We start from the raw sequence: 50967 nt of genomic DNA on the forward strand, positions 1-50967 counted from the left end.
AATACTAACATGCAAATATATTAATAGCAAGTCCAATCCTCTTCAGCGTTAATAATGGCTTGACACCTTCGAGGCATACTTCAAGCGAGATTATGCGCGTATGCATCTGGAAACGACCTCCATTTTGTGATATCGGCGAACTAGCTGCTTCAAATTGTGTGGTCGGTTCTTCTCATGCTTCATCTTCATTTGAGCCTAAACGTTCTCAATTGGATTGGCATCGGACGACTGAGAGGGCCAATCCAAGCTCACGACATCATTTTCCTCCTTTGCCCATTCAAGACGTTTTTGCACATGATTTTCACTTAACATCGGTTTTCGTAAATTTCAAATTATTTGCGATTAAATGTTTGCGAACAGTTTCGTACGAAATATTTCAACCTTTTTTGGTCAATTTTGAAGCATCTTCGTGTAAAGTTCATGTCGGATTCTTCAAAAACAGTTCACAGATCACTTTTTCGTCTTTTTCCGACAATACACCGACAGAACCGTGATTTGGAAAATCGGTGACCTTCTTCACCTCTTTAAAACGATTCACCCACTTACTCAAAAACTGTTTCGACTTTTTCATGTATTTCGCCGCGGCAGCTTGGGTCATTTTGCGAGCACAAAAAATAAACTGGTACGAAGTGCTTACGCTTCGCGGTACTCATTTTGGAAAAATGCTGAAATAGAACTGTAAACAATAGTCAGCTGATTTATTCTCCCATTGCATGAAGGACATTACTGCCCTCTGTGTTATTGAAAAAAATATCACACCATTCCACTTCACCGATCGCAAGTAATCGTGACCACGCTCTTATGTAACAGACTGTATATACAACTTATGTCAGGCCAATTTTGGAATACTGCAGCATAATGTGGAACCCATGTACCTCCGTACACGAAGAACGCATCGCATGCGTTTCGTAGACTAAACTGGACTATATTTCCTCTTCCATCATATACTGCGCGTTGGAGGTATGCTCATAAACTTAAAAACACTCCAAGAACGCCGCAAAGCTACAGTGCTTTATTTTATCACCGACATTATTTCTCAGCGAGTACAATCTGAATCATTTCTTTCAAAACTAAAATCTAAACGCCATCTCAAAAGTCGTCAAATATTCTCGGAAAAAAAAAACAATTTATGCCAAAAATAATCCTGTTAATCAAATGATGCACTTTTATAACGAAAACTGTCAAAAAATCGATCTAACTATGTCCAGGAAACAAATAAAAGAAAAATTAAAACCAAATCGTAGAAATAATATATAGTATTTAAGAAACCACTGTAACTTTTTTGTCTGTAGTCAACATTTGTTTGACGAATAAACAAATAAATATATAAATAAATAAACAAACAAGCTCCACATCAGGATCGCAAGGTATCATATTTGGATCCCCTCAGACTAAATGATACGTGTTTCCTCGCATAACATAAATCTCTTGTGGGCCATGTACAGATGGCATATTAACACCAAACAGACAATCAATACAATTTATAATTATGCAGTGTAAATACCTACAATGTCTTCGAATTTTTCTACAGACGACCTAAAATATGTTTCCCTCTTTTAAAACACATATCACAAACTATTGAACAACTCGACTTTTAAAAGTCGAGTTTCGTGTTACAATTACAGAATAACCATTTGTAATTTGAATGTAATTACTCCAATAATTTTCAAGTTGTCATAACCGATACAATTTATTTATTCAAATCACAATCTCGGATTTAAATGTTCGTTACAACTCATTTGTAATCAGATTAACTCTTATGAATGTGATTGAAAGAACAGATTGAAGATAGAAGTTTATTCCGTAATTGTGAACTGGCTTAGTGTCACTGGAAATGGAAATCGTGAGGCCTCAACTTCACTGCATTATCAATTTTCCATTTATTTTTTTTAATGCTAATATGAAGGTAGAACGAAAAAAAAACTATTAGACAGATTATACTATTGATTCTTTAACACAAAGTGAAAAAATAACTTGGAATGCTAATGAATGACAGTTGTTACTGCTAGTAAGTAATCGGATCCAATGGTAACTCCAAACGAAGGTCTAAGCATCGCCGAAAAAAAGCGGGCACCCAAGCGCATACTAATCTTCCGAATTGATCACACCGAGCCGTGTCGCCTAGGAAAGAATCGGTTAACCGTCCCCCTGGCAAGGCACGCATACTCACCAGAAAGCCTATCCGTGGTCATGAGTAAGGCGGTAAATCTGTGCAGTCAACATCTTCACGCGGTTAACTGGAAGGATGGTTGACGAGAGGCAGGTGGAGTACCTGCAGAGGCCAAGTGGCTTGATGCGGATCACTCTCGGTTTTACTTGGGGGCTCAACCGAAATGGGTGGTAGCTGACGAGCATCGCATTTTTTTTTCATTCCGTGTGATGATTGTCTTCTCTCTGCTAGTTCAGTTACCGGGGTTAAACAGCGGAGGGTTACCTTTTTTGCACTCGCTTTAATATAAAAGCCGCGAGAGTTCTTGGCTGCCGGTACAGTTTAACTTGATAAGCCAGCCCAGGTGTGCGTTCGAATAGAATAGTTGGCCGGTTCAGTTGGTTGTTTGGCGGATTCTCCTGTTTTATCAAGTACCATGTTGAAGGTGTGTAAAACATTTTTGATTGCAACTACACGTGATCGGGTCAGGATACTTTGTGCGATTCAGGATGATTTTTGATTTGTGAATTTCTGTCATATCAGGATATCGTAAGAGTTGTGTTTTATTGATGAAACACGTTCAAGGTGATATTTACCAAACATAAACTGTTTTTGTGATAGATGTGATATGTGGTGTTTTAAGTTCAAATCGTTTATTTTAAATTTGGTATCAGTGTATAAAATTAGAGAATTTTCATCTAAAACACTGAAATGGAACATTTAGAATAAAGTATGAGATAAAATTTGGTTCATCTCGAATAAAGTAATGTTCTAATTTGAACATTGAAAGTTCATTCGCATATTTCTTTGATAATTTTGCATCGTATTCTTCTGACGTTTGGGTCCAGTACCAACATATTGGAATCCGTATACCTCTTCGAGGGCGTTTCAGGTGTTTAGTAGTCCTTATATGAAATTCATTTCATATAAATACATTTTAAATACTAACATAACAGCAAGTTAGTAGCATCTACAAAGATCGGATCTTTAAGAACATAGCATTATAGCAAAAATAGATGATCAAGAACCATGAAAACCGTTAAAAAGTTATACAATTGATTTTTCAAACACAAAAATTAAATTTTACGAAATTCGCATATTTTTCATAAAAAACTATAGGTATTTATTGACAATATATCCAAATATTAGCGAAATCGGCCGAGTGTTTCAAAAGTTATGATTTTTGAAAAATGTCTTTTTTTTTAAGAAAATCGAAAAAATGGATTTTTTTCATGGAAATGGTCACCCTAATAACAAAATAAAAAAATGCGGGTCTAGTATTTTTTTATGGAGAACGATTCTTCGAAATATTACGAAATTCTGAGAGATCGTATATCAGTTTCTCATGGAATTGCTGGATAGATAAAAAATACTTCAAACTTTGAATCGCAGCAGATTGGAATCTAAGAACTCACTGCAAACCCGAGAAACCAGATATTTTCACAGAAAAATACACACTTAAATTGGCTTACCGATATCAGCTGATTTTTTTAGTAAAATTGACATTTTATCACAGCGGTACCTTAAGATACTGTTATAAACAAATGTTTATTTTTGCTGATATATCAGTAGATTGAGAATTTTCAGTAGTTCGGCTATTCTAAACTCGGTAAAAGATGAAAAAAATACTGAATGAAGCTTAGTGTGTATCCTGTATTAAAAATTTGTAGTTTTTGTATTCACTAATAATTGTGAAGAGAATTGCAATGTTGCTCCGTTATGATACAGAATGAAAAATTCAATGAGCATTCGTCATATCTCTCAGCAGCACTTGAGAAAAAAAAAACAATGAACAAACTTTTTACTAACAACCGAAATCAATCAAATTTAATTCCAATTGAGTGTATCTTTCTAATTGAAATATTTTCACTTAGTAAGTTTACACGGAATTTCAATGCCTAATTTGCAGACTCAAATTAAAACACACAACTTAGTTGGAGTTGGCAGTTCAATGTAGATATGGGCAAAACAGTTCATTTCAAAGAACCGTTCAGTGTTGCAGAGTTCTATTAAAAGAACTAGTTCTCGAAAAAGATTGAGCGAAAAAGATTGAGCGAGCAAAAAAGGTCCACGACTTTAAACTAAAGAACTACCGTTCTCAAAAAAAGAGCTATTTGTCATTCATTTTTTCAAAAGAACTAGTTCTTTTGAGCCGTTCGCGAACGAATTGCCCATCTCTAGTTCAATGCATACCCAAGAAACATTTTTTTGTTACGGCAGCTTATTTGTGATTAGTTTGCAACATGGAACTTGAGTGATTGTTAATACCCAAGTGAGTTTCATTTAGATATAAATTTTTAAATTTATGAGGCAGCCAAAGCTATGCAGACTCAGCAGAAAAATGTTTATTACAGCAAATTTCTCAACACAACTATTTGGTAGCTAATTATGTTATCAGGAAAAATTGATGTCGCCTCGTTTTAACCAGTGTAACATAAGAAACATGTTCTTGCTCTTGTTGTAACATAATTCAAACTTATTCGTATCAGAACTAGTAGCGGATTGCTACTTGAGTAGGGCCTAGAGGTAGCCAGTTGTCCAAGTCCCAACCAGGAAGGACGGAAGTGTTAGTAGGATCGTAGCACCAGCCATGCAAGGTTATGTACGCTATGGATCGGCTACCAAGTCTGTAGAATCAGGAGGTCAAATTCCAAAAAAGGAATATAATACCCTTTCATAAAATAATTGGAAAAAACTTTAGAAATTCTCTAGTTTTGAAGCCTGATTTTGAACTTATTTCAACCTCTTTCAAAAATGGAGTCAAAATATTTTTTTTTGTGAGTTAGATTGTATATAGGATCTACCGGATTGAAAGAGGGATCTGGAAAATAACAATCCTCATCAAGGCTGGCAATCATCTTTTTTGTACTTCATCATCAGTGAGCTCAGCTTACTGGCTAATCGGTTTCAGTAGCATCACTGAGCGAGTTGAGTAACCATTTGGATAGAGAAAACATCCCCTCAACATCGTAGTGTCAAACAATCAGTAGATGAACGCTGAGCGCACGTCAAATATTAGAGCTCATTGAGAGATAATTTGTGAGTTATGATTTAATGTGTTTGTATTAGATTCTTATGATACCAAAGTTGCCACGGACAGTTGACTTTTGAATTGATGTCATTTCAATCCAACTCGTATGTTCTCGTATGCTGCACATCGTGTTTGGTTCAGTAGCCAGTTGTGCTCAGCTCGAAACATGAAAGTTTTCGTACATCATTGCTCGCGCTCGTTTTGAGTACCAGCAAAAACAAAACCGAAAATCTTGGTTGTGTTGGCAGTTCTGTAGTGTAAACATACACTCACAAGCGTAGCTCAGTGCAGTGGTGCCAAACTTAGTATCTACTTTTTAAAACTCGGAATGAGAGTTAGGTATTATAAAATTAAAACTGAGAACCATCAATACCATCACAACTTGGTTTCAGTGATGTTCTGTAGGTGAGTGTGTTTGTTTAGATCAGCGATGAGTGTCATCTTTACCCGCATTTTACGGATTGCATCTTAAATCATGAGGTGAGCTGATGAATAGAAGAAAATGAGCCTCACGAGCGAATTTTTACCACCCTTGATCATCACATTTGTGTATTAAACAGTTCACACTGCTCTGATCTGAGTTTGACGAAACGTTGACATCTGTAAACGACAGCGTAAACCTTCGTTTTATTTTTCTTCTTTGTTTCTTTTCTGCTCGTTGTTAACAGGGGCTGGGGTCCACTAGGAGATTGATAGTACCTATTAGCTCTCTCCGGACAGTACCAGCCTAGATGCCGTGTGGAATCCGGCGGAAAAAAATGAACCAAGAATAGATCCACTGGGTTCCTGTTTCCATGTCGTAAAATGCGACAATTGCAGGAGTTTCTTTATCCTTTCAGTTATCAGATGTTTTCGATGTTTCACTTCTGATTACTCTATTTTACTAAATTATCTCTTCATTCAACCTATCAATTTCCGTCTAGCTTCGGAGAAAAGTTTTATTTGGAATGTTTCCATAAATTTCATAAATAATTAAAATAATAAAGCGAAAATAATAAAGAATCAAGACGCGCGTGAAACCTTTTTTCCTTTATTTGGTGATTTAAAATGATTTTATAACAACTGTTTAGAATATGTCAATGCAATGAATCAACTATTTTGTCTAAATCCTGTTCACTCGTTTATTTTGTATCACGTAATTTCATAAAAAATAGGGAAGTTTTTATTCTTTACGCGATAGTATTGCAAATTTTTCTTTAGTTTCGTCGAATAAGATCTGTGAATCAAGACTTCCCGGGACTTCAATATAGGATATTGTTGAAACGTTCACTCGGGAATTCAGTGAGCTTGGTGGTGCATCCGAGCATCTTGAAACCGGAACATACTGAGTCGCGCTCGAAACCAATACTGAAATTTGTACTAACAAATATCATTCTCCCGTGACACTTGTGGAGTGCGCAGTAGTATATACGGCCTCTAGTAACAACAAGTGTTGGACTAACATCCCTTCCCATTCCTTAGACGATCTACGTTCGGGCCTGGCCGGCGCTGGTACTGATCAATGAATTTTGGGATTACCAGAAGATGTACATTGAAGGATGATTTACCAGTTACAGGTTGGATCATCTAGAAACTCCCTGTACAATTTCAGCTAATCCCGATCAGTAACGGAGTTGCAACCAGGGGTGGTCGCTCAAGCTCAAGCTCAAGCTCTTTTCTGCTCGTTGTTAATTGTGTAAGCAGATTTACCAGTTAAGCAAAAACTACGAAAATAGTGTAGTCAGGGAAAAGTATCAGAAATCCGGTTTCGACAGCAATCTGCAATAATCCAAGCGATTATTCCGATTTACTTTCTACTCCAACTTCGCAGTGGTTCCTATGAAATTAGTCTTAGTGCTTTGATAGCCCCAAAAACTGATCAAGGACATTCCATTCTTTCCTTTCAGCACACTATCCTGGTTAGCTGTTTGATAGCAGCCGCAGTCTGCTCGCTGGATCTGCAAGGTGCCGAAAGTGGATGGAGCGGTTGGAGTTCCGGTGGCGGAGGTGGCGGTAGTTATGGAGGGGGCTATGGAGGAGGATATGGAGGTGGTCACGGAGGTGCTAAGGTGATCGTGGTTTCATCCGGCTCTGGAGGTGGATGGCCCTCTTCTGGCGGTGGTTGGAGCCAAGGAGGCAGCTCGGGGTGGCCCAAGGGAGGTAGCTCTGGATGGTCCAGTGGAGGTTCTGGATGGCCTCAGGGCGGTTCTGGATGGGCCAAGGGAGGATCAGGAGGATGGTCCAGTGGGGGCTCTGGATGGCCTCAAGGAGGATCTGGATGGGCTAAGGGTGGATCCGGAGGATGGTCCAATGGAGGAGGACACGCCAAGTCCTACAGCAATGTGAACTCTATAAGCCATGGAAGCAGCTACGGCGGTGGTTGGCCATCAGGTGGATCCAGTGGATGGTCGTCTGGTGTATCTGCTTGGCCGTCAAGTAATGCTGGTTGGTCTAGCAGCGTCGGTAGCACAGGAGGTTGGAGTAAGGGAGTTAGCAGTGGTTGGCCAAGCTCATCGGGATGGAGCTCCGGTGGTGGCTATGGATCTGGCAAGGGTTGGAGCTCAGGAGGTTATGGTGGCGGCAGTGGAGGTGACGTTTAATCTTACTGAGTTACTAGTTTCAATATTAAAGTATTTCATCAATATTCTCAAAAGGTTATGGAAGCGGCAGTGGCTGGGCAAGTGGTGGCAGTCTCGGTGGACACTCCGGTGGCTGGAGCTCAGGTGGATCGTCGGGATGGAAAAGTTGGTGAAATATGATACTGTCCTGTGGAAAACGACCTGTGTTCACTTAAACGATTAAAACAGTCGTGATGAGTTATTTGCCTCTGTAAAAATGTACAACGCCAACTCTCTTTAATTGTAAATAAACTTTATGAAATAATATTACACTTGCTTTCTTTTTTGCTATCACAACTCTAATCGAAAACAAATGGGACTTAAGACCTAAGTTCTCCTGAATAGAGTGCTCTTATAGCGATGCATGTTATTCATTCATTACACGCTATTCGATTAAACGTAATTTTTCACAGCATTTTCAAGGTTCGGTGTTTTAGAGGGCAATATATGTTCTATATTTTTGAACGTGATCAGGTCCGTACCCAGAATTTCGTTTTGGGAGGGGCTCTCAGATAAAAAAATAATGTTACTGAATATTACTAATGTACCTAATTCTCGGTGTGCCTTTTACGAAACTTACATCGATTTCTCAGAGATAAATTAACGTTTGAGTACAGATAATAATACGAGGAAGCCAAATCAGGTGAACGAGGGTGATGCCCAAATAATTGAAGCGGTAGAATATCTTTCTGATCTGCAGAATCTTGCTTAACTAAAGGGATGCTCGAGCGCATTCTCTTTTTGGCCGCCCAGTACAATTTTATGTATTATCATTATTATTGTCATTTATTTAACACCGGTTTCATCCTCCATTTGATTTGGTTTTAACTCTGTTCTGCTTCGTAAGACCTGCCGGTGCGTGCTTTCTCCGCAGTGGTGTTTTGACCATCTCGTAACTCTCAAAACCTCTATCTCAGTTTCATTTCACTGTCTTTCGATTATTATTTGCGGTGCGTCCGGATCTTTGGGCCAGTATTGCGGAAGTGAACTTTTCTGACCATCAACTAACACAATCACAATCTTCCAATCAATACGAGTTATTGCTCATTTTAATAAAAATAGCTTTCAAAAACAATGGAATATTGAGGTTTTCATAAGCAGAGTAGTTGATTGGGCAAAACGATTACCTCGGTTAGGAGCCAGCTACGGGTTCGAGTTCCGTCTGTGCGGTAACATTTTCGCGGTTTTCATTATATATTTGCATGTCATTTTTTCAGTCTCTTTTCCTCGTTGGATACTGATCAGATTTAAAACTTTCTTTGGATATAAACTGACATTACCAAGTAACAGTTTTGTCAAATTGAGAAGAATTTCTCTTATTTTGCATTGTCGCTCTAAATCATGATTTGCAATTTTAAACAACGATAGTAGTTGCGGAACCGAAAGTTGGATCCGGATGTAGTTCAATAGCAACCAATGGGACTATAAGAGTTTTCATTTAAGCCTAAGTTTGTGAAAATCGATCAAACCATCTTTGAGAAAAATGAGTGAGTTCCGTTTCAGAGTTTTTGACCGCTATTTACGGTACTTCTGGAATTGGGAACGGAGAATCGGTATAATCAAAGTCGGTTAGTTTACTAAGTAACTAATATAAATTACAAATTAAAACAGTTTTGAGTATAGATGAAATTTTCCCTTTTTTGTATCGTCGCTTTAAATGACGATTAACAATTTTAAATACCATATAGTTTCAAAACCGGAAGCCGGATGCAGATAAAATTCAATACCAACCTATGGGACTGTAAGATCGTTCATTTGAGCTTAAGTTTGTAAAAATCGGTCAAGCCATCTCTGAGAAAAATAAGTGACATTATTTGACACATACATACATGCACACATACATACATACATACACACAGACATTGCTCAGTTCTTCGAACTGTGTCGAATGATATGGGGCACTTAGCCCTCAGGGCCCATTTCAAGTTGTTGCATAACTTCTAACCTATGAGACAGACAAAACATGTGAATTCACGTCTCGATAGATGCACATGAAAGGAGCGTCACAATTCACATTAATTTACTACCCAAAGCATGTAAAACAAAATCATATCATACACACCGAATTACTCTCACGGACGTCGGTAAATTTTTATGACTTTCAAACAGCTGAAAATGCAGTAATGCATTCAGTAAAAGTTTCATTTGCTGAATGATCGGTATAGTTCCATTGAACTTCGATCTTTCATAATTCTACCGACTTCTTCATCTCTCACTGCCGACGTTCGGCGAAATTTACAAAACGATCCTCAAATATGTAAACGTATTGACCTGTGATGTATCACTTTTTTTGGTAAAATTGTTTGGAGATCTTTGGAAGGAAGGAGGAATATTGTTTTTCAAACATATTTTCAGTAGTGAATTTATGTATAGTGATGATTACTGATATTTTAAATCAGTGTTGGTGATTGCCGAAAATTTGACAGAAGCTGCTATTTTGCTATCTATATTGTATACAACATTTTCAATCCGGTAGAAGATGCTACAAGAACTCGAGTCTCTTAATGCATGAACCGTGAGAGAATTTTGCTACATTTCTTCGCTCCACTTCATACTCTGAGTATTTCACTCCCTTAAAAAAAATGTACAGTCTGATAATGATCATTGCTGTGTGGAATTTCCCAAGAGAGAATCGCAAGTTGACATTTATCGCAGAAAATCGAATCGATGATTCAACTTGATGATTGTCGTACTAGGTTGCAATATTTCAAAACTCTTGTGTAGAGCATTCACAGACATTTTCATAGCCACAACTTATACAAAGGTTATATGCACATAGTTATAATAAGCGGCAATAGTAAAATGATTCTATCGCAATTATCAACTGCCTGTATAGAATCGGATCGAGAAACGAGAATAAGCGACCGTTTGTTGCTTCAGAGAGCAGTCACGTACCCAGAGGAGGGGCCCGAGGGGCCCGGGCCCCTCCCGAAATCAAAAACAGATATATAATTATTTAGAAGGTCTAAGACATGTGTTGCAGAAACAACAAGACAGTAAACGTAAAGAAATGTAATACAATAACAGTTCCAGTGTCTGTTAAAAGAACCCGTAAAAAGCACACCGAGAATTAGGTACATAAGCAATCTTCAGTAACATTATTTTTTATCTTTGGGCCCCTCCCGAAATCCTGGGTACGGGCCTGTCAGAGAGGATCCCCACAGCAGCGAGCTAACCTTTGATTCTCAAAAATGTCATCGAGAGAAATTCGCTCTTGAACTGGTGTCAATTCTATGTTAAATGAGCCATGCCGGGTTTTTTTGTTGCGATGATATCCGTCTCTCTTTGATGGCACTGATTCAATCGTTGAAGAGTTGCCAGTGAACGTTCTTTGATACGATAAAGGTCATCCTTGTTCTAAATTATATTTCATTAATTTACTGAATATTGGCTACAGTTTTACTAAGTTCATTTCAGAGTTTACAGACTCTTAACAGATCGGCTGAAAAGTTCGTATCGTTTCTATGAGAGGGCGCCACTAGAATTAAATCCATACCATTTTCAGTTAGTACCAACCTTCAAAAGATACGTGTATAAATTTGAAAGCTGTCTGATTATTAGTTTGTGATTATTGCATTTTGAGTGAAGCTACTTTTGTTATTGTGAAAAAAATGGAAAAAAAGGAATTTCGTGTGTTGATGAAACACTACTTTTTGATGAAAAAAAGTGCCGCCGATACCAAAAAATGGCTTGATGAGTGTTATCCAGACTCTGCACCGGACGAAGCAACAATTCGTAAGTGGTTTGCAAAATTTCGTACTGGTCATATGAGCACCGAAGACGATGAACGCAGTGGACGTCCAAAAGAGGCTGTTACCGATGAAAACGTGAAAAAAATCCACAAAATGATTTTCAATGACCGTAAAGTGAAGTTGATCGAGATAGCTGACACCCTAAAGATATCAAAGGAACGTGTTGGACATATTATTCACGAATATTTGGATATGAGAAAGCTTTGTGCAAAATGGGTGCCGCGTGAGCTCACAATCGATCAAAAACAACAACGAAAAACCATGCTGAAATTGAACGATTTGGGCTTCGAATTGCTCACTCATCCACCGTATTCTCCAGATTTGGCCCCCAATGACTTTTTCCTGTTCTCAGACCTCAAGATAATGCTTGCTGGTAAAAAATTTAGAAGCAATGAAGAGGTAATCGCTGAAACTGAGGCCTATTTTGAGGCAAAGGACAAATCGTACTACAAAAATGGTATCGAAAAGTTGGAAGATCGCTATAATCGCTGTATCGCCTCTGATGGCAATTATGTTGAATAATAAAAACGAATTTTGGCAAAAAAATGTGTGTTTCTATGAAACGATACGAACTTTTCAGCCGAACTGTTACTTTTACATAGGGTTTGCACATATTCAGTAATTCTTTGTCAGATGACCGTAAGTTAGGTAAATTTAACGTGTCTTTCAGTAAGAATAACACTTTATAGAGCGTTACCGTAAAAATTATTACCGACCACCTAAAGAGAAATTTTGTGAGTAGACTTTACAGCTGATTGGTCTGAAATTGACATCGAAACACTTGAAAAATATGATTTTATAGGTTAGTAGATGTAACGATCTGTCACCGCCTAGGCAAATACGACATGTTTGAATTTGTAATGTACATTCTACGATAATGAGTACGCTTAAGAGAAAAGCACCTCGCCCGTTTAATGCATTATTTCTTTTACTAAATCGTATTCAAGCTGTTGTCTATATTTTCGGCCATAAAATCAATGAAATAACCATTGATAAATTTAATCATTCGGAATACAGTTGGCGAAAGGTTGTAGATTTTGGCCATCGGAAAATTACTGACTATTTTTTTATACTATATATTCAATTTACATGAATTCCGGGATGTAACAGACGCTTGACAAATTTTCGTAGTAGAATGAATAATTACGTTTTGCCTTTCTCATACAGAAAGGCTATGCAATCACTGTGAAAACCGACTTTTTAACCGAAGCCCGGAGGGCTGAATGTCATATGACATTCGAATCAGCTCGACGAACTGAGCAAATGTGTGTGTGTGTGTGTGTGTGTGTGTGTGTGTGTGTGTGTATGTGTGTATGTAACAAAAATATGTACTCAGTTTTCTCAGAGATGGATAACCGATTTTCACGAACTAAGATTCAAATGAAAGATCTCATGGTCCCCCATAGTATGCTATTAAATTTCATCCCGATCCCACTTCCAGCTCCGTAGATATAGGATGATATGTACCAAAAAGAATTGAAAAAATATGCATTCACTATTTTCAGAGACGGCTCAACCGTTTTTCACTAACTTAGATTCAAATATAAGGTATTATGCTCCCATAGGCTGCTATTGAATATCATTTGGTTCCGACTTCTGGTTCCGGAGTTACATGGTAATATGTGAAAATTAGAGAAAAAGTGTGCACTCAATTTTCTCTGAAACGGCTTAACCGATTTTCGCAACCTAAAATTCAAATAAAAGGGCTTATAGTTTCCTAAAAAATTGTAAAACAATTTATCTGGATGCGATTTCCGGTTCCGGAACTAAAGCGTGATAAGAGAAAAAACAAATTTCATTAGAATTTTTCCACGAACGATGGTCAAGTCCCATAACATTGTCTGATAAATTCTTCTAGTTTGCAGAGCTCATTAGTTTGTGGACATAAAAACTTAAATAGGAACCACTGGTCCCCCCTTTTCCTGTTCCGGAAGCACCGAAAGTGGTGAAGAAAAACTTCAAAAATATTGAACTCACTACGATTTTTCTGCGATGCTTGAACCGATTTTCACAAATCTTGATTTAAATTAAAGCTCATATTAACACATGGATCAATAAGTCCCGAGAATAACAATGGAAACAAAATTTTTTTTTTATTATTTTTACGTTTCGTCTTTGACTCATCAGTGCAGAGCAGTTCAAACTGAACTGCTTAGTGCTAAACTCGGCAGTTCAATTTGAACCGCTAAGCAGACGTAAAGTTTCTGCTACTTACAGAACACTTTTTGTTTTGCAACGGAGTGCAATGTCTTTTCTGACGTGCCGAACGAAAACGTGTTTTCGACTATTTCTGGCCGATGCAGGTATGGTCATTTAGGGGTTAGCCAAATTTGCCCTAGCACAAACCCTAGCTAACCTTTTTCATGCTCAATTTTTCATGAAGGATAGTAAATACACTTCCATATGATATCTGTGTCATCTCAGCAATCATCTTTCATAATAATTTTTGTCACTTCACTCACATTTTCCGGTGTAACGGCTTCCACAGGTCTACCCGAGCGTTCCGCGTCATTTGTGTCGGTACGACCACGTTTAAACTCGGCGAACCACCGACAAATCGTTGCTTTTGATGGACAAGAGTCCGGATAACATTTTCAATCCATTGTTTCGCTTGCACGGTGTTTTTAACCATTAAAAAACAATGTTTTATCAAAACACGAAACTCGGTTTTTTCCATTTTTTAAACAAACTACAAAACGACTTTACTCCAACCTCGATAACTCAGCTGTTTCTGGTCGGATCGACTTAAAATTTTGACCCGTTTCAAGCAAAGGTTAGTACTCTAGAAAGACGTGGTTACTGGTTTACTACGAGCGCCATCTCTGCTTTAGTCTCGGGACTTATTGATCCATGTGTTATCTTTAAAGCTACTGTCAAATTTCATCCGGATCTGACTTTCGGTTCCGCCATGTAGAATGACAATATGTACAACACCGGTTGCGTGCTTTGTTCTATTTCGTACACGGTACAAAGAAAACGATACGGTTACGGATGTCTGCGACTAGTGTGTGATATTGGTAAAACACGATACAAATTTTAGCTATTTTATGATAAGTGCGACCGAAACAATAAAATAATGTAAAGCCGGGGTAAAATAGATGATATAAAAAAAAGAATGTCAATGTCGTTTTTATATTGGTTGCTGGCAAACGAATCAACTTCGGCTATTCCGGTCATCAGAATCCGGTTTCTAAAGAATTTGAAACGGTGATTAAAAACTGCAAATCATCAAACTTTCTTCAAGATGACCAAATCGATTTTCACAAACTTATAGGTTCAAAGGAAAAGTCTTACAGTTTTATACGGAATTCCTAAATTTGCTGTGGATACTATTTCCGGTTCCGGAACTACAGAATAAACCGGATTTGTTAGACTAAGTCCGAACAAATTTCTCTACTTCTATTCAATGAGCAGTTGTTTTTGCGAATTCCACTGTAATATTCATGATGTTATGAGTAATATGAGAAAGACATTATTACACCACTAGGTGGATTAAAACAGATTTTTCTGTTATAAGTTTTCTCCAGTGCTTCATATAATGATTTGGCGATCCGTCTTCCAGCAAGTCCCGACTTGTCGTGTGCGTCTTATGCAAATCATTTCAAGCGTCTATTAAAGTTAAACTCAATACACCGACAAATGAATTGATCACCGTCATTTGTACCGCAGACCGAAAACAGAATGTTTGAAACTCATCACCGCCAATGACGTAGTACTCCCATTCATTAAACCGACCACCAGGGGTGCGTAGTCGAGTAAATTTATTTAAATTTATTACTACTATTCACATGTCAGCTCATTTGTTCCATGAAATCAGTTCCTACAAATCATACAAACATATTCATTACCGACGATCATGATGTTCGCACCGGGCACGTTTGTTTACATGACAGAATGATGCCGTTCCGCCACCATCTAAATACGACTTCAGCATAGCACCAGGGGTAATCATCGATGTACTCCGCACTTAAGCTCCTAACTAGGACAAAAATGCATCTTCGAACCGGTTGCCACACTCGTAAAACGGTGCATTGAAGCAGACCTTGGGTTGCTTCAGTATCTGATTGATTGCAATAATAATTCGAAAATGCACATTCTGACCGCACCAACTTCGGCATCGATCCATCACGTCGTCGTTTGTTACGTTTATCACACAAAAAATGCGAGGTTATCTGATACGGAACGGTTTGAAGATGATTATTAAAAATATCAACCAGAGAAGCACTGTTAGGTGAATTATTATGCGGGTCGTATGTGAAATGATTAATGATGTTCGATTAGCTGATACGGCTGTGGGAACGTCGTATTCACTTGTGACGGATGCACTCGAATTAAGAAAGAAGCTTACCGTGATGTTCTATGGAAATGTGATTTTAACTATTTTGTTTTATGACAGGTACGTTCTAAAAGGTTCCACTTTATTGATGTACTACTTTCCGATAAATCCACCGCCCCCAACTCCGACCGCAACTCCAACTCCTACTCCAAGACCTCCACCGAGCCCGGGACCGAATCCTCCTCCATACCCGGGACCACCGTATCCACCACCACCATAGCCGCCATATCCTCCGCGGTAACCACCGTAACCGAAACCTCCGTGCCCATGATGATGATGGTGGTGATGATGATGCCCACGGTGGTGAGCCGATTCCGCCGTCTCTAGCTCTTCCGAAGCATCGTCGGTTTCAGTCTGCACCACGACGGCACTGCTTTTAACCGCAGGTACTACAGCTACGGTTTGCTCAACCGCGGGGAAACATGTAGATGCAGCAATCAATGCACCGATTACTATCAGTTCCTGTTGAAAATATGTATTAAATTAGAGTTCTGTTCAGATATTTAACTGTCTTCAGATATAACCTTAATCATTTTAGGGTTTCGCCAAAATAACAAACACTTCAAAATCCTCTGTCGATCAACGACGCACTGAAATTTGTGTATATTTTTCTCCTCGCTTTTATAAGCATTCTAGATGGGTTTGGACGAACCAGGTTTGGTCTCAAGATAACACGCAAAGTGAAATAAAGAATAAAGAATAATTCCGTGGCAGACGATGAATTCAAATTTTATTCAAACAGGTTTATACGGTTAGGGGAAATCCCCGCAATTAAGTCTGACCGGAATGTTAGCTTGCAAATGTTTTCCATCATCAAACAATTCTTGCGACGTAGAATAAAAGTAATCTTGATTTTTAAATGCCACAGTAGCTTTACATGTCTATTTACACGTATTTGACGAATGTTGTGTCTGCTAGCAACCTTCTTCCTCGAAAACTTGCTACGCTCAGCTACTACTAATCCAATGTTCTTCCAGCGTCGTTCCATGATCGAATGAATATCCAAAATAGCACGGTAAATTTCGATTTCAATCGCGCGTATTTGTTGGGGAATCAAGTGTAAAATGAGCTTTTTTGATTTTGTTACTCATTCTTTTTTGTTGTACTGCAAAACTCGGACGAATTTCATTGACTCATTTTTAAATAATATAGTTTCTTTTGCAAGGTAACATTAACATGGCGACGAATCTATTAACCCTTCTTAATCCACCTAGTGGTGTGAAAATGCCTTTCTCATTCTTCAAAACAGTCTCATGAAAATATTTTTCATCTTTTTACTAAAAAATTTCTGACACTATTGGGGCTAAATTTTGACACCAATTGATTCAGATTGAATCGAATAGTTCACACAAGCATGCTTCAGTGTTCATGTCACATTTCTCAAACCAAGCACTTGACATTTGCGTTGCCTATTTTCAAACCTTAACCGCCGGGTAGCACCCCTTACCCATATCCTATTTAGCTCAAATTTTACATGCGTACTTTTTTCGAGGTGCTTAAACTTTTAAGGAACTACCGCTTTACGAAATTAGAGGTGATCCCAACACATTGGCATTATATATTAGAGCGGAAAAAACAACGGGTTTTGTCGGTTACGTCACTTATATCATCATATCGCCCGAACCAGAAGTCGCAGTCATTTAATCTTCGAACTTGATAAATTGCCTATTACTAGCTTTAAAACGAGCTCAAGCTTGCACACACACATACACAAACACAGACATTTTCCGATCTCGTCGAGCTGAGCCGATTGGTATATAATTCTATGGGTATCCGAGGCTCCGTTCGATAGAGAAAGACAAAACCCGTTTAAATCCATCTTGTGGTGTAATAATGCCTTTCTCATAAACATTTCAACAGAAATCAATGGAAGTTTCGATGCCAGTTTTTGACAATCTATTTCCAGAGCCGGAACTCGGAGGTTATCACAGCCGTAAAAAGTATTTGCGGCCATTAAATAACTAGTTCAAACAGTTATAAAATCTGCATTGACAATTTTGTACAAATCTGTGTTGTAAATTTGATTACGATTAGGCATATTGACCAACATATGATACGTTCAACAAAAAAAAACCATTCCATTCAAATTGAAGCTGGTCGATTTACCTCTCATACACTCTTTCGATTGAGTGAATTAAACAAAAATGAAACCAAACGAAAGCCTCTGATGTTGTTAATGCTGTATAATTTGGTTGAGTTTTGAAAACGTAACACTATATGAAATTGAACAAAGCTCACTGTGTGCTTCATTCGCAGAGGCGGTGGTGTTTTCTTCTTCCCTATCAGCACATAACGATGCGTACCGGTTTTGCGTCGTCATTTTGTATGAGGGTTGAAAGTTTCGACACTCATCGTCCTATAATGTCGGAATCGGAAGTCAGATCTGGATGAAATTTCACATCTTCTTTAATTTGAATCACGAATTGTGAAAATCAGTTTGATCGTTGCTGAGAAATCGAAGTGAGTTCCGTTTTAGAAATTTCTCTTCACTATTGTCGGTGCTTTCGGTACCGGAAACCAAAGTACGTTTATATATCTACCAGCTAACAAGATCAGCCAGCTTGATGCATTTACCAGTAAGTTTTATAAATGTTTGCCACTTGTGCAAAAATGTTCATTAAATAGAAAAGTTTACATTTATCGCGCTTTAATATCGGAACCTGAAGTCGAATCCGGATCCACTTTTCGGAGATTTTTTAGAGAATTTCAAGAATTTTTCTTGGAATTCTACTTTGTGAAAATCGGTTACGGAATTTCCGAGAAAATTGAGAGCGCATTTTCTAATCAATTTTCACATATTATCCAGTAATTACGGAACCGGAAGCCACATAATAATAAAACTCAGTAGCAGGCTATGGGATCATAAGACCTTTGGCCGAACCTAGTTTTGTAAAAAATGGTTGAATGAAAAGTGAGTGACTATAGTGGAAATAGTGCTTATAGATTCCAAAATGGATCTCACTCATTTTCCTCAACGATGGCTTGACCAATTTGCATATAAAAAGGTAAAATAAAAGGTCTTTTAGTCCTACATTGAATGTTTTAATTTCGTACACATCCGACTTCCGGTTTCGGTATTACAGAGCGAAAATTGTTAAAATATTTATACCGCTACTAAAAGCAGCGAAGTAAAAAACGTAAAATAATTTCTAAACTCGCCTCAAAACTTTTCCAATCGGTAGTCATTGTCAGTAGACGGTCAAACAAATTAATTTCGCGTCTTCCTGGTTCCCGGTTTTCGAATAACGACCGAAAATTGTAGCCATAGACTCAAAAATGGTTATACTAGTTTATGGACAATCCCCTTTCTTCCTTCTTGATTTTTTGCAAGCAAATGATGTTTTGTGTGCACCGTGTAGGCATAAAACTAGTAAAATTGAGGCAAAGGATTTACGTGAGTATTAAAATAGTGATGACATACAGTTTTGGAAAAGTTACAATATGATGCAACTTTCACTAATCAGCTGTGAGGTAAAATTCTACTGATGCAATAGTTATCACAGATTCTGAATCCTCTGAAACTGATGACAATGTGTCTATATTCAGCGACTATACAGCAGTAATTCTTACATTTACTTACATGGTAACATTGCAGTTTTCAAGTTTTAAGATATCGATTGCCTTTTTAGAATGAACCATATTTGCCTTCAGGTTATCTTACCGAGTTGAAACAAAAAAGTTTTGCATGTACACATCAAGTTATTTTGTTACGAAATTCCACGTACCATATTGAAATAAAAAAATACGTGTCGAATATTTTCGAGTTCTTTACCGAATATTTAGATGAAAAAAAAATTTGGGTTGCTGATTTTGCGTGGAATGCCCCATATATATATAAATTTCATAAAATTATAAATTCCATATAATAAGGACAATCATGCGTAGAACGGCAGTACTTTTCCATCATAATTAATTTCAGAATGCGTCACTTTGAACATTTCAACAATACACAATTAAGGTATATTGCAGAAGTATAGTTTACCGATAAGAAAATTTACATTGATAATATAATGTTCGGAACCACCTTACTTCACCTTCGATTGCAAATATAGGCAGAGGATGTAAAGATTCGTGTGATTTGTTTAAAGATACTATCATAAACTCTTATCATCACTTTTCATAAATATATATGTGCGAGTTAGATAATTGATGCACTTTCGATGATCCGGAGTGGAACACATCGCCAAAACCAAATCATCGATCCCTTTGACAAGTATTCGAACTGGCGAAAATGTCCATTTAAAGCACCAGAACTGATTCGATTGGAATAAGAAAATATCTTTAAAATTTGATTTGATTTGAATTGGGTGATTATTCGATAAAAACCTGTATGTTTATTGGTATTGTTGGTTCCATGGTAACTGTTTTGCAGCAACCAGCACAGAATTGCTCGAGAACATTTTATTTTAAGTTTCCGAGGGGTAGTTCAAAGTTACGGTAACTTGTGGAAAATCGCATACAGACACTTTTCATTTCGATTTTTATTCAGAGTGGCTGGTCGTATCGTCGGTTTGATTCTACACACGATAAACTAAGCCAAATTCATAGATTTCGCAAATTTTGAGCCAGACCAGATTGGATGTTTAACATTTTGGCATCCATCTTCTGCAGTTTATTCAGAATTTAATTAATTGTTACAAAACATTCATCACTTAGAAGAAAACTTCCCGAGCCATCCACCGTCAAACCAATTGTAGAACCAATCACTAGGAGCCTTGTAAACTGCTGAAAATAAAAAGAAGAATCTCATTTCACTAGATTGGAAACAAATTAAACTATTGAATGGTTTCAATGAGTGGAGATAACTAATAGGGATATTTTATGAATCACGTCACCAGTGTTTACACATTATAGTCATGTGATTTATTTCAGAGTCGTTGTAATAAATTGTAGTTCTAGATTGTAGAAGAGGAAAAACTCGTTGAAAGTGATAGACGTGATAATTTTTTGTGTGCGGGAATCCCCATATTTTTTTGTTTTTGAAATCCGCCACAGAATATTAGCAGCAGAGTTATTGATATTGTGTATCATCTCGGTGTACCCTATGACAGATAATCCATCGTTTTAGGTACTGTGATGTAGGATTGAATGCACAACTAAACATATAACGAACCGACGCAGAAACTTCTTTCAGTTATAGATTTTCAAACAGTCCTAAAATACTAATGTCAAGTAAATGCGTGAATCAACCAGTCTTAATTCAGTCGGTGTTGAACAGTCGTTCGCACCGCACGCGTATAGCTCTTGGCTCCTGGAATTTTTTTCTGGCTACCTAGAGTTTCATTGATTCAAGGCTTCAGTCTTTTTCAAGGCTACCTGAATCACTAACTAAGTGACTAAGTGATACAAAGAGTGATATTAGAGTGACTAAGTGTTACAAAGAGTGATATTAGAGTGACTAAGAAATTAATCAGCCTTTTTTAAGGCTAGCTAGGAGTCTAATCGAAGACTAATTTAGCCTAGTTAATTTAATTTAAAATTTCATTAATTTCAAAAATGCCTGCGTCCAACCGGAAAGGCAACAAGCCTAAGGCTAAAAATAATTCAATACGGAATAAATCACAATCCGTTATTCAACATTTTTCTAATAACATTCACGATCTTATAGAATCTGAATGTAAAAATAAAAGACAACGGACGGATTTCCCTTCCGTTGATCCTATGCCGTCTAACAATATTTACGAGATTCTTCCTGAATCCGATTGTAGCGACATAGAAGAAAATTCTTCAAAAATTCCCAAAATGGACGCTTGTCGTTCTGGGAAGAAACAACAATCTATGCCACCAGTGACGGTGATGATTTCCGACTTCAAAGCATTCCGTACTGAGCTTTCTACTTTTCTCCCGGAAGTAAAAGTCTCATTTCAAATCGGACGAAGAGGAGAATGTCGAGTCTTGGTGGATGGATTGGAAGATTACGAACGTCTTATTCGATATTTGTCCGAAAAACTTCATAAATTTTATTCATATGATATAAAATCAGACAGACCCTTCAAGGCTGTCTTGAAAGGATTATCAAATGATCAAAGTATTGATGAAATTAAAAATGAACTAAAAGAATTGCTTGGTTTTGCCCCTTCCCAAGTAATACTTATGAAAAAAAGAGCGAATGGTACTTCTAAACAACGCTCTGGAATTTCCCATGAACTTTACCTAATACACTTCAATCGAAGTGATGTAAACAATTTGAAAACTTTAGAAAAAGTACGTTTCATTTCCCACATTAAAATTCATTGGGAACATTATAAACGGCATAATCGTATTGCAAACTTAACGCAATGTCGTCGTTGCCAAGGCTTCGGTCATGGAACCAAAAATTGTCATATGGATATACGGTGTTTGAATTGTGGTAAATCGCATTCGAAAGACGATTGTCCAACGAATGAAACCACTGATAAATTTTCATGTTCAAATTGCAATGGAAATCATAAATCCAATTATTTGAAATGTCCTGTCAGAGAAAAAATTTTAAACGCTCGTTCGCTTAGACAACAAGTCAAATCAACGACCTTAAATTTACAGAACATACCTGAAAATTCTTCTAAGGCACCTGCCAATTCGTCTTCTAACGAAAACAATTTATTGACAGGTAGATCGACCTCGTCATCATCTTCTTCTAATGTCAGTTATGCTGGTATATTAGGTAGAAATCTATCTCCTATTTCTTCTAATGTAAATAATCAAAACACAGGACCGCCTTGCAGTTCTTCTTCTAACGAAAACAATTTATTAATAGGTAGACCGGCCAAATCATCTTCTTCTAATGGCAGTCTACCTACAAATATTCCTTCAATGCCATTCGCTTCTTTAAATGAAGTCGATTTAGGCGATATAACTGAAAATAAAATGATCTACCTACAAGATCAACTTTTTCAAATGATCATCCAAATGAATTCGACTTCATCACTTTTTGAAGCATTTCAAATCGGATGGAAATTTGCAAATAATATTATAATGAATTTAAAATTTAACAGTGATGTTAAATAATTATTTGAATATTTTAAATTGGAATGCTCGATCTTTGAAATCGAGTGAAGATGAATTTTATAATTTTCTCAAAGATCACAAAATTCATATTGCCATTGTGACAGAAACTTTTCTTAAACCAAATGTAAAATTGAAAAGTAATCCACATTATGTGGTTCATCGATTTGACAGGTTTACTGGAATTGGTGGTGGAGTTGCCATTTTTGTCCAACGGCAAATTAAACATCGAATTTTACCTTCTTTCAATACTAAAGTTATTGAAAGCTTGGGAATCGAAGTTGAAACCATTCATGGAATTTATTTCATCGCTGGAGCATATTTGCCATTCCAATGCACCGGCGAACAATTAAATTTCTTTAAAGGCGATTTGCAAAAACTTACAAGATATCGATCGAAATTTTTCGTAATAGGGGACTTAAATGCTAAGCATGTCCAGTGGAATTGTAGGCAAAATAACAGTAATGGTAAAATACTTCATAATCAACTCTCAGCTGGTTACTTTACAGTTCTTCATCCCAGTAATCCTACTTGTTTCTCTTCCGTGAAAAACCCGTCTACAATTGATCTGGTTCTAACAGATCAAAGTCACATTTGTAGTGAACCGATTACTCATGCTGACTTTGACTCAGATCATCTTCCTGTAACATTCAGACTTTCCAACGAAGCTATAATTAATCCAATTAGTTCTATATTCAACTATCATAGAGCTAATTGGTTGGATTACAGATCTCACATTGAAAATCATGTGGATCATGAAACTATTTTAGAAAATTCTGCGGACATCGACACAGCAATTGATAATTTGAATCATTATATTATCGAAGCTAGAAATCTTTCAGTTCCCAAAGCTCAAACTAAATTAAATTCTCCTATCATCGATGACAATCTTCAACTGCTCATTCGGTTGAAGAATGTTCGTCGACGACAATATCAACGTTCTCGTGATCCTGCTATGAAAAACATAGTTAAGGATTTACAAAAAGAAATTAAACATAGATTTACTCTTTTGCGAAATGAAAATTTCGCTAAAGAAGTTGAACAAATTAAACCATATTCTAAACCTTTCTGGAAACTTTCTAAGGTTCTTAAGAAACCTCAGAAACCAATTCCTGCTCTCAAGGAAGGAAATCAAATACTTCTTACAAATGGTGAAAAAGCTCAAAAGCTAGCTCAGCAGTTCGAGAGTGTCCACAATTTTAATTTAAACGTTGTGAGTCCTATTGAAAATGAAGTCTCACTGAAGTATGATCATATTTCAACCCAAGTGTTATCACACGATGACATTATTGAGACGAATTTTGATGAAATTAAATCAATTATTAGGAAACTCAAAAACATGAAGGCTCCTGGTAATGATGGAATTTTTAATATTCTTATTAAAAATCTTCCCGATGTTGCCTTGAGACTCCTGGTTAAAATTTTCAACAAGTGTTTTTCATTAGCTTACTTCCCAAAAAGATGGAAAAACGCTAAAGTAATTCCTATCCTAAAACCTGATAAAAACCCAGCAGAAACATCAAGTTATCGCCCAATTAGCTTACTTTCTTCTATCAGTAAACTTTTTGAAAAAATTATCTTGTTAAGAATGATGACTCATATAAATGAGAATTCAATTTTCTTACCAGAGCAGTTTGGATTTCGTCATGAACATTCAACTACTCATCAACTTGTCAGAGTAACGAACATGATAAAATCAAATAAATCTTCTGGGTTATCCACTGGAGTTGCTCTTCTAGACATAGAAAAAGCATTCGACAGTGTTTGGCACAAAGGTTTAATAGCAAAAATGTCTGATTTCCAGTTTCCTATTTATTTGATCAAAATGATTCAAAATTATTTAACTGATCGTACTCTTCAGGTTAGCTATCAGAATTGTAAATCTGAATTGCTACCCGTACGAGCCGGTGTTCCGCAGGGTTCGAGTGTAGCTCCAATCTTGTATAATATTTTCACTTCTGATCTTCCAAATCTACCCGTTGGTTGTCAGAAATCGTTATTCTGTGACGACACAAGTCTGTTAGCCACAGGTAGAAATCTAAGAGTGATCTGCAGTCGCCTACAAAGAAGTTTAAATATTTTCAGTGATTATCTGTCAAAATGGAAAATTAAACCAAATGCAGCTAAAACGCAATTAATTATCTTTCCTCACAAGCCAAGAGCTTCTTTTCTTAAACCAAACAATAATCACATTCTCAAATTGAATGGCTTGGAATTGACATGGTCTGATCAAGCTAAATACTTAGGTTTAACGTATGACAAAAAACTCACTTTCAAGGATCACATTGAAGGAATCCAGGCAAAGTGTAATAAATATATTAAATGTTTATATCCTCTTATAAACAGAAATTCTAAGCTCTGTCTAAAAAACAAATTGTTAATTTATAAACAAATTTTCAGACCAGCCATGCTTTATGCGGTACCAATTTGGTCAAGCTGTTGTTCCACCAGGAAGAAAACGCTTCAAAGGATTCAGAATAAAATTCTGAAAATGATTCTGAAGCGTCCTCCCTGGTTTAGTACAAATGAGTTACACAGACTCACAAATATAGAACCATTAGATGTAATGTCACATAATATTATAAGCAAATTCCGACAAAAATCGATGCAATCTTCAATTGAATCGATTCGCTCTCTGTATTAGTTAGTAAGTTAGTATATAAGTTCCTTTTCCCCATTACACAATACAAGTAGGTTTAGAATTTTCCCTACACAAAAATCTCAGAATTGCGGAAGCAAATGATGTCTTCATGGTAATAACCAAATCATATATATAACAGGGCTGAAAAGTCACCACTTGTGGCTGAACACCCAATTTAAATCTTAATAATTTAATTTTAACTCATTTCCAATAAACAGTTATTTAAAAAAAAAAAAAAAAAAAAAAAAAAAAAAAAAAAAAAAAAACCAGTCTTAATTAGCCATGAAGGCGAACGGACGATTTTAATTCGCGGCATGAAACGAACCTCGATCAAAACAGAACTGAGAAAAACAAAACGCTCCAGACGAGAGATGAGTCATATATTTTTTCGCAGTGGACATCAGTCGTAATTAGCATAATTCGAATCATAGTCGTGTTTTTGCTATTCCTTAAATTAATTCGCTACGTGTTTTAATTAAATCTGAAATAGTTGTTCTTGAATTTAAAAAATAGGGTGACGGTAACCATCGGTCATCTCTGTTCCAGTATTAATCACATATAGACGAATTTCTCAATAAATTTTATTCGGAGATGGTAGCACCTTCTCAGATTTATATGAAACTTTCTGTACATGAGGACTGTCACGAAAATCCACTTTGCATAGTTTGTTTTTCCAGAATTGATCTAGACGGTCTTTTGAAAAGGGCCAAACTTCTTTTACCTATTTTTTTCGAACGGCTATAGTTGAATAATGACAAACCTACAAGAAATTTTTGTCTGAGTGATTTTCATTTAATTAGTTAAGATTTTGAATAAAAATATTGAAAAGGTGCCTGTTCAACTTCTACACTGACAAAAAAATCAAATTTAAAGTGGATTCGCGAGAAAAAAAATTACTTTTTGCAAGATATATGCGTTTCGAAGCGTTATATGCGTTACTTTTTTGTAAGTTATACGCGTTACGAAGCGTTACATGTGTTACTTTTAAGTAAGTTTTAGGATATACGGAGGGTTACGAAGCGTTACTTTCTTGTAAGCTATGAACGTTACGAAGCGTTACTTTTTTACAAGTTATAGATGTTACGAAGAGTTACACCCGTTACTTTCTCATGAGTTATAGGCGTTACGAAGCATTATATGCCTTACTTTTTTGTAAGTCATAGCTCCTACGAAGCGTTACTTATTAGTAAGTTATAGGCGTTACGGAGCATTACGAAGCGTTACTTTTTTGTAATTATAGGCTTTATTTCTTTGTAAGTTATAGGCGTTATGAAGCGATACATGTGTCACTTTTTTTGTGAATCATGGCGTTACGAAGCGTTTCATGCGTTACGTTTTAGTAAGTTATAGACGTTATGGAGCGTTCTTTTTTGTAAGTTACAGGCATTATGAAACGTGACATGTGTTATTTGTTACATGTGTTAGTTTTTTGTGAGTTGTAGGCGTTCCGAAGCGTTACTTTTTTGTAAGTTATACGCGTTACGTTGCGAGTTGCGGAATGTTACGAAGCGTTACTTTCTTGTAAGTTATAGGCGTTACGAGGTGTTACATGCATTACTATTATGTGAGCTATAGTCGTTACGAAACGTTACATGTGCTACCTTTCGTAAGTTACATGCGTAACGAAGCGTTCTTTTTTGTAAGTTACAGGCATTACGAAACGTGGCATGTGTTATTTTGTATAAGTTTTTGGCGTTACGAAGCATTACATGCGATAGTTTTTTTGTGAATTGTAGGCGTTCCGGAGCGTTACTTTTTTGTAAGTTATACGCGTTACGAAGCGTTACATGCGTTACTTTTTACTAAACAATAGCAGTTGCGGAGCGTTACGAAGCGTTATTTTCTTGTAAGTTATAAACGTTACAAAGCGTTACTTTTCTGTAAGTTAAAGACGTTACGAAGCGTTACATGCGTTACATTTTTGTAAGCTATAGACGTTACGAAGCGTTACATTGGTTACTTTTTCGTAAATTATAGGCGTTACCTTTTTGTAAGCCATAGGTCCTACGAAGCGTTACATGCGTTACTTATTAGTAAGTTATAGCCATTACGGAGCATTACGAAGCGTTACTTTTTCGTAAGTTATAGGCTTTACGAAGCGTTACATGTGTTGTAAGTTTCAGGTCTTACATACGTTAATTTTTTGTGAGTTATTACGTTACGGAGCATTACGTACGTTAGTTTTTTGTGAATCGTAGGCGATGCGAAGTGTTACATGCGTTACTTTTTAGTAAGTTATAGGCGTTATGAAGCGATACAGCGTTCTTTTTTGCAAGTTACAGGCATTATGAAACGTGACATGTGTTATTTGTTACATGTGTTAGGTTTTTGTGAGTTGTAGGCCTTCCGAAGCGTTACTTTTTTGTAAGTTATACGCGTTACGAAGCGTAACGTGCGTTACTTTTTACTAAGTTATAGTAGTTGTGGAGTGTTACGAAGCGTTACTTTCTTGTAAGTTATAGACGTTACAAAGCGTTACGGGGTGAGTTACATGCGTTATTATTATGTGAGCTATAGGCGCTACGAAGCGTTACATGTGCTACCGTTTGTAAGCTACATGCGTTACGAAGCATTACTTTTTTTAAGTTACAGGCATTACGAAACGTGACATGTTATTTTGTATAAGTTTTTGGTGTTACGAAGCGTTACATGCGTTAGTTTTTTTGTGAGTTGAAGGCGTTACGTGCCTTACTCTTGTGTGAATTAGAGGCGTTTCGAAGTATTACACGTGCTACTTTTTTGTATTTTCTAGGTGTTAAAAAGCGTTACAAAAGTTGTGGCATTCCAATTTTAACATATTGAAGAGTCACTTATTTGCAAAATTTACTGGAAATGTCAAAATTATGAATTGATTCCAAATGATCCTACAACGACATGGAATACACTGATAAAAATTAACACGATGACATATCTTATCGAAACGAAAACTTGTATCTTATTTTGAAGGAAAATTAGCATAAATATTAATTAATTATACCATTCTATCCATGAAGGAATCAATAGTTCTTTTGTTGCTATGAGAGTAATCAGTAAATTGAAATGTTATTTCACAAGATTAAACAGTTTCAATATTTTAAATGTTACCGACAGCCACGTACCCAGAATGACACCGGGGTCAAATAAATGAAAATAATAATGATACTTAAAATTGTACTGGACGACCGGAAAGAGAAAGTGCGCGAACATGCCTTATTTAAGCAAGATTCTACAGATGAGAAAGATATCCTGCCGCTGGATCCCGCACATACTGATTTAGGGCTAGAAAGATGAACGCAAGCACACTTTGAGTACTTGTTACTTTTGAAGGACTACCTCAAATCAGAAAAAGCCAGTATTAGCGTGTAGAAATTTATGTGAGTTTCGTTTGGGAATTTCAGACCACTAGTTCCGGAACCTGAATCCGAAACCAGTATTGTTTTCCGTTCTCCACGAATCGGCTATGCTACTCTATGCAGTGAATTGTCGTCATTTAAAGTAGGAATGCAAATATATGGCATCATCACAAGTTTTCTGGATTGCTGTGCTATATAAATATTTGGAAGGTCTTAGACATGTGTTATAGAAAGTTAAAAACGCCGGTAAAAGAAAAATTAGATACATAAGTAATCATCAGTAGCATTATTTTTTATCTGAGGGCCCCTCCCGAAACGAAATCCTGGGTACGGGCCTAGAAGAGACCAGATTTTTCGGTACGTAGTGTGGCTATAAAAATAAAAATGTTTCTTACTTCCGTGCATACTACTAAGCAGATTTGAAGTCGTTCAAGAAGAAAACTGAATGTGACGGCTAAAACTCAAGCTCGAAAATTATTTTGCGAATATTTGGCGATGTTTTCTTGTGTGTTGATGAACAATGAAACTTATGTGCTGGAAGACTTAAAGCAGCTTCCCGGAATGTCTTTCTATACTGATATGCAACGGATCGGCGTAGATGAGGACGGAAGAAAAGATTTTATTTCATAAAAAATATTTGGGTTGGCAGGCAATATGCAGCTGTGGTCGAGCAAGTCAAAGTTTCGTCACTACCGGAACGGTAAACAAGCAAATATACCGTGAAGGAAAAATTCTTACGCAGACTGTGATGCTCCCTCGCTATTCTGGTCTGATTGATTTAACGGTATGAAGTCCATGTTGTACCGAGTTGTGGCCTATCGAGCGGTGTTGCGGTGAATAAAAAATGCATGTTGGATTGAGCTAACTGCCAATTTGTTTTATTCTAAATTCGATCTGTCCAGGTTTTGTCACGAACAAGCCTTAATGGGTTCTTTGTTCGTCAGTAGCACAGCATTTAGAATTGTGGTTGAAATGTTAGATTTGTCGATTTTGTTTAAATGAGCCTAATGACGCATATCACTAGGAGTAACCGGAACTTCCATCAAAAGTGTGATGGTGCAGCAATTCTTGATCATTTATTTAGAGAAAAGCAAAACGGAAATGTGTTAAGAAGACTATCTACTTACATCCCGAAATCATACGATACTACATATTCTACTCAACTTATTAAAACTGGATTTGCCCACATTGAAGCAGCGTAAACCGAGTTAACTAAATTCCAAACAAGGAGCAAATTGATTAATTAATCGAATGATGTATTCCGTTTCGTAGCTTGAGCAGCATTTTCATTGCTTTTTTTTACACGTAGTTTCTTCACAAGTTGGAAATATCCCCTAATTTTATACAGTTCTAAGACCAGTCGCTGTAAATTTCCAAATTGTCCAACGTCTATCTGGTGCGACGATGACAAGTAGAACTTGGGTTAATTGACTTTACCACGGTTGGTTCGTCTTCGGCAAAAACACATTATTCACGGTCACCGAACTGAACCGTGAAGAAATCGCATCAAAGCAGCATTGATGTTCGAGTTAATTTGGAACTCATTCTCTGCAACCCTTTCCACTCGCCGATCGCTCCAGTTGGACTCTTGCAGCAAAAAAATGGGAATTTCTGGATGTTTGATCATCAATTCGAGCACTGGAGGGGAAAAGGAGGGTTTCATGAATAATTTCGAGTATTGAAATTGTCTACAAAGGTCGTTCGAAACTGATCAATCTGCTCAGAGAACGTATGAAAAGAAGTGAATGTAATTTACCCGGAAAGTGTGCATATTTTTACACATATAAATTGCATTCATAATACAAAAACACTTGTAAATTTTCGTTGAATGCGGAGAAGAAAACGCATCTGTCATATGTAAAAGAATATCTCGTTCTTTTTGAAAATTCCGTGATATAATTTATATCAAAATTGATGACAGTCGTGTATAAAAACCGATTATTTTTATTTTTCCTAGTTGTTGTACTTTATTCAAAATCCATTTGTATGTACCAGTCTATCAAATCGTCTACTATTATTGAAAAGTAAAATTCAGAAAAAAAAACAAATATTCCTAACCCTTAGATATTCCTCTGGACTTTGATTCCCGCGCAGTGCGGGATTGAGAAACAGGAAATTAGACGACCTTTCATGTCTTATGTTTTGTTATTTCTGGATCTTCGGGAATTGCTTTCTTTATAAAAACGCAACACCTCTGACTGTCAGCAAACAGTTGCAGCCAAACTACCTTTGAACCAAGTTACCAGTTATATTGAAGAATTGTGTTCCCTAAAAGAAGTGACAATTATGATCAAGGTGTGTTCAAAACTAGCTATTTTTAGTTTCGTGATTCTTTTGTATTGTTTTGAAATGTGTTATTCGGTCCGCTAATCGGTAGGGAAATCCTTTTATGGAATTGTTAATAAAATTTACAAAAATATTTGCGTTTCACTAGAACCGTACAAAGTTTTTAATTTTTCATATTCGAGTAATTGTTTGTTATTGTTTTATGAAGATTCTCCTGATTAGGATAGTAGTGTAGTTGATGTAGTCAGTTATATCAGAAAAGTTCAAGCTAAAATTAACAATTGGTAAATTCTTTGTGTAGTGATCGTGACAACAGGAAAATTAGTTGGAATGGATATTCACGTTTTTTCTGAGTTAATTAGCTCGACAATCGATTTGATTTTAAAAATTGTTCGGTCCTTTTTGATGAATTAAAATCTTAAAGATTGACGTCCTCAGAACCAGACATTAACGAGAATACTTAATGATATATTTGTTAGAATATTTAAAGGCATATTTCGTGTGTTTTGATTTGTTTCTAAAACTGAAACTGATATCTTCGCTATATAGCGTGAGTGTAAATGGGACGGACTTATCGCAATGTGTAAGCCCATTGTTTTTCACGCAGCCTACCTGAGTTCAATTCTCCACTTCGCGCGATTTTCCTAATCATAAAAACCTCTGTATTTGGAGTGTCTCAAATTTGTTTACACACTTCGGATAAATCATTTAAACACACACTTCAGATAAATCATTTAAATTTGCGTCTTGATCGGTTCACATGTAAAGAACATCCCAGTTTACTGGAATTTACAATAAGAAGCATATAAAATATATTATTTTCTTACCTTTACAGCTAATTAAGCGGAATTTGACATTGAAACTGAAACCATATTTTTAGATCATAACATCTACATATTTATAGATCAAATATAATAAGGCATGCTTGAAATTACGCCATTTGTAGTTTTCAGTTTTTCTTATAGTGCAACTGACGCCCTTCATAAAAAACGAAATTCGACCAATTTTACACGAAATAATTTAATGGTATGAATTTATTCAGGCTTTGAATTTAATACGTTGCATTACATTAGTCAGCTCTCAGAATTAAGTTAAGTTAAGTGTTAAAACACTTGCAAAAATAGTCATTTGGACGCTCGTAAATTCTTTTCACAGAAGACGTAAATTTACATGATTTTCGCAAAGTGTGTATATGAACTAAAACATCATTTCTTTCCTATTGAGGCCTATAATCGATTATGTTAGAAAGTATCGAAAATTCGTGTTAAATATTTAAAAATTTCAAACTGCCAACAATATTCATTCTTTGGCAGAGATTTCCAATTCATATCAGTTCCAGAATTTCATTTCATATACGAAAACCACAAGTTATAGAGAGACTTGCTGTCTCTGTTCGACCTTTTGACTCTGAGGGTAGGATGAAAATTGGTGCGTTCGCTTCGAGTTTTCTATAACCGCAGTATTGCTCAATTGTCAAACTAGTTTTTTTGCGGTATTGCTTTTTAGAGCCGAAACGAAGATATTGTATTCGATTTATCACAATTCGTTGATTGAAACTCATAGCAATTCTTCTAATGAGATCACTATTACACGCAGAGAAAAATATTGTAGAAATAACCAAATTTGGGTTCTACACAACGAATAATTTTATTGAAATAGTTACAAAACAAAATCTGGGTTGATATTGCAAATATTGCTACTTGAAACTACAAAACATGATGATTATTTTTTTCTCAGTGGATTAGTTTGTTTCAATCAATATTTTGATAAAGATAACATAGATTTTACTTGTGCGTTCCTGTCAATTTCTTGTCAAACAATTTCACAGTAAATTCAATTGGAAAAATTTGTTTAAAATGAACGAACTCTAGTTTAAGTTAATTATTTTTAACGCTTTTAATTAACAAACTATTTAGTTGAAATAAATGAATTGAAATTTAGCTATTTCAATTAACGCTAATTTTTGTTATAATCACATATTTTTGTTTGTTTTTAAGACAAATGATTATTTTAAAAATTATTTGCAAGGTAACTTTTGACATTACTTTATTTCGATTTATGCTCGTTTTCAAATACTTAAAAATTATTCACAAACTACAATGAAGCCCAGGTATTTTAATTAGTATCCAATGTTTTGGTGCTTCAACAGTCCGGTCAAGATTTCTGCAATCAAATAATAAATAAATCAATCCAAGCGTATGATTGTTCAAAACCCAAAAGTATATCAAATTTTACTTTCAAAACGCGCACAAACTCTACCCGAGGGAGGAAAAACGCTGTTTAAAAAAATGCTCTGGTTTATAAGACATAAACTTAATATGTAACATTTAAACATCAGTCTTTGTTGTATCTAAACAGAAAAAAGATCATAAATAAATTGAACCAATTTTTGCTTTCTCATATAGAAAGGTTATGCAATCACTGTGAAAACCGACTTTTGAACCGAGGCCCGTAGGGCCGAGTGTCATATACCATTCGACTCAGTTCTTCGAGTACGCAAAATGTCTGTGTGGTTGTATGTGTGTGTGTATGTGTGTGTATGTGCGTATGTGTGTATGTAACGTTTTTTTGCACTAACTTTTCTCGGAGATGGTTGAACCGATTTTCACAAACTTAGATTCAAATGAAAGGTCTTGAGGTCCCATAAAAATTGAATATTATTTGGATCCGACTTCCGGTTCGGGAGTTATGGGGCAAAATGTGCAAAAAAAAAGAAAAGATGTGTTCTAACTTTTCTCATAGATGGTGCAACCGATGTTCACAAACTTAGGTTCAAATGAAAGGTCCTGTGGTCCCATGCGTAATTCCTGAATTTCATGCGGATCCGACTTCAGGATCCGGAAATATAGGGTAAAGTATGTTAAAAATTGTATACCTTCACTTAAAATGGGGAAGAATTAAAAAAAAATTCTAAATCGACATTTTCCAATTAATAGTTTTTATCAGTATACGGTCAAACAAACCAATTTCGGTTATTTTTTTAAGAATCGAAGAAAATTATTTTGAAGAATACCACAGTATTATATGTTAGTATGATTGATATGAGAAAGGCATCATTAGACCACTAGGTGGATTAAAACAGGTTTTTTCTTGATATAAAGGTATAGCAGAATTGAATCAACATAGACATTGCCGATAACATCAACTCAACTTTGGTTGACATGCAATAAATAGTTAGTTTATTTCAACAATAGAATCAGCTAAAAAAAAAAATTTCATTTCACTACACCAAAATTTTGTTTCAAATCAAACAGAGAACATTGTTGATGTTGAAGGGAAAAATGGTTAAGAACAATCATATTATAGTTAGAATTCAACATAAATCAAATTTAAAAATCTACTAACAGTTTCATTATTTTAAACATGATTCATTTCTCTGCGTGTAGTATTGCTACACGGAACAGGAAAATTACCTAATTTTGGGTTTTCATCCAATTTCGGAGTTCCACTTAATGGCCTAATTTAGGGCAAGTGGCTCGAAATGGTTTTGCTCTTTGTGTTTTACAAACCAATGAAAAGACCAAATGTAAGAATAGATCCAACATAACTCAAAATTAAGTAAGAGGGTGTCAAAAGATAGAAATTTTTTTTCTGTGCATACTTATTGAAACGTTCATTATTTACACTGAATTCACGCTCAACGTCTTCCATCAAGGGTAAATACAACCAATGACCTATTTCGTATTTTGCTTTAGCAAAATGATTCGTTGTAACTAATATCTCTTGCCGCAAATTCAGCAATAAGCAATAAGTACATGAATTACATCTTGATTACTGAAATTTTAGTAAAATACTGTCAATAATTTCTGCATTGGTTCATAGAAATGTTCAGCAAAGAAGATATTTATTTACTGATTTTTCAGTAAATTTTTGACAGTTGTCAGTTGCTGAAACATCAGCTAACTGTTTTCGCTGGATTTATTTACTGAAATTCAAGCTCGGCAAACAATTTTTCTGTAACACGGCAATAATAATTTAGTGTGTATACTTCAAATTGACAGGAAATATTTCTCATCTGCTGTCTGATGGCAGCAACACTTGCGATGCCGGCTACCGATTATGGCTCCTCAAACCCGAGTTCGTTTCAAAATGGCGATGCTCCAATTCTGATATTGCCGCTGGCCAGCGATGATTTAGAAGGAGCTGAATCGGCACATCCTGGCTACGGAGGTGGTGGTCATGGAGGTTTTGGAGGTGGCCATGGAGGCGGTTTCGGTGGTGGCGGCTTCGGAGGTGGTGGCTTCGGACGGGGACATGGCGGTTTTGGAGGAGGACAAGGAGGTTTTGCGATTCATCTGTAATCATCATATATAATGCTACAATAATAAGCCTTTCAACTTTCAGGTTTCGGTGGTGGCGGTTTCGGAGGCGGAGGTTATGGAGGTGGTGGCTATGGTGGTGGCTTCGGTGGAGGTCATGGAGGCCGTGGACATGGCTACCATGGTTAAATGAAGTTGCGGTTGCAAATGATGAACTGCAGATGTACAGTAAATAGGTAGTGATGTTTGAGATGGGAATAAAGAGTCTGAAATTTTCATGAATCGGTGTATTACTAGAACAGAGAAACGCAAAATAAAGACTGCACTAAAAAACAAATGCAACACTTACTTTTGTGTACCACCATTTCTGCATGGGAGTGTGATGTTCACGTGTGCCAAATTACGTCAAAAGTTGTTATCCTCATGTCCCTCAAAAATAAAAATACTAATCGTTTATACCTTGATATTACGTCATAGTCGTAATTAAGTTCCCAGAAACGAACCCTGCTAAAAAGAACACGTTCAAAATATTCATGCTTTTAAAGTATTAAGAAACTATTGCATTTTAAAATGTTTCTAATCTTACTCCCGAATTATTCTGTCATGCTTAGTTCAGTCTCCGATGGAACAGTCACTATCAGTCAAATTTTGATATCTTACAATCTATGGCTTGTACAACGCATTTTATACGGTGGAAGAAGAAATGTAGTCCAGTTGAGCTTACGAAACACATATAATGAAAATTGTTTTTGAACTTATTCAATGCGTTCTTCTGGTATGATTTTTCGTACTATGCTGAAGTATTTCAAAATCTGCCTGACATTAATTGTATAAAGTAATTCCAACGAATAAATCTCCACCAAAGTAAGTTTTAAGTCTAAAACTACTACTAGGTTTATTACAATTTTATATTTTTCTTTTGTTTGGTTTCCTAAATATATGTTAATAGAAGGAGTCATAATTTTTCTACCAAATGATATTGAATTACATTTCTAAACGTTTAGTTGGAGTAACTTTTGTTGAATCAAAAATTGGATACGTTAATTCCATATTTCAACACTTTAACATCATCAGCTTCATGTCGGCGAATGACCTAAAATAGGTTAAAACAGAAATAAATAAATAATAATAATAATAATCTTCAGCTTCATGTTGTTGGTATAATCAGGTATCGGTAACGTAAAACATAAAAAAAGAAAGGGTCTAAATGTTTTGTTTTCGATTTTGGTTCAATGTCATATTTTTCTCAAATACACAAACACATGCATAAACATTTGTTAAAAAAAAACAAACAGACTTGCAGATGAGAGAGATGGAGGGAGGGAGAGAGAGCGATTCGCTCAGTTCGTCAGCTGTTGGTTAGGTATTATTAGAAAGTATTGAAGTTTTGAAACTTATAGGTTCTCAAAAAATTTGACATAATAGATAAAAGTAGTCATCAGATCTAAACACAAACACCAATAGCGTACTGACTGACAAGCAAACCTTTCATTAGCGGCTAGTTTGGTCAAAATCGGTCCCGTTATCTGACAAAGAGAACAACACGTTTTCAAAATTTCGATTTTATTCATTTATGAGTTCCTTGAAGAGCCAAACAATTGTTTCAACCGCGTTCCAACATTTCTAAACCATTTTTATAGACTGGCCCAGAAAAAAATGCCTTTTCGCAATAATTGAGAATCTGTCAATTTATAGGGCAGCGTCATGTTGTTTACACTTCTCTCTCACTACTTGTGTAACCGATTCTTTTGTTTTTTATCAGTTTATATCAAAATGGGTGGTCTCTTCGTAGAACAACTGCGAAATATTGTCCATAATTGGTGGATAGATCTCGGAAAAACACTGAGAAACTGGTATAAATGAAAGGAGTAAGTGAGAAAGCCGTGCGAAGAGAGATCAAGAAGTTCGGTGAAGATAGCACTTTTGAGGAAAAATTGAGGTTTATGTACGAGAAACGATCGAACACGATGGCATTAAAAATCAACAAGTAGTCTTCCCTAGTTGTAGCGTCATTTCCGTAGATTGATACTGCCCCGGAAAATCTAACGATGCGAAACACGAAGTGATGATATTTTTATTTCATCATCAGACCAAATAGTTTTCGTAGTTTTCCGAAGGAAAATACAAATTTCTGTAGAAAAATTTAAATTTCCGTAAATTTATTCTACGAATCTGTTCATCTGTTGAAAATCTCCGAATCCATAGCTAATTCTAATACTGTGGGAGAGATTTTGGAATACACACACACATGAAAAATCATTGCAGCTTGTGTGAGGAGAACGGCACATAAAATAAACCGCTTACAATGCCGAATTGCTGATGTGCACAAGCAACCTACTCTACAGTGTTACCGAATAGCACCGAGTGCATGTCAGTTCGATACTTAACATTGCAAACCTCGAAGTTGACCATTCATCAAGCTGGTGACAAAGTTAATAATTCATTCATCCGCTCTGCATGAAGGCAGGGGCTCACTGAGCAAAAAAATGTGACAAAGTCCATATCTATAAATTCTGTTTTCTGCAAAATATGAACTTTTGTTGTTGAACGGTGGAGTATTTTTTCATACATGACGCGGGCCATTTGGCTGTTGGTTGTTCATCTATATCAATCCATCAATAAATGACTGAGTTATTATCGTTCAAAACTATAACAGAAAAAGGTTACGCGGCCAATTTTGAATTTTTTTCTAGACATCCTGCCACGTATGGTAAAGAGTTAGATCATGCTAACCCTCGTTTGGATAGAAGAATACAGGTTTCGGTGCGGGAAGTGGCTGAAAAAAGTTATCACTTCGAGGTCAAATGTTCTTCGTGCTGATAAGCGATTGAATCTTCGAACTCATCAGAAGTAGAAAAAGCCAAAACACAATTGCAGCATCGATCTGGCTAGGAGTTCAAAAATTGTACGGTGCGATTCTTGCAGGGAATTTTCAATGTATAACTGGGGATGACAAAACCTACTTGAAATTCAATTACCAATTAATTGCCAAACCATAACATCCTACGATGTTGAACCAGTCTAAAACATCGATTCTAACCAAAAATTAAATTATTGTATGGCAAGCTATTTGTGGCTCCGATAATATTTAGATTAACCTCATCACAACTGATACAAAAAAAAACGACTTCTAGAGACTGTCCCAGAAAGTATGGACGCAACCAAAAACCGTTGCCATTTCGCAATGGTTCAGAATCTGTCAATTTTTATGGCTGCGTCCTGTTGTTTACACTCTTCTCTAACCACTTGTGCAGTTGTTTATTAGTTTTCATTAGTTTGTTTCGAAATGCGTGGACTTTCAGCAGAACAACGTCCTTTGAGGATAAACCGAAAACGGGTCGAAAAAAAGGTCCTGCTAACCCTCAGTTGGATAAACGTATACTGAAGGCGTTCGAGCAAAAGAAGGAGGTTTCAGTTCGGGATGTGGCCAAAAAAGTGGGCACTTCGAAGTCAAATGTTCGTCGTGCTAAAGAACGTTTGAATCTGCGAACCTATAAGAAGCATAAACAACCAAAACGTAGTCCGAAACATGAAGCATCGATCAGGTCGAGGGTTCGAAAGCTGTACAATACGATTCTTACTGGAAATTTGAACTGCACAATCATGGATGACGAAACCTACGTGAAACTCGATTACAAATCCTTGCCGCAAGTGTTAAACCAGTCCGAGACATCGATTGAAGTCGAAAAATTTGGTAAGAAAGCTATGATCTGGCAAGCAATTTGAAGCTGCGGTAAGATTTCGAAACCCTTCATCTCCACTGCTTCAATGAACAGCGAAATATACATCAAGGAAAGTTTACAAAAACGACTTCTACCCATGATTCGAAGCCACAAGGATCCTGTTGTCTTCTGGCTAGATCTTACTCCTTGCCGCTACTCGAAATCAACGGTAGAATGGTACACTACCAAAAATGTCACTTTCGTCCCAAAAGACATGAATCCACCAAATTGCCCACAGCTTCGACCAATTGAGGAAATTTGGGCATTAACGAAGGCACGTCTTAGGAAACATGTCATGGCAGCCGAAACCATTCAACAGTTCGAAGAAGATTGGAAAAAAGTGTCGAAACTTGTCGCCAAGAAGTCTGTACGGAATTAAATGAGGAACGTTCGCAAGAAGGTGCGCCAGCTAGTCTACAATGGCTAAGTAGCAAATGTTGAGAATAATATTCTGTCGTTGTAATCTTATATTATCAGTATATCGAATAAAATTTGAATATCTAACACTTGTGAAATATTTACAGCGAAGTGCGTAAGTATTAAAGTGCGTCCATACTTTCTGGGACAGTCTTTACCCACGATTCGAAGTCATTGCATTGTCTACTGGACAGATCTTGCATGTTTTCATTACGCAAAATCAATAGTAATAGTAAAATTCAATAGTACCTCTAACCATGCGACTTTCGATCCTAAAGACCTAAGCCCACGAAATTGCACCCAAATACGACCACTTCTTAGGATTAAGCAGACCCTGTCAGCTTGGAGCGAAATCAATCTTCAGCTCAGCAACGCCATCACACGGTTTCATGTCAATTGTATGGGTGGGTAGTGCTGCTATTTTGGCGCGCACGAATTTGACATTTCTCTCCCTTACTTCTATGTACTAGATTCGATGCGGACTCGCGAGGGCGCTATGCTCGCAAAAAAGGATGTTGCCAATGATTTGTTCGGGAAATGTGAGAGCTGGCTATCTTGTTAATATGGTGATTTTTATACAATAAGTTAGAGTTTATTGTATCATCTGTTATATGTCAATGTTTCATTCAAATATGTTTATTCGGCACGGTTTTGTTGAAAAAGCGACAAAAAATTTCAATTTGCAATAACTTGTACAAACAAAACTTTTTTGAGTGTTTCTTTTGGCAAGTCATTTTAATGATCAAATAGATCTAAATTATCAATATAAGAACAAGAAATAAAAATAACTTCGAACAAGAAATAGCACGAGCTTCGCGGTCAACGGGCGGTCTACGACCGTCCTCCGTTACGAATAAAACACTTCCGGAAAACTAATTGAATAAATAAAAGACTTTAGACGCGGAATGCGCTTTCGCGATGTTCACTCTCGAAGATCCGATTTCCAATCGCGGCTTGATCTACCTGAACTTGCGATCGATATGTCAACTGACACCGGTTGACGTTTATGTCATCGTAGAATCTGAGATTCAAACCACTAACGGCAGCTGAAGGTGGGATAGGGATGTATAAGATCGATTGGGATTAGCGATTGGATGGGAATAAGTTCGTGAGTTTACGGTTTTGGCTTGTCATCGCCTGTCAGTCACCTCCTTGTTGAATCCACCGAAAGGAGATTCAAGTGCCTGATTGCACCAGGCAGCACCGAGAGCTGAGCTAATGATAAACTCATCGATCTCCTCACTCAGAATTGCTACAAAAGATAAGCAGGTTTCAAGTGAGCTAATGAGAAAGAGGCGTAGTAAGTGCCAACTTTAGTTGGCCTTTCTCTGCACTAGATTAATAAATAAACCTGTCTGAGCAACAGTTAAAAAAGTAAATTAAAAGTCACGAAGGAGGCCATGCTGAATCTGCCGGCTAGATAAAAAATGTTGAGAATCCTAGTGTGTTGTTCTAGTCTACTAGCAGTTAGTAATACTAATTGTATATCCAAAAAAATAAAATATTCCACACTTTTGTATTATTTACCCTGAATATTCGGAGCGTCCATACTTTCTGGGACAGTCGTTTTAGTCTCGGTGATGGCATCATGACATCATTCGATACAAATCCCTTTCCAGCAAGCTTTTCTTTAGCTCATTAGGACGTTCATTGATTACCGATGCAATTGATATTTGCTTCAATTCTCCTGTCACTGCTTGATTACGATGGGACTAAATAATAATTGAACAGCATAACAGATCGGCTGAAAAGTTCGTATCGTTTCTATGAGAGGGCGCCAATAGAATTAAATCCATACTATTTTCAGTTAGTACCAACCTTCAAAAGATACGTGTATAAATTTGACAGCTGTCTGATTATTAGTTTGTGAGATATTGCATTTTGAGTGAAGCTACTTTTGTTATTGTGGAAAAAATGGAAAAAAGGAATTTCGTGTGTTGATGAAACACTACTTTTTGATGAAAAAAAGTGCCGCTGATACCAAAAAATGGCTTGATGAGTGTTATCCAGACTCTGCACCGGGCGAAGCAACAATTCGTAAGTGGTTTGCAAAATTTCGTACTGGTCATATGAGCACCGAAGACGATGAACGCAGTGGACGTCCAAAAGAGGCTGTTACCGATGAAAACGTGAAAAAAATCCACAAAATGATTTTCAATAACCGTAAAGTGAAGTTGATCGAGATAGCTGACACCCTAAAGTTATCAAAGGAACGTGTTGGACATATTATTCACGAATATTTGGATATGAGAAAGCTTTGTGTAAAATGGGTGCCGCGTGAGCTCACAACCGATCAAAAACAACAACGAAAAACCATGCTGAAATTGAACGAATTGGGCTTCGAATTGTTCCCTCATCCACCGTATTCTCCAGATTTGGCCCCCAGTGACTTTTTCCTGTTCTCAGACCTCAAGAGAATGCTCGCTGGTAAAAAATTTAGAAACAATGAAGAAGTAGTCGCTGAAACTGAGGCCTATTTTGAGGCAAAGGACAAATCGTACTACAAAAATGGTATCGAAAAGTTGGAAGATCGCTATAATCGCTGTATCGCCTCTGATGGCAATGTTGAATAATAAAAACAAATTTTGGCAAAAAAATGTGTGTTTCTATTAAACGATACAAACTTTTCAGCCGAACTGTTAAATATTGAAATATATTCATTTACTCTAATAAACTTTGAGTTCGATGACATTTTGCAAAGAATAATGAACTCATTATCTCATTTGACAGTCACTTTCACAGTACAGATTACAGTTTGACAATGGTTTTAGTCAGTCTGACAAGGTCATTCGACTGCCAAATTGCAACTCTGATTGTGAATACAGTTCCTTTCGATTCCTTTACGATGCCGGCTATTACCTTTAACTTCTCTTTTTGATTTTCTATAACAATGGTATGAGCTGATTCTGTATATAAACCGATGATAAGCAACCGATGATAGTAGTAACATTTGGAAAAACCTGTCTTAATCCACCTAGTGGTGTAATGATGCCTTTCTCATGTACATATAATATTGTGGTATTCTATTCAAAAATTTTCTCTTCGATTTTTGAAAGAAACCAAGTGATTGTTTATGCATAACATACAGAATAAAACAGTGCTTTGATTGCGTAAGCCATCCTTAAGAGAACGAAATGGGTTCACTATTATATGCACTTCCGGCACCGGAACCCGAGAACCGGTATAGTCAAAGTCGGTTCGTACGGCCACCAACTAACATGACACACAAACTCTTCTAGTACGCACTCTATAACTCCGGATTCGGAAGTCGGATCCGGATGAAATTCAGGAATTCGGTATGGGACCAGAAGACCTTTCATTTGCATATTAGTTTGTGGAAATTGGTCAAACCATCGCTGAGAAAAGTGAGTGAGAACCATTTTGGTATATATGACCACTATTTCCGGTACTTCCGGAACCGGATACCGGGAACCAGGATAGCCGGAATCGGTTTGATTAGTTGCCTACTGATAATGACTATCGATTTGTGTGGTTTTGAGACCAGTTTAGAAATTTTTTTACGTATTTTGTTTCGCCGGTTTAAGTGACGGTGTACAATATTGAACACACTTTACCCTATAATTCCGGAACCGGAAGTCGGATCCGGATGAAATTCAGGAATTCCGTATGGGACCACGAGACCTTTCATTTGAATCTAAGTTTGTCAAAATCGGTTCAGCCATCTCCGAGAAAACCTAGTGAGATTATTTGACACATACACACACACACACATACATACACACACACACACACACACACATACATACATACACACACACACACACACACACACACACACACACACACACACACACACACACACACACACACACACACACACACACACACACACACACACACACACACACACACACACACACACACACACACACACACACACACACACACACACACACACACACACACACACACACACACACACACACACACACACACACACACACACACACACACACACACACACACACACACACACACACACACACACACACACACATTGCTCAGCTCGATGAACTGAGTCGAATGGTATATGACACTTGGCCCTCCGGGCCAATTTTCACTAGTCGGTTTTTCAAGTGATTGCATAACCTTTCTATATGAGAAAGGCAAAACATGTCAAAAGTTTCAGTTTCGTCGTCAACGCGTTCTCGACTCTCTTTGAACAACTTGTACCATTCAAAAACACTTGCTCGCGACATAAACTTATCACCGAAGACCTTTTGAAACATTCTGAACGTTTCGGCACCAGAATATGCATTTTTCATACTGCAGAAAGACAGACAGTATGCTAAAAACTAATTAATATTTTGACGTGACACTTGGCACAGATGTCACTGACAATCATACCAACCTAGAATAAGGTTTCCGCGCGAAATATAATTCAAGTCAAGTTACTACTTTTTGCCCACAGTAGTATCTGTGTATGTTACTATCTCGTGACATTTGTGGCGAAATAGTATGAAAATATTATTATAGTGGAATTAAATGGAATTTATTTTCTTACGAAACGATTTAGCTCCATTCCAAAAGTAATTATTGTTTGATGTTATATCGCTCAGAAGATGTGAAACAATAATTCGTGTAAATTTATGTCACTTGTGAAAGATACATAAACCTGAATTGTACACATATCTCATACATTCTAATACACCTATAAGTACTGACGATCGGTAAATTTAAGACATATGATGCAAGATATGATATGTTTACCACAGATTTGAATCATTTGACGGAAGCTTTTCCTGTAAAAGAGGATGTTGGCTCCTTAAGTTTGTGTTGCTTCTTATTAGAGACTGCCGCCATGTTAATTTTATGTGAAAATATCGAGTTATCCCTGAAACATGATTGCTCGAAGTGAGGCATGTTGAGGTAAATGGCGTGCATTGTTGATCCTAATGAATTAATTCTGAAACAAACGATGTTATGTGGTTTATGTTCGTTTGTTTGTTAAAAAAATAATTCCGACCGAAAACATTTTTGCACATTTTGTTGCAAGTTTCTTAAAAATTAATTGTTCTTTATAAAAAACAAAACCGTCACTCCATACAGTTTCAAGATTAACGTTTTTTTTTGCAATTCTAGCTCGAAATTAGGGAGCATAAACCCCCGTTTACAAGAAAAGTTCCCCTTAAGCAATTACTTCTATACTAATTGGGTATTGCGTCACCGAGTAGAAATACGTTAGTGGAACATATTATATTTGCTTTGTGAATTCATCCAATCTGAAATTGAACAGTTGAACCTTCCAATCGACTTAGAGCGATACCCGTTGGAACAATTTAATTATTAGAGGGCGTTTATCTATTGTTTTATTTATACGATACAAAAATTACAGTAATAACCACACACGGACACAAATCCATTGCCGCTACCATGATTAAGAAATCATGGCAATCATCAAACTTTACTTCTCATGAGAATATGCCTATTATTGATGATTTTGTGAGCAAATCCCATATAAACATTTTCCTGATTTAAATCCTTTTGCTCATAATATCATTAATAATTGGTGAGATCTTATGAGCAGAATGAATCACGGTGCCAGCAGAGGATTTTTATCCGTGCATCCAATAAAAGTTTCTTTCTAAAAAGTATTGAAAATCCAACCAAAAGTATGTCTGACGGGCGATGGTAAAAGCTTTTAACTGTTTATTTTAAACCTCAAGAGAAAAAAAGAAAAACATTACTGTATTTGGAGTCCCAGTTTAGTGAACTTGTTTAATCCGTTCTTATCCATGCCAGCCACCTCGTCGTCCTCCTCGTCGTCCACTCCATTTTTTACCTTTCCAGCGACTTTCAGCACCTTCCATATCTTCCTCATCGAGAGACTGCGATAAGCCACGTTGTTGAGCATTATCCGTTGCAGAGAGTCTCAGACTAGCCACATCCGATCCGCCTACTTTTTCACCGACTTCGTTGCTACCTTGGGCAACTGTTACGAAGCAAACAACGCCAATAAGAAATAGCACTGCAATCTAGAACGGATTGTATTCTATTAGTAAACTTTAATAACATGCCGGTTTATGCAAGTCAAGAAGCATCCCAATTTTCCTTGTTCCTTATTCTAGATTTCGATCACGATTTTTCTGACAAAAAGACTAAATCACTACGACTCACAGACTCAACCCAGTTAAACTGGCAATAAATGATACCTTCATGACTAATTATAGCAGCCTGAAGCCAAGTGTTGGATACTGTATTTATTAGAAATGATGCCTTGAGAACTACTGACACGAATAATGAGGATCGTTACTGTTATATAGGTATCAGACAGAGCCGGTTGTTCACCACAACAATCCACCAGGAACTTGTTTCGCGTGACTATCATCACACTTAATTTAACTATGACACTACACTGAGTATCACGTGGAATTGAGCCCTCCGGTTGTAATTCTATACCGTTAGAATGGGACAACCGCAATTAAAGGGTATATCTACTGACTATAAATCAAGAAAGTGCAAACGTTTTCTATTGTGTCTGAGAGAAGCGAGCGGTACTTTCTTGATTACAGAAAATACAATCTTGTGGTTGTTCGCCTCTCCTAGCAGAAGGATCTTCTGATCCTTTGTGTATGCGGGGCTTAGAATCGAACAATATTCAGGTGCATAAGATGGTGCGTCTTACCCGTCACGATAGGTTCGCTTCTAATGGTGGATAGTTATCATTTTAGTTTATCCTTCAATCGCTACCATTTATTGTAGTCCAGCAGTCTTTGCAGTACAAAATGATGGGCACTTGAATTCCCTTCTTATCTTTCCAATTCATTTTTAGAGACTTTGTTTTTTACTCGAATTACGATTGCGACTCACGGAAAGTGTTGGCATAATCATTCTCAGAATCAAAATCAAAAATCAGTTATCTTCACCGATAATAATCTTCGGTGATTGTCGTTTATATTATCATCACCGAACATCTTGACAAAAATCCTGAGATTTTCTGAGAACGATATATTGGGGCAGCATTATCACATCCGATCGGTGTTGCGAAATTATCAAATAATCAATTATCATCGCTGAGTAAGCGAGAAATCTCATCCCGTCCAACATCACTATAGTGATATTCCATAAACTCACGCATCATTATTAATAATAATTCTCACGATTATCAGTCATGCAGTGGTTTTCAGTACTGAAAATAAAGTTCAACCTTATCCTAATATGTCATATGAGTATTTTTTCCATATAAAAATCCTGAATTTTGTTTTTAATCAGACTTCCGATTCCAGAGTTATAGGATAAAATGTGCAAAAAATTGAAATACTGTACTGCATTGAAATGTGTACTAACTTTTCTAAGAGATGGCGGAACCGATTTTTACAAACTTAGATTCAAATGAATGATCTTATGGTCCTACACAAAACTTCTGAATTTCATCTAGATCCGACTTCCGGCTTCGAAATTATAGGGTAAAGTGTGTTAAAAATTTTATACAATCATTTAAAGAGACGAAACCAAAAACGTAAAGAAGTTGCCCAAACCGGCCTCAAAACTACTCCAATTGGTAGTCATTATTAGTAGCCGGCAAAATAAACCGATTTCGGTTATTCTTTTAAAAATCGACGAAAATTATTTTGAAAAACACCACTGTATTATAAATGATAGTATGATTGGTAAGAGAAAGGCAACATAACACCACTAACACATGGATCAATAAGTCCCGAGACTAACAAATGGAAACAACATTTTTTTTGCAAAATTTTTTTTTATTCATCAACATAATCACCTTTTAGGGTGATACAATGGTTCCAACGTTTTTCCAATTTTTCAATACCATGTTTATAAAAAAATTTATCTTTCGCTTCAAAATCAGCTTCAGTTTCAGCGATGACATCCTCATTTGAGCCAAATCTTTTTCCCTGGAGCATTTTTTGAAGATCAGCAAAGAGCCAGTAGTCACTGGAGGTAAATCTGGTGAGTATGGGGGGTGAGGAAGCAGATCAAAGCCCAATTCGTTCAATTTCTGAATCATCGACTCGTTGCTGTTTTTGTTCCATCGAAAGCAATCGCGGCACCCACTTGGAAAAAACCTTTTTCATGTTCAATTTTTCATGAAGGATAGTAAATACACTTCCATATGATATCTGTGTCATCTCAGCAATCTCACGGAGCTTCACTTTACGATCTTTCATTATAATTTTTGTCACTTCACTCACATTTTCCGGTGTAACGGCTTCCACAGGTCTACCCGACCGTTCCGCGTCATTTGTGTCGGTACGACCACGTTTAAACTCGGCGAACCACCGACAAATCGTTGCTTTTGATGGAGAGTCTGGATAACATTTTTCAATCCATTGTTTCGCTTGCGCGGTGTTTTTACCCATTAAGAAACAATGTTTTATCAAAACACGAAACTCGTTTTTTTTTTCATTTTTTAAACAAACTACAAAACGACTTTACTCAAACCTCGATAACTCAGCTGTTTCTGGTCGGATCGACTTAAAATTTTGACCCGTTTCAAGCAAAGGTTAGTACTCTAGAAAGACGTGGTTACTGGTTTACTACGAGCGCCATCTCTGCTTTAGTCTCGGGACTTATTGATCCATGTGTTAGGTGAATTAGGACAGAGTTTGACGATCCGCATTCGGTCATCAGTGCATAAGCAGATAAAGTTGAATCGCGAAGTAGCATTAGCAACCTAACATAACCAGCTAACGCATTGATGAGACGCAGGTTAAACGTAAAAAAGGTGGGTGGGTAATGACAGAGACACAGTCGGATTGACGTGAATACCAATAACAATGGCTCGATGAAACTCTTTGGGGCAGCATTAATTTAGCCGCGTATAGCTCAAAATTTAAATTCCAAGTGTAAATCCCATCCCACTTAAACGATTTCATATTAAAACTTATAGATATTATCCAAATCCATTTCACTCAATATTCAATTCACTAGACTCTTAATATTTGATTGTCAGACCTATTTAACTACTTATTAACTGATGAAGAAAATCATTTTTAGTCACTAATAATTTGATAAATACAAGAAATCAATTTCTAATATTCATACTTACGTCGACTGAACCCTTCTCGTACATGAACAAAATGATGTAGTTAGGCATGTTGTAGTTGAACATGTTAATAATTGTTGTTTAAATATAAGCAACAATTGATCAACAATTCCATCACCTGAAAAACCACCATAAGCACATCTGAGTCATACGAAAAAATCAAACAGTTCTTGGTGAATTTCACAAAAAAAAACTGCAAAACGGGTTTACTTCCCTTTTGAAATGTTGTGAAGCAATCAAAAACATTTCCATTTATTTCAATATCAGGTGTACAACTTTGTTTCCGCCGTTTTTTCCAAAGTTAAAAGCTTCATTGCGAAAAAGTGCTTACAGATGTATTATTTAAAGTATTGTCCGTCGCTAGCGACAACTTTCTCCCATTTTTCCGGCTATTTTCGGATCCCGGTTGGAAAAAAGGAGTCCTCTTTTGACGCTATCCATGAAGTAATCCATTTTTACAACTCTTCGAAGGATTGAAAATGTTGATCTGCCTGGCCGTGTGCCATCGAACGTAATAGGTGGAAGTCAGAAGGGGCGACATCTGGGGAATACGGTGGGTGGGGCAAGACTTCCCATTTCAGTGTTTCCAGGTACTTTTTGACCACTTTTATGACGTGAGATCGAGCATTGTCGTGTTGAAGGATGACTTTGTCATTTCGCTCTTGATATTGCGGCCGCTTTTCTTTTAGCGCGCGACTAAGGCGCATCAGTTGCGTTCGGTGGCGATCTCCTGTGATGGTTTCACCCGGTTTTAGGAGCTCGCAGTAAATCACACCGAACTGATTTTTTGCGTTTAGGATTATCGTATCGAACCCACTTTTCATCTCCGGTTACGATTCGTTGTAGAAACCCCTTACGATTTTGTCTTTGAAGCAGTTGCTCACATACAAATAGACGGCGCTCGATGTCCCTCGGTTTCAACTTGTACGGCACCCAGTTTCCTTCTTTCTGAATCATATCCAGGGCCTTGAGACGTTTTGAAATAGCTTGCTGACTTACTCCCAACGATTCGGCAAGCTCTTCTTGGGTTTGGCACGAATCTTCATCAAGCAATTCTTCTAGTTGTTCACCTTTGAAGGTTTTTTCTCTTCCACCACCATGTTTGTCTTCGACATCGAAATCACTATTTTTAAAACGTTGGAACCACTCCCGACACGTTCATTTACTCAGAGCAGCATCACCGAAAGTTTCTGAGAGCATTCGATGCGCTTCAGCTGCAATTTTTTCGAATTGTTACAGAAAATTAAAACTTTCCGCAAATAGCGAGAATTGGGCACATAAATAGACATTTTCGAGCGTGAATAATACGAAAACAAGAATAACTGTCACTGAAACAACGATGACAATTCGTTAGGCACTGTACACACTCACTTTAAAGGCATTATCATCTATGTATTTTGACCAGCCTCAGCCGGTACAGCCACCAATCGGAAAACGGCGGAAGCAAAGTTGTACACCTGATAGTAATCACCGATGTTTGATAATTTAAGGATTTGTTTCATTCACAGAGTGATCGTGGAAAATGATGAGTAAGATTAATACAAAAGAAAGTAAAAAGGAACAAACTTTTGTTAATACGGTTTTAAAAAAAACATAACCGGATATTTATTTGAATCTACTTACTGTTCGCAATTTCTAAGAATTTGTAGTTCAAAGCCAGATTCAACCCGATCACTATCATGAAGATTCTTGTAGCCATTTTGTTCAAATCATTTTGTTTGTATGCTTGACACCTAATATTGCACAATTGTTAGAGTATATTTAGATTATTTAGAAACATATAAACATCAAAAAGACATGTTATAGCATTGATTTGTGTCATTCGATTTCAGCATATTCAGTGTTAAGAATTAAATGTTACAACACTTGCACGTGTCATATGACGACACACTTCATATTTATGCTCTAAACTTTTAAAGTACAAACATGAAATTTATTTTGTTTAAATGCTTTTCAAACAAGAGTGAATTTTTAGCTGTGTGAGTCGAAACGACTCCCATACTAGTATAAATATGTGTTCCACATCAACACACTTTCATTTTCGCATTGCGTGTGAGCGTTGCCCGTCGTAATTAAATGTGAACTGAGAACTGAGATAACTGATAGCGTGTACATTCGATAAACTCGTTTGAAATTCATTTCCATCTGGATTCCAAATACCAGGCGCGTATACAGGGGGGGGGTTTTAGGAGTTCAAACCCCCCCCCCCCCCCCCCCCCCGAAACAAAAAATTATAACCCATGGGAAACATTGTGATATAAATTGTACATGTGTTGATTTATCACCATGTTCTAAAACCCCCCCCCCCCCCCCCCCCCCCCCCCGAAAATTTTCTCTGGCTACGCGCCTGCCAAATACTATTAATCAATCGATCACAGACGGAATCAGTAGGTGCATTTGGAACTCACAATGAATTTCGACTGAGTTTCCGGA

The 50967-nt window shown here is 36.8% G+C and overlaps 3 protein-coding genes across 4 annotated transcripts; 2 read left to right on the top strand and 1 right to left on the bottom strand.

The window, feature by feature from the left end:
- The first annotated feature begins 2438 nt into the window (after positions 1-2438).
- LOC131436672 (keratin, type I cytoskeletal 9-like) lies at positions 2439-8044 on the top strand. Its single transcript, XM_058605529.1, has 3 exons — positions 2439-2594; positions 7067-7748; positions 7814-8044. Exons 1-3 carry the CDS (start codon positions 2586-2588, stop codon positions 7909-7911), a joined length of 789 nt encoding a protein of 262 aa, XP_058461512.1. The 5' UTR covers positions 2439-2585; the 3' UTR covers positions 7912-8044.
- A 7163-nt stretch (positions 8045-15207) lies between these two features.
- Positions 15208-16764, bottom strand: LOC131437173 (uncharacterized). Of its 2 annotated transcripts, XR_009230728.1 has the most exons (3): positions 16390-16763; positions 15878-16327; positions 15212-15701 (listed from the first exon to the last, which is right to left on the bottom strand). XR_009230728.1 is itself a non-coding variant. In XM_058606343.1 (2 exons), exons 1-2 carry the CDS (start codon positions 16396-16398, stop codon positions 15959-15961), a joined length of 378 nt encoding a protein of 125 aa, XP_058462326.1. In that variant the 5' UTR covers positions 16399-16764; the 3' UTR covers positions 15208-15958. The 2 variants fall into 2 exon arrangements, 1 of the variants encoding a protein (XP_058462326.1); XM_058606343.1 differs by having other exon boundaries at positions 15208-16327; positions 16390-16764.
- A 14266-nt stretch (positions 16765-31030) lies between these two features.
- LOC131437219 (uncharacterized) lies at positions 31031-35649 on the top strand. Its single transcript, XM_058606403.1, has 3 exons — positions 31031-31117; positions 35110-35389; positions 35453-35649. The coding sequence occupies exons 1-3, from the start codon at positions 31109-31111 to the stop codon at positions 35554-35556; spliced, it is 393 nt and encodes a 130-aa protein (XP_058462386.1). The 5' UTR covers positions 31031-31108; the 3' UTR covers positions 35557-35649.
- The last annotated feature ends 15318 nt before the right edge of the window (positions 35650-50967 follow it).

This window comes from Malaya genurostris, chromosome 3 (assembly GCF_030247185.1).
Source record: "Malaya genurostris strain Urasoe2022 chromosome 3, Malgen_1.1, whole genome shotgun sequence".
Taxonomy (NCBI): Eukaryota; Metazoa; Arthropoda; class Insecta; order Diptera; family Culicidae; genus Malaya; species Malaya genurostris.

Bases quoted from the DNA above. Each gene is read 5' to 3' on its own strand.
- LOC131436672 (XM_058605529.1), top strand. The intron at 7,749-7,813 runs GTGACGTTTAAT...TATTCTCAAAAG, and splicing joins TTATGGTGGCGGCAGTGGAG to GTTATGGAAGCGGCAGTGGC.
- LOC131437219 (XM_058606403.1), top strand. The intron at 35,390-35,452 runs GTTTTGCGATTC...TTCAACTTTCAG, and splicing joins TTTTGGAGGAGGACAAGGAG to GTTTCGGTGGTGGCGGTTTC.